The 72,089-nt window shown below is 33.6% G+C and overlaps 3 protein-coding genes, 1 long non-coding RNA gene and 2 other non-coding genes across 7 annotated transcripts; 4 read left to right on the forward strand and 2 right to left on the reverse strand.

Moving 5' to 3' along the window:
- Positions 1-18,342: 18,342 nt before the first annotated feature.
- On the reverse strand, positions 18,343-19,326 carry LOC125369838. Its single transcript, XM_048373107.1, has one exon. The coding sequence runs from the start codon at positions 19,324-19,326 to the stop codon at positions 18,343-18,345; it is 984 nt and encodes a 327-aa protein (XP_048229064.1).
- Positions 19,327-20,045: 719 nt separating this feature from the next.
- LOC112535266 lies at positions 20,046-20,152 on the forward strand. Its single transcript, XR_003079430.1, has one exon. It is a non-coding gene; the product is annotated as a small nucleolar RNA R71 (small nucleolar RNA).
- A 6,731-nt stretch (positions 20,153-26,883) lies between these two features.
- Positions 26,884-38,271, forward strand: LOC125369741. 2 transcript variants are annotated; one of them, XR_007215440.1, is made up of 3 exons: positions 26,884-27,057; positions 30,561-31,533; positions 38,035-38,271. It is a non-coding gene; the product is annotated as an uncharacterized LOC125369741 (long non-coding RNA). The 2 variants fall into 2 exon arrangements; XR_007215439.1 differs by lacking the exon at positions 38,035-38,271 and adding an exon at positions 32,170-33,666.
- A 1,808-nt stretch (positions 38,272-40,079) lies between these two features.
- LOC125369839 lies at positions 40,080-40,970 on the forward strand. Its single transcript, XM_048373108.1, has 2 exons — positions 40,080-40,547; positions 40,638-40,970. Exons 1-2 carry the CDS (start codon positions 40,080-40,082, stop codon positions 40,968-40,970), a joined length of 801 nt encoding a protein of 266 aa, XP_048229065.1.
- Positions 40,971-59,733: 18,763 nt separating this feature from the next.
- On the reverse strand, positions 59,734-59,841 carry LOC112535265. Its single transcript, XR_003079429.1, has one exon. It is a non-coding gene; the product is annotated as a small nucleolar RNA R71 (small nucleolar RNA).
- A 56-nt stretch (positions 59,842-59,897) lies between these two features.
- Positions 59,898-61,999, forward strand: LOC125369840. Its single transcript, XM_048373109.1, has 3 exons — positions 59,898-60,203; positions 60,351-60,699; positions 60,801-61,999. The coding sequence occupies exons 1-3, from the start codon at positions 59,898-59,900 to the stop codon at positions 61,997-61,999; spliced, it is 1,854 nt and encodes a 617-aa protein (XP_048229066.1).
- The last annotated feature ends 10,090 nt before the right edge of the window (positions 62,000-72,089 follow it).

The raw sequence follows: 72,089 nt of genomic DNA on the forward strand, positions 1-72,089 counted from the left end.
ATTGTAGAGCAATACTCGGTCCCAACTTGAAACTCCTTGGAGCCCTTTAGTCGCTTGTCGTGCCACTTCTTAGTCCACTCCTTATAGATGAATGAGTTGTCATATGCTTGCTGACGCCATTCACCCAACTCGTTTAGCGACCACTGTCTCTATTTAATTGCAAGATCAACATCAAAATTACAAGTTCTTAAGGCCCAAAGGGCTCCGTTCTCTAACTCAACAGGTAAATGGCAGGCTTTCCCACACATAAGCCTATAGTGTCACGACCCATTCCGTGGGCCCGTGACCGGCACCTAGGGAATGGGTAGGCTTAAGGCCACCGAATCCCTTAGTAAGCCTTACAGACTAATAATTCAAATAAACAGTTAATAAAATATAATTAATCATGACTGACATGCCATAAATAATTCTATTTGGTCTTTATAACATCTCACGTCCAACAAGGACCAGAATAATCACAACAATTTAAAAGTTCTCTACTGCGGATAGTCTAGAGTAAATAATAACAAAAGTATGGAAGTACAGGTTATTTACAAAAAGTCTGAAGAAGAAGAAGTCGGATCACAAAATGCGGACGAAGAACTCTAATCACACCGAAAATAAAACTGAGACCGCCGGCCCTGGAGTGAGTTAAAATCAAATAATCTTGTGACTATTGCAGTCTTCTCAGAAAATATTAATTGTTACAACTAGTATAACATACCATGTACATCAAATACAAATCATATTATAATCATACCATAATCTATAAAAATAACATACATTTTAACATTTGCGGGACGAGTGGCTCAGTAGAACCCTAACTCAAAATTACTAGCAGCCTTTATGCTCTCTTAATTCCAACAAGTTTGGCGCCTAGAGAGCGAAGCTCGACTAAGGTCCTTATATCCAGCCTGAACCCTTGATTCCCATCTAAGCCGATGCCCAGAGAGCATTGCTCGACCATGGACCTTTCTCCAGCAGTCAACTTTCACAGCCGAGAGAGTTATACTCGACCAGGGTAAAAAATCCATAATAACCTTGTTACCTGTCTTTAATCATTACCGGTGCGCACGCGGTCCTGATGTAACCTATCAGGTGGCATGTTCTACTAAAGCCTCATCCCAAAATCACAATCAACACAAATATAATAATAATCATAACCTAACAAAATCATTCAACACATATTGAAATAAAGATTTAGAAATTCGGGGAAAGAAACATGCAATTTGTGTAGGGAAATAATAATAATGATTGTATTAATATAACATTAACTATCAAAATAACAATATAATATTACTAATAATAATATTAAAATTATTCTCAGTAATTAATAATTACATGAAATTATGTATATTGCGATACTAATAATCATATTAAACATGATTTCTAGAGTAGCATGTTAGATTTAGACTTGGCAATAGTGCAGAGATTATGTGACTTTAACTCACAATTTAACGCTCAGCCCACTCCCTACGGTGGAGCTCATGAAGGCTGGATTATCTAGTCATGAAAAATATTCAATTAATAGACATTTTTAAATTTTTCCTAGACCTAGACTCCTAGAGTAGACTGCCTAAAATTAATTTAGACTCGAGAAATTTGTCGAAAATTCGGCAGAACTTCCCTTAAATTATGGACATTTACCCCCCGTAAAATGGGTCTAGAACTTGCCAAAGACACATCAAATATGCTGGAATTAAATAACAGGAGCCAGGTCATAAGAACTGCAATATTATTTTCCTAACTCTGCAACACCACAACACAATTAATTAAATCCAATTTATTTTTTTAAACTAGCCATCACAAGCAATTATTAGCCATAATAATTTTTTAATATTACAACATAATTTTTAGAGTCTAGATAAAATTATACCGAGTCGAATTTGCAATATTTCACGCATCCGGAAAACACCGTGGGTCTGGAAGCCGGTTCTGCCAACGGTGTCAGCATTCGAATCCGGAAGCGCCTACGTGAAGCTCAAGTAGTGGCGAGTTTGGAAGTACAAGAATTTCGATCGGAAAGTGGCTGGAAGGCAGCGGATCGGGTCCGGTGTTGCTCTGGCGCACTTCTCGAGGCTGCCGGCGAGGATTTTTTGGCAGGGGAGAGTCGTTTTCGAGGTTTTCATGGGTGGGGAGTCCGTTTCCGGCATCGAATCACCGAAAACACGCTGGCAGGAGACTGAACCAATGATGGTAGCCTCCTCACCCTTGTCGATGCCGGTGAAAAGGAAGGAAGGAGAAGAAGGCAGTCGTGGGAGGGAGGAGAAGGTCAAGCGGCCAACAGAAGCTTGGCAAAGACGCAGCAAAGTGGGGAGGTGAGGCAGCCGGCGGAAGAAGGGAGAAGGGAAGAAAGAGAGGAGGGAGAGAGGAAGAGGGAGGAAAGAAAAGAGGACGGAGAGGGGGAAAGGAAAGGGAGAAAAGAGAGGGAAAGGGGAGGGGAAAGAAAAAGAGGAAGAAAAAATAATTTTCTCTTTATATATATATATATATATATATATATATATTATTTTAAAAAATGCTGGATATTACATTCTACCCCCCTTAGAAAAAAATTCAACCTGGAATTCCTAAAACACGGCTCACCTTAGGATTGAAGTAAATGAGGGTAGAGACTCCTCATTTCCTGCTCGATCTCCCAAGTACACTCTTCAGACGAATGATTCCGCCACAACACCTTGACCATCAGAATAATCTTAGAGCACAGATGGCGAACTTGAGTATCCACGATCATGATTGGCTACTCCTCCTAAGTCAGATCTTCGCTCACTTCCACATATTGAGGTTGCAACACATGCGAAGGGTCTGAAATGTAGTTCCTTAACATCGATTTATGGAATACCGGATGCATGTGCAAGAAATTCGACGGCAAGTCTAGCTTGTATGCCACCTCTCCAATTCTGTCAACAATCTCAAAGGGTCCCACATAACGAGGGGCCAATTTGCCCTTCTTGCCAATCACTTAAGGAACTTAGTAATGACTCTAGTATTATTAGTCTGGAAAGCTTGCACTAAACAGTAACAAGGATATACTTATTTCCAAACGAAGAAGGAAATAGCCCCATAAAGACAATGCCCCAAACATCAAAAATCTCAACTATTTAAGTGCTTGTTTGGAGCATCTCATCATAAGTAGAAATATTACCTGACCTCTGGCATGCATCACAAACCTGTACGAATACCCTAGTATCCCGAAAAATAGTCAGCCAATAGAATCCAGCCTCTAGAACCTTTCTAGCAGTGTGGTTAGCTGCTTGATGACCTCCTGTTGGTCCGTCATGGCAATGCCTCAAAATCCGGAGGATCTTCTCCCCGTATAGACATCACCGAATCACCTAGTCTACACAAACTCAAAACAGAAAAGGGTCTTCATAAATGTAGTACTTCAAATCAGCAAATAATTTCTTCTTTTACTGAAATGTCATACCTTTTAGTAGGACTTTTACAACCAAGTAATTTGCAAAATCGGAAAACCAAGGGACATCCGAAGATACCTGAACAGAGCACAAGTACTCATCTAGAAAATTGTCATTAATAGCCCTTTCATCAAGTGCATCTAGGCTTGGGTCCTCCAATCTAGAAAGGTGGTCTGCGCTAAATTTTTCGCATCCTTCTTATCCTTGATCTCAATGTCGAATTCCTGCAAAAGCAAAATCCAACGAATAAGTCTCGGCTTAGCGTCATGCTTTCCAAACAAGTACCTCAATGCCGAGTGATCCGTGTAGACCATGGTCTTAGATAGCACTAAGTATGAGCAGAACTTGTCAAACGTGTATACCACAATAAGCAACTCCTTCTTAATAGTGATTGAGTGCTCCTAGGCATCTGTCAATGTCTTGCTAGTATAATAAATAAGTTGGAACTTATTGTCAATCCTCTGTCCTAAAACAGCTCCAACTGCAAAATCACTAGCATCGCATATTAGCTCAAAAGACAGCCCCCATTTAGGTGAAACCACAATAGGGGCTATAGTTAGTTTCTCCTTAAGTAACTCAAATGCCTATAAACAGTCATCAGAAAATATAAATGGAATATCTTTACAAGTAATTGAGTCAAAGGTCTAGCAAGCTTAGAAAAATCTTCAATGAACCGTCTGTAAAAACCTGCATGACCAAGAAAACTCCTAACAGCCTTAACCGAGCTAGGGGGTGGCAACTTAGCAATGGTCTCTACCTTAGATCTATCTACTTCCATCCCTGCATGTGAAATCTTATGCCCTAGCACAATACCCTCTCTCACCATAAAATGGCACTTTTCCAAATTCAGCACAAGGTTAGCTTCTACACAGCATGCAAGCATACGCTCCAAATTAAGCAAACAGTGGGAGAAAGAGTTACCAAATACTGAGAAATCATCCATGAACACCTCCATGGATTCTTCAATCATGTCATGGAAGATCGCCATCATACACCTCTGTAAAGTAGCAGGTGCATTGCACAAACCAAATGGCATCCTCTTGTGAGCGAACGTACTATAGGGGCAAGTGAATGTCGTTTTCTCTTGGTCCTCAGGTGCAATTGGAATCTAAAAATAACCTGAAAAAATTGTCAAGAAAGCAATAAAACATATGCCCTGATAAACGTTCTAAGATCTGGTCAATAAAAGGAAGGGGAAAATGGTCCTTCCGAGTTGCATCATTGAGCCTCCTATAATCAATGCAGACTCATAAACTAGTTACCGTCCTAGTTGGTATCAGCTCATCTTTCTCATTCTTGACCACTTTCATACCTCCCTTCTTGGGTACAACCTGCACAGGACTAACCCAAGAGCTGTTAGAAATAGGATAAATCAAACCGTCATTGTGGCTGTACCACTGGCCTGTAACTATCCTCCATCAAGATCTTATGCAAATAATAGTTGGGATTGATTCCAGGAATGTCTGCAATCTTGTATGCAAAGGCCTCGGGAACTTCTTGAGGGAAGCTAAAGTCATCTCCCTTTCCTCAAGAGTCAAATTAGCTACAATAATTGAACGGGTTGTCGAAGCCCTTCAAAATAAATTACTGATTTTTCTAAACTAACATGTAGAAATAGTGAAACCAGGTCGAATTCCAAGGGAAACAATGTGGATAGCTTCTCAAAGTAAAATAAAAATGGGGGGATTTTGAATGTTTGAATCAAAATTATAAATAAACAAAATATAATGAAGGCTGAATATTAAAGTAAATAAAAATCAATCTTAACAAATTTCCAATTCAAGAGTGCTAATTCCATTCAATTGTAATCATGATCATAGACTTAAATATCGATTTTTCTATTCAAGTACTTAGTCTATTTATTCGAAAAAGCCGCAACAAGTGTAAATTCTCCTAATATAATTGACTTAAACCCAGCATCCAAATCAAAACTTAACATTAGTCAACTGGGCACGATAGCATTCCATATCAACTCAATGATTAGCATTAAGAATAATGAGAATGACTAAACCAACATTAATTAATTGAGATAGCTACAATTGAATTAACCTTGTTCCTTTATTTCCCTAAAGCCTATCATGCAAGCTATGTAATTCGAAAAGGCCGCAATCACACATACATGAGCCAACTCCTTACTACTTGTGTCAATGGTTCATGACAATTATGGATCATAAACCCAAAAGTTTAGCAATAGAAAAATCAATATCAAAGTTCAGTCGTCAGTTCAATCAATATCAAAAACTCATAAATAATAAAAGCAAGAAATAAAGAATACTTGAATTAAAGAAGAATTTTGTTAAGCACAAAGCCTTACAAAATCACAATTGGAATTTATTCACTCTCAAATCAGAAACTAAAAACTTAGCCACACATGGTGGAGTAAGAATTCACAAGAAAAGAATAAAAGAAGAAAAATAATAAATATCAAAGCACTCTCAGCCGTCCTCTACTTGGTAGAACTAGCCTCCTTATATAGAAAGTCAAACCTAAACCCTAATAAGATAATCCTTATAAAAAAGAAATAAACTTCCTATATGATCTTATGCCTATAAGGAAGGATAAGATAAAGAGTAATCTAAATAAATTAAAATCCTAAATATATGGGAGTAAGTTATCTTTATCCAGCACTTCAAAAATAAAGGAAATTATATAAAAGTGGGTCCACCACGAATTTATCTTGAAAATTCAAAATTCTCTTCTATAGCTTCCAGCAGCTCACGGATTGTAAGGCGTGGTCACGCCTTATTGAACATTATCTTCTACCTAAATTTTTGCTCTTCCTCCAAAAGGCTTGGTTTCTGACAAGTGATGCCTTAAAACATGTCTTTAGGCTGCATTCTACTCAATCCTTGATATTTCACCACCTAGGTTAGAATAAACACGATTTCCACAATTAAGTACATTATTCAATCAAAATGTAAGGGAATTAAACACAATAGTATAACTATATATGATCTATCAAATTCCCCCACACCTAATCTATGCTTGTCCTCAAGCATACCTCAATTCAACATACCAATTCTCCTCTCTACTTCCTTTTCATATCGTTTAATGTCCACAAATACCAGATAAGTTAAACATACATCAATAAGTTGAATAATAATGACAATCAATAGAGTAGCACTCATAAGATAAATTTTGTAAAAAGAACAAGTATCTCTCTAATTCTTCGAAATCAAAGCAACAAGACTTAACACCGTAACATGGTTTTCACTCAATACTCTCAAAGTGTGTAGGGTGCATTTACTCTCGGAGTCAAACATAGCACGTTATTACCATAAGCTTGCTAATGAATCAAGTCTCCACCACTACACATGAATTAGATGCTAAAATCAAAGGGACTTTATGAGGATTGTAATGGGGCTTAGGAGAGGGTGTGATAAAAGGAAGAATTGAAATGTTTCATTATCAAGACAAAAAGGTTAGATTCCTGCATGATAACTTATGCCACATCACCATGAAACACACTACAAAAATTTTAAAAGTTGAAATTTATTCCCACATTTTAAATGAGCACTAAAAACTTGGGAAGAGTAACATATAACAATTTAATTTAGTATATTTGATGAATACTTCTTCAATTCTCCTCTTTCATGAAAGGAATAGAGATCAACTTTCTTTCTCTCCCTTTCTTCCTTTTCTTTCCCTCTTTTTCTTCTTTTTTCTTTCTTTTTTTTGTTTCATTCGTACCATGCAACACTTCCCTTCTTGTCTTGACAAAGGTAGAAAAATAGGGGTAGCAAATGAAAGGCCTTAGGTTAAATAGCATGTGCTAAAAACAAGAAAAAAAAAAGAAAATGGAAAATAGGCTCAAAGTGGTTAACTAAAAGGGAAATCAACAAGGTAGGTATTTTAAGAGTCTAAGAATAGGTTAACCCTAATTGCCCTTATCATATTAAAGCATCAATCCAAGGATGTGGTCTCAACATCCATTCACAAGCAAGTTCTAGAACAATCATACTAAGTTTGATAACACTCAACAAAAACATTAGAGCAAAATATAATGAATTGCTCTTTGGCTCGAAAGCTCACTTGAATGTTCAAATTTGTATCAAGTCTTGTGCATTTTTCAATTAATAAACTAATGAGATACCATCATATAATTTTAAAGAAACACTAATCATGCTTATCCCTTTCATGCATTAAAACTCAAACCAAAAATGTATCTCTAACTTACATGGTATTCTAGGTTATCAAAATAAAACTCAAGGTTACAAAAAAAAATTAGTACATATGAATTAAAGCATACATAATTCTAAGCATAAGAAAAATATTTTCAAAAAGAAAAGGAAATCATGTAATTATCATATTCCTCCCCCACACCTAAATTATACATTATCCTTAATGTATCAAAAAGAAAATGGCTCTCAAAATAAATGAAAAGAGATGTGATACTCCCATGATTTGTAAGCCACTTAGATTGAGTAGTCTATGGTGACGGTGGACAAGGGGGTAGAACCACCTAGTGCTTCATCAAGGCGTCTAAATTTCTCTCCATCTTTCAAATTTTTTGTTCCATCTTTTCCAAACGAGCTTCAAAATCTGGTTCAGTTGAATCCTCGGGGTCACGAAGATTGCTTGTTGGGCAAGAGTGTTTCCTAGATCTTGGAGGATCGCCTTGGCCGTGCAGAGAAGGCTTTTGGAAAGAGTACAACCCATTATTCTCCACAAGCACGTGCATCTTCATCAAACAAGCTATGTCCAATGGTTCCATCTCACAAGCAATATCAAGATCAAGCAATCGAAGGCAAACAACCAAGTCAGTAATTAAAAAGCCTAAACACAAATGTTGTTTATGAGTCAACACAAATTTGAATTTTGAAGCTAACCAAAAACCCAAATTGATTGTGTTTTCATGCAACATGGACCAAATAATATGAAGTTCAGCTTTTGTACATACATTTGCTGTGTCTTTTCTACCAGAAAAGTTGAATGCTAAAAATCATTGCATATAACCCATTCAGGTTTATTAAGATACACACCTTTAGAGTTGCTAGGATCATAATGCATGGGGTTAGAAGAAATGGTCTTCCGGTGTTTTACCTGATAAAAAACATTAACAAAATCTACAGCAGAACTCTATATTGAGTGGCTAGGGAAAATTCAATATCAACAAATCCTAGGGCCAGATTAAATTCAATGATTAATTGCTTAAATTCATTGCATAGGAGTCGATATCGCACAACTCCAGGACCATCAAAAGTAAAATTCTCGGGTATGTCAAACTGAAAAGTTGTGTAGAATTCTCGAATCAACTCAACAAATGTGGGGTATTTAATAGTTACTAAAGTTTTCCACCACATACTAGCTATCATAGCATCGAAATCCTCCTTAATATTCAATTCTTCTAGAGAATGAGTATCGACATACTTACCTGGGTTAATTTTTCGCGTTCGTACATCCGCATACCTATCCTTTCGGGCTTTGGTAGTGAATTTCAAAAACCTAATTAATTCGGGTTCTGATGGTGGTAGAACATCTTTCCCTTTTCCTAAGTGAGTTCACCTAAATGTGGCTTTGCCGTCGTCCCGAGTGCCTGCTGTCATTTTCTTTTCTTGACGAACTGTAGCGTCGGTATCAGACGAGGCTATTGCATCGGCATCTGGTGGAGGAACTGCTTCGTCGGCATCGGGCGAGGCTGTTGCATCGGCATTTGGAAGAGGAACTGCTGTCGTTTTAGAAGGAGGAACTGCTTCGCTAGGGTTGGGTGGAGGGACTGCCTCAGTCTTACTACCAGTCAATCCTCGAGGTTACTGGTTCCGCTAAGTTTAAACATTTCAAAAAAGACAAAACCCATAAAGACCCTGCATATTCAACATGCACAATCCAAAGAATCCTTCACCCGTCTGATTGGGGTATGGATTTACACTCCCCTCGTTCCTTTCCAACTTCTATCAAAAGAACCTACCCTTCAAATCTAAACACCTCCCTCACCTACTGGGATTACCAGCAAGCCTGGTTCAATACCTTTCTCATTCAAAATGAAGGAAGAAGCCACTCTTGGCTCTTTTACTTCGACACCAGTCTTATCCAAACCTCCAAAATCCCCTACTGGTTCAAACAGTGGTGGAATTACTACGGTAATGTCCCTGAAACCATCATTCCAGAGATCTTACCCCTGTTCAACCTCTTCAAAGCAAATTACAAACCCAACTCAATAGAAAGGCATTTTCCCCCGCTTTTTATATTCTGTTCAAACTTCTTTTTGCCCTGGGTATGTGTATGGTACTTTCACTTCAATCTATTACCAGAAGGTGAAATTACACTTATCCGAAGATTCAAAGTAAAATGGTGGGACAAATTCAACCACCAGGACAAACTGTCCCTTAAAGCCGTTCAAAACTTCCTTACCAAAAATAGCTTCTTGCCTCCCCCTAAAGAACAAACAACGTTCTTGGCACAGAAGTCATTTCTCCTTCCAAAGCTTGCTGCTGCCCAGACAGAAGAAGATTTCCTACAACTAATAAAACAGTTGTCTGAAACTGCTTCTTCCAAAGGCAAATCCAAAGCATCATCATCGTCCTCTTCCAGTGTCAGTACTGCTGCATTTGATTTGGATGATTCAGCTAGAGACGATTGTTATGGGATATTCAAAATCTCATAAGGTTATCTCCTTGATATAGCCCATGGGTTGAAAACCGGAAACGGCAGCCCAAGGATCTTTGTAATGGGCTTAAAACCCATATCAAAAGCCCAAAGAGAAAAAGAAAAAGAAAAAGAAAAGGAAAAAGAAAAGGACAAAGAAAAAGAAAAAGAAAAAGAAAAGAAAAGACAAAAGAAAAAGAAAAAGTCAAAAAAGCAAAAGAATCTTTCAAAGCATGGCCAACAACTTTATCAAAAGGTGGTTGCCATTATCACAAGACTCCAAAGACTTCAAAGACAAGTGGAAGACAACTAGAATCATTTCTACTCCACTAACAAAGATTTACCAGCAATCTTAATCTTTGAAGAATTGGCTGAAGTCAGCCTTTCTTTTGTTTCTTGATGAAACCTTTTAGGAACCAGTTCGTAGTTAATACAATTGAGGTCTGCTCCTGTATCGAACAAGGCGATGGTTTCTATCTGGAAATCACCAGGGAAAACAAGCTTTATTTGAATCAAATATTTTCTTGAAGTAATTTCCTTTAAAACATTGATAACGTTTTCAGGAACATTTTCAGATACTTCAAGGTTTTGAAAATCATTTTCCTCATCAGAATCAGAATCACTATTCTGCTTGAGGATTAGACTTTGAAGAAAATGAAATGGAGAAGTCAAAATAAATCAGAAGATGTTTTGAAATAAGATGTGATTACGCTTTATAAGAAACGGGCTTCTATAAAATTAAGTGGACATCAAAACAAAACAAAAGATGTTTTGAAACAAGGCATGGCCACGTCTTATAAGGAACGCGCTTTTATAAAATTAAGTGCAGACATCAAAACAGAACATACGATGTTTTGAAACAAGTCGTGGTCACGCCTTATAATAAACGAGCTTCTGTAAGATTAAGTGCAGACGTCAAAACAAAACAGACGATGTTTAGAAACAAGGCGTGGTCACGCCTTATAAGAAACGATCTTCTGTAAAATTAAGTGAAGTCATTAAAATAAAACAAAAGATGTTTTGAAACAAGGCGTGGTCACGCCTTATAAGAAATGGGCTTCTGTAAAATTCAGAACAAAACAGAAGATGTTTTGAAACAAGGCGTGATCACGCCTTATAAGAAACGAGCTTCTGTAACAAATTCTGTTAACACTTTTGGGAGAGCTGTAAAAAAAAGGCGTGGTCATGCCTTATCGAAATTGGCCTCCTGCCAGAAAAAAAAATTGAACTTCTTCATTAAAAAAATAGAAAATAAAATAAATTAAGTGAAAGAAAATAAAAGGTATGAATAAAAGGAAAATAAAGAAAGCATTTGGGTTGCCTCCCAATAGCGCAATTCGTTTAACATCGTTTTGCTCGACGGGGTGAGGAAACATTTCAGTCATCCAGATAAGTAGAGTAATCTAAGAGAAAACTAACGAGACATGGAACAATTTCACCCTCCTGGAAGATTTTCAATATATGACCATTTACTTTGAAGATTTTGAACAAATCCATGCTTTCAGTTTCCACTGCACCATAGGGGAACACATTAGTAATAAAAAATGGACCGATCCATTGAGAGCGAGACTTACCAGGCATAAGCTTCAATCGAGAATTATATAACAATACTTTTTGACCAATCTCAAATTGTCTCCTAACAAGAATATTATCATGGAGTAATTTGAACTTCTCTTTGTAATTTCTCGAATTCTCTTAGGAATCTAATCGCAACTCCTCCAATTCTTGCAATTGTAATAGCCTTGACATTCCAGCTTTATCCATGTTCATATTACACCGCCGAACTGCCCAGTAGGCTTTATGCTCAATTTCTACCGATAAATGACAGGCTTTACCGAAAACTAACCGATAAGGGGACATTCCTATGGGAGTTTTGTAAGTCATGCGGTAAGCCCAAAGAGCGTCATCTAAATGAAGGCTCCAATCCTTTCTTCCTGGGTTCACCGTTTTCTCCAAGATGGATTTAACTTCTCAATTGGAAACTTCAGCTTGTCCATTGGTTTGAGGATGATATGTGGTGGCTATCCTATGATTCACTCTGTACTTCTTCATCAAAGCTGCAACTGATCTATTACAAAAATGAGTTCCTTGATCACTAACGATTGCTCTTGGAATCCTAAACCTATTAAAGATGTTAGCCTTGATAAAACCTACAACAACTTGAGAGTCATCAGTTTTGGTGGCTTTAGCTTCCACCCATTTTGATACATAATCCACAGCCAAAAGTATATATGAAAATCCATAAGAAGAGGGTAAAGGACCTATAAAATCGATGCCTCATACATCAAATATTTCACAGATAAGAATTGGAACTTGAGGCATTTCATTCTTATGAGTTAGTGCTCCTACTTGTTGACACCTCTCACAACTCTTGCAAAATTGATATGCATCTTTAAACAGAGTTTCCCAATATAAACCACAATAGCGGTCCGTCTAGGTCCAAAGTGTCCTCTACATGCATAATCATGGCAAAAGGCTAAAATATATTGGAATTCATTTTCAGGCACACATCTCCTAATCACTTTATCGGAACAAAATTTCCATAAGAAGGGCTCATCCCAAACATAATACTTAGACTCACTCTTTATCTTTGCTTTCCTAGACTTACTAAGACAATAAGGTACATTTCTTATGACTAAATAATTGACCACGTCTGCATACCAAGGAATCATACCCTTGAGTTGGAATAAATGTTCATCCGGAAAGTTGTCATTGAAAGGTAGGTCATCTTCTTCCCTTATTAACCTACTTAAGTGGTTCGCAATAGAATTCTCCACTCTTTTTTATCTTTGATTTTCAAGTTCAGCTGTTGAAGAAGCAAAATCCACCAAATTAGCCTTGGTTTTGATTCTTTCTTTACTAAAAGATACTTCAGAGTTGCATGATCAGAATACACAATAACTTTAGAACCAAGCACATAAGATTGAAATTTATCCAAAGCAAAGACAATTGATAAAAGCTCCTTTTCTGTGGTGGAGTAATTGCATTGGGCAGAATTTAGGGTCCTGGAAGCATAATAGATGACATGACTTTTCTTCTCAATTTTCTTCCCCAGAACTGCTCCCACTGCATAATTGCTTGCATCGCACATGATTTCAAAAGGTAAATCCCATTGAGATGGTTGAATAATAGGTGTGCTTATCAACAAATCTTTTAGCTTTACAAACGACTCTCTACATTCTTCCCCAAACTCAAATTGAACTTCTTTTTGCAGTAAATTTGTCAATGGCAAAGCAATCTTGGAGAAATCCTTGATAAACCTGCGATAAAATCCTGCATGTCCAAGAAAAGAGCACACTTCCCTAACATTGGTAGGGTATGGTAAGTTTGCAATTATATCCACTTTTGCCTTGTCAACCTTTATACCCTTGGAGGAGACCACATGCCCTAATACAGTGCCTTGGGTGACCATAAAATGACACTTTTCATAATTTAAAACCAAGTTAGTCTTTATGCATCTTTTTAAAACTTTGGTTAAATTATCTAAGCATTCATCAAATGAATCCCCATACATAGTAAAGTCATCCATAAATACTTCAATGCATTTCTCAATATATTCAGAAAAAATACTCATCATGCATCTTTGAAACGTACTTGGGGCATTACAGAGGCCAAAAGGAATTCACCTATAAGCATAGGTTCCGAAAGGACAAGTGAATGTTGTCTTTTCCTGATCTTCTTGTGCAATAAGAGCTTGATAAAATCCTGAAAAGCCATCAAGAAAATAGAAAAAAGATATGTCTGCCAATCGTTCTAACATTTGGTCAATGAAAGGTAAGAGAAAATGATATTTTCTAGTCACTTGATTAAGCTTCCTAAAATCTATACACATTCTCTAACCATTTTGCACAAGCATTGGTACAAATTCATTGTTCAAATTCCATACCATAGTCATTCCAGTTTTCTTGGGGACAACATGAACTGGACTTACCCATTTGCTATCTAAGATTTGGTAGATTATACCTGCATCCAACAACTTGAGTATCTCTTTCATGACAACTTCTTTCATGGTTGGGTTCAACCTCCTTTATGGTTCCCTTGATGGTTTAGCATCATCCTCTAGCAAAATCCAGTGCATGCAAATTGATGGATTAATGCCTTTTATGTCAGCCAAAGTCCAACCAATTGCAACCTTGTATTCCCTCAAGGCTTTAACCAATCTTCCTTCATGTTTCATTGTTAGTCTTTTTGAGATGATGACAGGCAATGTTTCATCATCACCTAAATACACAAATTTTAGGTGATCTGATAAAGCTTTTAATTCCAGTTTTGGTGCCTGCACAATTGAAGGTAACATCTTGTTATTAGTATTAAAAATTTCAGCATTGAAATTTGTTGGTTCATATAATGTTGCTGAAAAAATAATTCTACATCAATCTCATAATCAATTCCTTCTAAATTAAATTGTGCATCTAATTCTTGCTCATCACCAACACTTTCTTTTGTAAAAACTTTCTGCACAATTGGATCAATTACATCTATATGGCAAAGAGAATATACATCATTAGGATATTTTATTGCATCGAAAATATTAAATTTAACAATCTCTCCATCAAACTCTACGGAGAGAGTACCCTCATCTACATTAATCTTTGTCTTAGCAATTTTCATGAATGGTCGTCCTAACAAAATCGAGGTTGATTTTGATGAGGAATTATCATCCATTTCTAAAATGTAAAAGTCGATAGGAAATATGAGCTTATTAACCTACACCAAAACATCTTCAACCACCCCAAGGGGATGAATGAAAGAACGATCAGCTAATTGAATCACTACACCAGTCTTTTGTAAGTCATTTAGTTTCAAATCTTGATAAATAGAAAATGGCATGACATTAATGGAAGCTCCCAAATCTAACAGGGCACGCTTAATTTTCGTGTTACCAATAACACAAGGTAATGAAAACATACCTGGTTCTTTGCATTTTTCTAGCATATTCTTTTGCAAGATAGCCGACACATTCTTACTTACCAACACTTTCTCCTTTTCCTTCATCCTTCTTTTGTTGGTGCACAATTCCTTCAAGAACTTTGCATATTTAGGAACTTGCTTGATAGCATCCAATAATGGGATATTTATCTCCACCTTCCTAAATGTATCCAAGATCTCCTTTTCTTGTTCATCTTCTTTTGGCTTTGCTAATCTGCTAGAAAAAGGAGGTAATGGAGTGTGAGATGAAAGAGATAGGGGAGGATCAAATTTTACCCTACGTGATGCTTTAGAGGAAGGTTCTTCTTCATTTTCCTTGCTTGGTTCATTTTCCTTAAGTGGAATCGAGCCTGAAGGAATCTCCTTTCCACTTCTTAGAGAAATTGCATTAACGTTCTCCTTTGGATTTATTTCTAGTTACAAAAGGTAGTTTTCTAGAATTTTGGGCCTCCAATTTACTAACTGACGTAGCCAATTGAGTAATTTGATTGCCTAAATTCTGAATGCATGACCTTGTTTCCTATTGAGATTGAAGAGCATTGTTAGCAAGATTTTTAATAATATCTTCCAAGGACATACTTGAATTTGAAGTTTGAGGTGGTCTATTAAAATTCTGGGAATGATACTTTTGTTGTCCTCCTTGGTTTCCATAGCTCAAATTCGGGTGATCTCTCCATCCAACATTATAATGATTGCAAAAAGGGTCATACTTCCTTTGAGGTTGACCAGTAAATCCGCCTAGAGTATTAGCTTCTTGCATAGAGTCTTGTTGCAATGTTGGGCACATATCAGTGGGATGTCTTTGAATCGAGCATATTCCATAAAATTTTGCCATTTGCAATTGCCCTATAGCCATTTGACGAACCAAAGCAGTTAAATCATAAATTTGATTTTCAAGATTTTTAGTGCTTACCTCATTAACTCGCCTTATAGCTCCATCGACCCTTGTACCAAATTGCTAAGAATTTTCAGCCATGTTTGAAATCAATCGCTTGACTTCTTCAGGCATCTTGTCTACCAAGGCTCCACCACTTGCTGCATCAATCATACTCCTATCCATTGGCAACAATCCTTCATAGAAGTATTAGATTAAGAGTTGCTGAGAAATTTGATGATGTGGGAAGCTAGCACACAATTGCTTGAACCTATCCCAATACTCATACAATGTTTCTCCAGTGAACTGGGTTATGCCATAAATTTCTTTTCTGATGTTGGCAGCTCTTGTTGCAGGGCAAAACTTATCTAAGAATAATCTTTTAATCTCATTCCATGTTGTTATTGTACTAAAGGGTAGATAATAGAGCCAATCTTTTGCTTTATCCTTCAAAGAAAAGGGAAAAGCTCTAAGATTTATTTGCTCTTCAGTAACACCATGTGGCTACATTCCGGAGCATACAATATGGAATTCTTTCAAGTGTTTATGAGGATCTTCACCTATACATCCATGAAAAGAAGGGAGTAATATTAAGCCAGATTTTAATTCAAAATCAACTGCAATATTAGGAAATGTAATGCATAAAGGTTATTAATTTAAATCCGCTGCGGCTAGCCCTTTGGGAGTTCTGTTCGCCATATTTTCTGTAACTTCTTGAAAAATAGATGTGTCACCAATAGCCAAATCTATTTCCAACTCCTCTATGAGACAACTTTTTCTTTGCCTAGTCTCCTTTCTTAATCGACGCACTATCTTCTCAATTTCAGGATTATACTGCAAATCAATATCTTGAGAAGAACGAGTCATAAACAAATAAATTAAACAATGAGAAACTAAAATAGGTTCCCCGGCAACGACGCCAAATTTGAACTGATTGTCGAAGCCCTTCAAAATAAATTGTTGATTTTCCTAAACTAACTTGTAGAAATAGTGAAACCAAGTCGAACCCAAGGGAATCAATGTGGATAGCTTCTCAAAGTAAAATAAAAATAGGGGGAAATTGAATGTTTGAATCAAAATTATAAATAAATAGAAAATAATGAAGGCTAAATATTAAAGTAAATAAAAATCAATCTTAACAAATTTCCAATTCAAGGGTGCTAATTCCATCCAATTGTAATCATGATCATAGGCTTAAATATCAATTTTTCTATTCAAATACTTAGTCTACTTATTAGAAAAACCCGCAACAAGTGTAAATTCTCCTAATATTATTGACTTAAACCCAGCATCCAAATCAAAACTTACCATTAGTCAACTAGGCACGATAGCGTTCCATATTAACTCAATGATAGCATTAAGAATAATGAGAATGACTAAACCAGCATTATTTAATTGAGATAGCTGCAATTGAATTAACCTTGTTCCTTTATTCCCTAGATCCTATCATGCAAGCTATGTAATTTGAAAAGGCTGCAATCACACACACATGAGCCAACTCCTTGCTACTTGTGTCAATCGTTCATGACAATTACGGATCACAAGCTCAAAGTTTAACAATAGAAAAATCAATATCAAAGTTGAGTCATCAGTTAAATCAATATCAAAAATTCATAAATAATAAAAACAAGAAATAAATAATACTTGAATTAAAGAAGAATTATGTTAAGCACAAAACCTCACAAAATCACAATTGGAATTTATTCACTCTTGAATCAGAAACTAAAAACTTAGCCACACATGGTGGAGTAAGAATTCACAAGAAAAGAATAGAAGAAGAAAAATAATAAATATCAAAGCACTCTCAGCCATCCTCTACTTAGTAGAACTAGCCTCCTTATATAGGAAGTCAAACCTAAACCCTAATAAGATAATCCTTATCAAAAAGAAATAAATTCCTATATGATCTTATCCCTATAAGGAAGGATAAGATAAAGACTAATCTAAACAAATTAAAATTCTAAATACGTGGGAGTAAGTTCTCTTTGTCCAGCACTTCAAAAATAAAGGAAATTATATAAAAGTGGGTCCACTGTGAATTTATCTTGAAAATTCAAAATTCTCTTATGCAGATTCCAATAGCTCACGGATTGTAAAGCGTGGTCACGCCTTATTGAACATGATATTCTGCCCAAATTTTTTCTCTTCCTCCAAAAGGCTTGGTTTCTGACAAGTGGTGCCTTAAAACATGTCTTTAGGCTGCATTCTACTCAATCCTGATATTTCACCACCTAGGTTAGAATAAACACAATTTTCACAATTAAGTACATTATTCAATCAAAATGTAAGGGAATTAAACACAATAAGTATAACTATATATGATCTATCAATGATCACCGGCAGCCTCTCCGCCTCATCCAGATAGGCATAGGTCAAGTGCTTAAGCAACTCCTTCAACTCTAGGGCTGGTGGCTCCTCAAGTGAAGATCTCAATTCCTGCACCCCTGACCTGTCAATATTAACAAAATGGTCAGCAAACCTGCTAGGCTCACTAGCCAGCAAACAAGCAAGTTGTTCTAACACATCCTTGTTGAATAACTCCTCCTCATCCTCAGCCTATTATGCCACCTGCAAAGGATCATCAAGTAATACCTCATGCAATTTAGACCCCACAATATCATCTAAAACAGCCACACAATATACAGTATCATCATGGTCCAATGAATGCCTTATAAAAGTGCTAAGGTCAAAGGTAACAGTCTCATCGCCTACTCTAAGCTGTAACTTCCCATCACATACATCTATAACAGTCCTACATGTTGCAAGGAAAGGTCTACCTAGGATTAAAGGTACGCTACTCTCACCCTCCATATCCATAACAATAAAATCAACAGGAAATATAAACTTATCTATTTTAACAAGTACATCCTTAACTATCCCCCTAGGAAATTTTATAGTCCTATCCGCTAACTGTATGCTCATCCTAGTGGGTTTTGGCTCACTCAAACATAATTTTTCAAAAAAACTACTAGGCATTAAATTGATGCTAGCTCTTAAGTCAACTAAAGCATCACTAATATGCAAATCACCAATAATACAGGGAACAGTAAAACTCCATAGATCACGCCTCTTTACTGGCAGCTTGATTTGAAGAATGGTTGAGCACTCCTCATTTAGTGTCACTAGCCCCAAGTCCTCTAGCTTCCTTTTGTTGCTTAAAATCTCCTTCAAGAATCTCGCATACCTAGGCATTTGTGATATAGGCTGAACAAAAGATAGGTTAATCCCCAGCTGTTTAAATAAATCTAAAAATTCACCAAACTGTTGATCAACCTTTTGCTGCTTCAACATGGTAGAATATGGAATTGGCGGCCGGTATTGTCTCAGAGGACTCTTCTTCTTATCCTCGGTTTGTGTAAGCTTTGTCACCTTAGTTTCGGGCTCCTCTCTGGCTGGCTCATCTTGCACAATAATATCATGATCAGCCATAGGTAAAGAGCTAGTTAACTGCTTACTTGATCTCAAGGTGACATCCTTGACATGCTCCCTCGGGTTTGACTCTATGGTATTGAGGAGTGTTCCTGGTTGTCTCTCAGCCAACATCTTAGAAATCTGGCCTATTTGATTCTCCAAGTTCTATATGGGAGCCTGCTGATTTCTAAGGGCTATGTCCGTTTGCTGAAACTTGTTCTCATAAGTGGACACAAAACTTCATTATCAACTCCTCTAAATTAGGCTTCTTCTCCTAATTTTGAGGTAGTTGAGGGAGAACAATCTGCTGTTAGGGTTGCTGCTGGTGCAACTGCTAAAATCCTGGTGGACCCTAGGTATTGTTATTTCGCCATCCGAAGTTGGGATGGTTTCTCCACCTTGGGTTGTATGTGTTGTTGTATGGGTTATTCTACTGCCTGGGTGCATTTTCCATATAATAAACCTGTTCATGGTCAACAGAAGTAGAAGACGAAGAAGAAGCAAACATACCTCCCACATTACAGTTTGCACTATAGTACGGGCCACCATAAAAATAGCAGTCAAGCTGTGCTGCTTGGACTGGCATCTGGAGCTAGTCGATCTTCTTGGCTAAAAGCTCCACCTGAGCTGCCAAGGCTGATGTAGAATTCACCTGGTTCACCACTCCTTGCCCTCCTAGCCTACTTCTAGAAGACTACCACTGATATGTGTTCATGGCCATCTCCTCAATTAAATTATGGGCCTGCTCTAGCATCTTACTGTTGATGGCCCCACCTGCAGCTGCATCTACCATCTGCCTCGTGGCTGAGTTCGAACTGCTGTAAAAAGTCTGCACCTACATCCATAATGGCAAACCATGGTACGGACAACACCTCAGCAAGTCCTTGTACCTCTCCCACGCATCATACATGCTCTCATCATCAAACTGCACAAAAGAAGAAATATCATTACGCATCTTTGCAATCTTAGCTGGAGGAAAGTGCTTATAAAGGAATTTCTCAGCCAAAGAATTCTAGGTGGTAATAGTGTTAGCTGGTAGGGACTGTAACCATCTCTTTGCTCTATCCCTCAAGGAAAATGGAAACAGCCTAAGCCGAATGGCATCATCGATAGTCCCATTTATCTTGAAGGTATCATAAGTCTTTAAGAAATTCGCAATGTGGGCATTAGGATCTTCACTGGGCAAGCCCCCAAACTGTACACTTTGCTGCACCATCTGAATGACATTTGGCTTAATTTCAAATTTATTCACTACAACAGTTGGCCTCACTATACTAGTGTGCGTTCTCTCTAGGGAAGGTCTAGTAAACTCTACATTATCTTGTTTGCTTCAACGACATTGTTGTTATCGTCTCCCATGTCTATTGGTGTATGAACAGGAATTTCTATATGCTCCTCCTTCTCCAACTCTAATCGGTTCCTCAGCTGCCTGAGGGATCGCTCTAGTTCAGGCATAGGGATTTAATTATTAATTATAAAAAGAATACATAAAAGAATTCAAACAATCCTAACAATTCAATACCAAGCCAACATAGTAAGGAACCCCAATGGGTTCAACCAATCTAGCTACACATGTTCATGTCTAAAGCAACTAGGAATTCAATTATAGTGAAAGAACAAAGAAATCGAAATATATACACCTTTTTCCTAGAATTGGATGAACAGCTGAAAGCTTAGATCTATGCTGCAATTGATCTCTAAAATTACTCCTTGATTTGCTCCAAAACTTTTCCTCAATCTTTAATCCAAAACCCGGATCACGAATCTGACGTTCAAAGGTGGAATCTATTTCCTGGAAGCCCCCTTAAAGGCCTAACAACACGTCTAGGAAGATTATAATGGAAGATCAAAAGTCAAAATCGTCGATCCGAAACTTTATTTTTCTATTTTTTGCTCATCTCTTTTATTCAAGCCGCAAATACAGGCCTGTTCCACCCCGTGTCCCTTAACACGTGCTGTGTCCGAGCCGTGCTCTAGGGCGTGGTACCCTCAGAAAACGTGCTGCTTCAAAGTACTTAAACTACATGGCCTGGAATTTCTGCACGGGCCCCAACACAAGTCGTGTTGACTTTTCAAAAATTCAACCCAAAATAAAATGCCTCTGATTACGTCTGTTTTCTCCTGGAATTGATATAGAATTGCTCAAACATTGATGATGGACCTATAACATATCCTAGAATACAAAAGGACATAAAACACAGGTGATCTTGGAAAAAAACATAATAATTGCTAAGAAAATACACAATAGTATGCAAGCAAACATGTGTAAGACTATGCACATTACTCCCTCCAGCCTAGTAGTTTGCCCTTCCACCAGTTCTCACTGCCTTTCTTTTGTCATTCTTTATCTCCTCGACCTGTAGCTTGTCATCATACAAATCCATAAAGGTTTTAGGGTTCATCATCTGCAACCTTTCAACCCATCTTGGAAGAACGTTTCGGACCACCATATGCACTTGGTCCTTTTCATAGGGCTTGTTCTTCATTAGTCCTGCCTTATTCCTCCATCTGGTCAGAAAACCAAAGAATGACTTATTCGGCTTCTGCTTGGTGGATTCAAGATCCTTGATTGACACTTCCAAGTGAGTGTTGTAGTCATACTGCTTAACAGAAGAGTTGCATAAATCGTGCCATTCAGCTTTGGTGGATTTTTTCAGACCGTGATCCAGTTGACAGCGGGTCCTTCAAGTGACAGCACAAATAACTTGACAGTCTGGGTCCTGCTCAGCTAAGTAGTTCCCATGATGGTTATATACTACTTTAGATGAACCTTCAGGTCACCAGTCCAGTTAAACTTGTTCATCTCGAGCATTCTAAATGCTATAGGCAACTAGTCTTCTCCCATTAAAATCAGTTTCTCGAAATCATAAGTTAGGTCCAAACCTTTGATTTCTAGCATACCCTACATTTTGTCAAGCTAGGCACTCAGTCCACTCATAGCCTCATTGGTGGTAAGAGCAGTCTCCTTTTTAGCCTGGTCTAGCATAAACCTATCAAAGTTTTAAAAATTTTAAGGCACTCCCCTTCTAGCTGGGTCTTCAGCATTGGCATTAGTGGCATCAGTAGTAGTTGTAGTGGTAGCAACGGTCTCAACGATAACCAAGCCAGGTCAAGAGTAATAGGGGGTTAATCGGTGCAACAAGAGCAGCAGGTGAGACTTGGTTTCCAGCCGTCTCATCCAAGAGTTATTGGAGCTCTTTTCGAATCACACTCCTCAAGTCATCGACGACAGTATTCTTAAGGATTTTAACATCTTGTTCATTAGCTCTTTTATTGGCCATTTCTTCAGTAGCCTGGCGTCTTGGTCTTTCTAAGTGCTCTAACACAATTCTGATTCTTAGAGAAATGGGCGCTATTTCCAATCTCCTATTGTCTTGTCTTTTCTAACCCACAAGAGAGTCTATATGGCTAAAACGCAAAGGTTAGTATGATGCATGTGATGTGTGATGCACGTGCAATGTATAAGAACAAAAAAGTTGGCATACACAGTGGTATACAATTCACCCTTCCAACTTATTGCTCCCATACACAAGGTTCATGGTAAGTCTTTCTTCCTTAGGATTTTTAGTTTGGGCTTTCTATTAGTAAGGGATAGTAGGCTCGAAGCACATGCCATAAGCTCTCAAAGCAGATTTAAACAAACAAAGCAATGTTTCTCAATATAAGCATAAAAGCCTGCATATTTTCGGCATGGGGCCTAATTCCACATTTCTGTGTCAAGGCCTTTTAATACTTGGGCTTAAAATACTTACAAGGGAAAACATCTCATATAGCAAGCAATAGGATTCCTAGGGGAGATTACTACGGTCATTACTATAGGTTGAGCCTTTGGTATAGATAAAAGGTTCCCACATACAAAAAACTATTCTCCTTGGCTCGTTTCCCCACTCAAAGGTCCATGCGACAAAGGAAACTCACTCATAACTTGTGAGTGATGGTAGCCAGTGTCGCAATTTTAGGATTCAAATGGAATCCAAGAACTGCTAGCTGATGCCATTAGGGCTATAAGGACCAAAATATACATTGTGTGAAAGAGTAGTGATTGAAGAATAATCTGCTAAATAATAAAATTGAAGACAAACATACATTGGAATCAGCTCCTTGCCACTATGGGTGGTGGACTCGGGCGCCTTTATTTCCATCAGTATAAGTCATCCGAAGACTATATTGTATGCAAATGAAATATCAATTACCATAAATAAGTTCGCCACTTCTTCGTCGGACATTGATTCTATCAGCTTTCCTAATCTCTTCCCCGAGCTCTACTATTAACTCGACTATACCTAAGGCTACACTAGCGGCTACCTAACTCGAGTAATGGAGTCGTATATAGTTTTAGATTCATTACTCCCCCACTGATGGCTTAATAGCACTGCAAAATCATGATGTGAACGCACATCCATGATTCACAAATAGCCTCCTTACCTAGTAGTTCTCAATGAATCCCAAGACTACTAAGGCATTTTAATTCTTTCTCCATCCTTCTTCGAGAAAACTATATTCGGGAGCTTCTCATTCTTGAACATCATAACTCGGTCTTTCTTTCTTTTGAAGCTCTTAGCCATAAATATAGCTCTACCAAGATCACATAAATATCTCCCTTTTGTGGGTCTCTCTTTCCCAAGGATCCCTCCCAATCTCTATCTCTTGATCCTCTATAATCCTTGGAACTTTTATTCCTATCTGACTGACCCTCTTTTTTAGCAACAAATCTCTTGAGATGCCCCCCCCCCTCAATCAACTGATCAATCTCTCTCTTAAAGTGAATATAATCTTTAGTATCATGGCCATGACCATTATGGAGCTTAGAACTTATTTTTATTCCTGAAAACTACAGTTTACTCTCTTACAGGGTTTGGATACCTGATATTGCCTTTATTCTTCTAAAGCCACATCAAGATGTTGGTCCTTGAGGTATTCAGAGGAACAAAAGTTGGTCCTTGAGGTATTCAGTGGAACAAAAGTTTTCTCATTACTACTCTTGGAATCATTCCTCTTTTTGTCATCCTTATACCCTTACTTGGGTTGATCAGATTTCTCTTTTGACCGATTATCATATAGTCGGTTCTCCTTCTACTCAGTAATTTTCATTTAATCTGATGAGGCTGTGAGCTCAGTCCATGAGCTCGACATATGATTCTGGTGGGTCAATAGTTAGTGAATCTTTAAACTTGTTCATGCAGGTATTGTCAGTCATTGCATCTACAACTGCATCCTAATTGAGCTTCTCTACTTGGACAACCTCCTTATTGAATCTTTCAACAAAATCTTTCAGGCTCTTATCACGCCTTTGAATACACTTCTTTAGATCATTGGACCTCTTTTTCGGAGGTATGCTAGTGATCAATTGAGCTTTGAATAATTCAGCAAGCATAGCAAAGTTATATATTGAGCCATCTTGCAAATTCTGATACCACTTCTTAGCACTTTCCTTTAAGGTTGTTTGAAAAATCCTACACCTGATTAAATCTGACATATTATGCAACCCCATCTTGATATTAAAATTATTAACGTTGCCTAATGGATCCTCTAAACCATCATAGAAATCTAAAGGCAGCAATCTCAACTTCTCGAGAAAGTGCTCTGCTAGGATACTCAAGTGTAGGGGATTACCATTAGGGAGGACCTTGTCTCTCATTATCCTTCTAATACGATACTTTTTCAAAGCATCCTTTATTCTCTTATTAATTGTCTCCTCAATCAATGTAAAGTCATGAGTTTGAGAATCAGAACTCTCCTTCTCAGTGTCTCTGACTCAGCTATTCCTTTTCTGAGACCGATTATCCTCCATCCGTATATTTGTTGTCCTCAGAATTTGGATGGTCAGTGATGGGCCGACATCGATGGTGTGGTCAGTTGTTGCTGGAACTCGGTTGGCGCTAGTTGGTGTAGCTTGCCTCGCAAATGTTTGAGCTAGAACACTTCTATAATACTTCTTTCATCTCCTCCACCTGCCAATTATTCATACTAATGATGTCCTCTATCGTTGGCTGCCAAGCACTATAAGGAAGACTAGGTGGTGGAGGTCGACTCTAAGGTCTGATGGGCAATGAAAATAATGCTAGCTGAGACATAGGTGTTGAAGGTCTCTCCCCCATTTCCCTTTGCCGCGCAGGCGTGGGGTAGTGATCAAAGAGAATCTCATACCGATCTTTGATTTGGTTCAAATGAGCAAGGTTCATTTTATATGAGTATAAGTGATGGTCATTTTCATCAATCTTAAGCAACTACTCAATACTCTCGACCTCTTCTAAGTGAGAAGAAGGTCCCTCTACTTACTGACTCAACAAAAATGTTCTAGGCAGGTTCTTCCCCATTAAAGTACTCAAGAACTAGGTTTTGGGATGGAGTTTGAGAAGATTCCATGAAAGCAAAAAGCAAAGAAAAAAGAAGAAAAAACTAAAGATTAAAATTGAAAAAACAAGTTTCGATGAAATAATTTACTAGTACAAGCACAAAAGGAATGTCACAGAAATGTAAGGAAATGATCAAGAGAAAAGAAGTATAAAGTAATAAAAAGAAAGAGAAGTGTGATTTTTATATGGTATTCAAAAGGATGAAATACCCTCTGAGTTTACAAAAGAATGTTATGGAACACATGGGTATAACTGAAATTTGGCAAATCATAAATGGAAAATAGTCCTCATAATGATAGACGTGACGTACGAAATGTTAGTAGGCATGCTAGGCATCTCAAACATTTGAAATTCAAACAGTATGACTGAGCTTACCTCTTGTTAAAGACATAGTCAAGAAAACATTCCTTTATCCCGACTATTAAAAAGTATCGAGCTCATCATAAGATAGAAATTACCGAGTACAAACAAATAGAAAAATAACCAAGCGTAAATACTCTCAGGCAAATGGGGGGAAGTAATAATAACAGAGCATTAAAAGCCAACCTGTCTTGCCCAAGAAAGACAGAGTTGACCAAGTCTACATTCCACTAACTAGGAGTCTCAAAAAGTGTGTTATTAGTCCGACTCTAGCCGAAGAGTCACTATAAAAAAATAGTCATTTAGCGACCACATTTAGCTACCACAACAACCACTTAGGGACCATTTTGCTTCCACTTGGAGACCAAATTAAATTTTTTTTTTAAATTTGCGACTACATTGCGACTGAATAGTGACCACAGTCATAGTGACCAACTATAGTGGTCGCTAACTGTCTTGCCAAAATTTAGCGGAAAACATAGCGACCACTTTGAGACCACATGTGTGATCTCTAATTTTAAGACCACATCAAGTGTTCACTAATCTGTTTTAGCTATCACTTAAAGACCTGTCTTGTGATCTCTAATTTAGAGACTAAAGATGTGATCTCTATTTTAATTGTTAGGATTCTATTGTAATAATAATAATTTAATAATAATAACTAAATACAAAAGTAATAATAAATAATAATACAATAGTAAGCAACATATTTTATAAAAAATATTATTTTATCAAATATAGAATTAATTAAAATAATATATATAATTAAAAAATTAACAACATACTAGTTAATATTATTTTTGAATTTTATATTTATTGATTTATATAAAATATAATATTATATAATAAATATATATATATATATATATATATATATATATATATATATATATATATATATATGACTTTAATTAAAACTGTAGAAGTGGTACTGTTTTAGCTTAATTAGCGACCACATTAGAAATCAGTATATGTGGTCGCTAACCTTATAAGTAATATCGATAATAATCCCTCCTCTCTTCTCCAATTGCAAATTAACTCAAAACACCAAAATCTCTAGATCCCAAATTCTTATCTACAGATGATTGGTAGCTCCACCACCCTCCGCCAAGGTCTGTCGTGCAACGTCATCTCTCTCTCTCTTCAAGTGAGTTTTCGTGTCTCTCTTTACTCATCAGAATGTGGTAAATATGTCCTCCTCTCTCTTGATTATGGCTTCTATATATCATTTTTCTTATGTCCTTCCTCTTTTTTCTGAGATAGTATGCGACATAGGTCAAAAGAATGTATAGGTCTCAACCATAAAGTTCGTATTTAAGGAAAAAGTTTGCTATTGACATATTTTCTTCTATTTTTTTCCTTTTTCTTTTGGAGTATATCATTTTTTTTTCTGATTTACTTGTTCTTTCTTTTATATAAAATCGTAAAATACATCTTGTATACTCTTATATACAGACTATATATTTTATTACAAAACTTTACTTGCTTCTTTTTTCAGATGCATAATTTTGTTAAGACTTTAGGCTTTAGTTATGTTATTCAGGTTTTCTGTAAAAGTGTGCAATTTTGTTAAGTGCTCTTGAAGTGGTAAATGGATTATTGTAATTTTCTTTAAATCTCCTCATTCGACTTTGTGAATTTGGTATTGCTTCAATGCAATAATTCATCACGACTCATATTTTTCTTAATTGAATAACACCTTTTGCAGCTACTAGGCATTCTGAGAGTGAGGCAAAAAGCTACCATTCATCATGAATTTTTTTGTGTGTTTAAACTACAATCTTATAGGAATACAAGTGAATAAAGCGTTGTTTTTATGTTATCTTGATGAGAAGAATGACATCTGATTGCAAATGGCAAAAAAAGAAAAGAAATGAATTTCCATCCTAAATTAGTCTTTAGCTGCTGGAAAAAATTAGATAAAGACTTAAGAACTTGTTAAAAGGAAAAATGAGTAATATCTAACAAATATTGAAAGATGGTGGAAGTTTCTACGGGTGCAAATGGGTTTTATTTTGGGAGATAAAAATGAATATGGATTTGATTTTATGATTGAGATTTAACTTTTCCGTTGGACTTTGTCCCAATTTACATGGCTTTGATTGTTAGTCTTTTTTTTTTCTTTTTTGTCTTCTTCTGGATTTGATACAATTCCCTATGATAATTGTGTATCTATGGTTATGTAAATTTGTTAGCTAGCAAAAGCAATGTTTGTTGAAGCATAGTAGAAAAATATTAAGCATGTTATACATGTCCTAATTACATAGTATGGTTAGGGAAGCAAAGATGTTATAGAACTAAGAGATTATTCTTTTGGAGAACTAGCAAAATCAAAAGTTAATATTTTCATGAGCCAAAAATGCGCATCAGAGTTGACTGCAATTTTAAGCAAATTCTTACACAGTATTCAACAAATTTTTTCTTCATACTTTTTTAATTGGAGTATATGATGTCATCTCTCTCTCTCTCTCTCTCTCTTATTGGTTGTTTGTTAAATAATTTGCTTAATTTGTGACTTTTGTTTATGAATTAGTATTGGTTGTGATGTGTTAAATTACTAAATTTGTGTGAATTTTGATTTCATTAAAGTTTTAGGCTTTCAAGAAAATAAGTTAACACTTCTAATAGTGCAGTACAAAGATTCTAATAGTTATGATAGTTTTCAAGAAGGTAAGTTATGAAAACTACCGGGGCTATACAATTTGCTGCTCAACAAGCTTTACTACATCCAACTCATGTAGTCAAGACACGACTGCAAGTACCTAAACATTCTGGCCTAGCCCACATTCATGGAGGTGGACTTTTTGTGTTTAAAATTATACTGAGGAATAGGTATTCATGGACTTTATAGAGATTTTGAAACTTTTGCGATTGAATCATTGCCTAGTAGAGTGCTCACTTTGACATCAATTTAAATGTCTAAAGATACGATGTTGAAATACACTGAGGAGATTAGTATGTCTGAAACTAAGCTTCTTAGCATAGCCAATAGAGTGACAGGTATGTTGTCAAGTCTAGTTTCTTATTTCCGCTTTGTTCCATTGGATGTGGTATGTACTATTTGTTCGTTATCTCTATTATATGCTTTCTTTTAGGAAATAACTGTTGTTGTATGTTAACTTGATTCTATTACTTGCTTTTGATACAGTCCCCAACATATGCACTTAGGTAGGGTGTATAATGGGGCTGCACAACATATAATTTGGAGGTATTCTTCTAATTTGTGCCCATGATCCATCATTAAACAATACATTGTAATTGAACTTAATTACTTTCCCTCTCTCCATTCCTTGATTTTAATTTACATTTAACAATTGTAAAATTATTAAAATTTATGCATATTTATTTTTAAATTTGAGTTGCTGAAATATTGAGCTTGAACTTAAATATAATGTTTTTGTAGTTATTCTAAACTACTTTATTTTTTGGATAAATATCAAATGATATGAGAGAAATGAGCTCTTATAATCTTGTATATTTTTATTAAAATTAGATAATATGATAGTTATTTAAATTTGATTTGGATGTAATATATTATTATTCTTTTAATGAAATAACTTTGATTATGTATTAATTTTAATTTTTAATATTTACTTTTTAAAATTAAAAACTAAAAAATATAATTATACCAAAATTAGACATCAATAGATTATTTGGAATTGTAAAAAAAAGCATAAATTGTAATAAAATATCAATTAGAAATTAGATTTTAAAATAAAATTGGAGACCAATTTAGTTACGACATGTGGTAGTCTCTAAATTTAGCTACCACATGTGATGGTCTCTAACTTTAGCTACCACATGTTACAATCGTTAAGTGGTCTCTATTTTATCTCTAATCTCCTATTATTCTTAATTAGCGACCACATGGGTTATGATCGCTATTTAGAGACCATACAATGTGGTTGCTAAGTGATCTCCCATGTTAGTACTATATTAACTAATTGGAGACTAAATAACAACCACAAGCGGGGTAGCAAAATAGAGAATATAAGTTCTGATTGCTATTTTTAGAGACCATACAGCTTTGTGGTCGCTATTTTTTTTATTGACCACAAATTGTGATCTCTAAGCGGTTGCTATATGTATTTAGCGACCACTTAGAGACCACATGTGGTGGTCTTTAAATTATTATATTTTGTTTTTGTAGTGAGTTTCACCCAAGCTAGGACTCTAGTAGCAACCAAGAAGAATAGTCCTATTACAATTAGGACGGCCTATAACTATGGAGTTCCTCTCCTAATAGGATGAGGAGACCTTCAATAATTACAGGTACATGTTATTTTACACACTCATTTATACTTAAGCTACCCTTTCATAAATTACTGACTTAATCATCAAAGTGAGTGGTCGGATAACCCTGTTCTACACTTTATAACCATCTTTGTAGTTACTTCGGAGATCAGGTTAGCCTTTTCTAGTTCTTGTTGATAGCTTATCTCGTGACCGAGTTATCAATTAGGTTTGCATGGTTAGGTCAATATCTATGTTTTTAGGAAATTTTCATGCCTAAGGGGATTTATCTACTATAAGTTTACTCTTTAATTGTCTTGGTGTATTCTTACCTTAAAAATTAGTTATTTTACATGTTATTTTATATATTGCATGTTTACTAATAGTGTTCTACGTGTTTTATGCATGTAATACCAGAGTTTTGGAGTTGGAGTACCGAAATTGCAGTAAATTGGCTTAGACAGAAACCTAGTCCATCCGGCTGTTCGTCCTAAATTAGCCCCATTTCGTGAATTTTGATTCCCTTTGATGATTTTTCCCAATTTTGGTTTATTTTACTTTTTTAAGTTTATTAATTATAGGAAGGGTTGTAATAATTAGTTTTACTACTTTTCTTTATTTTATTTTTTATTTTATTTTATGTTTGGTGGATGGTTGACAAATACCTGTTGAATGATTGTAAATTAAATCGGACACCTAGACTTAGGCTCTAAAAATTGGGCTTTGCAATGTAGTTTGTAGTCCATTAGGTTAACATATTATAAATTGGGCTTTAAGTTAAAATATATTTAAACTTAGTAGGCTTTACCATGTTTAGTTAATTAAATCAACTCGTTTAAAATAGGATAACTGAATTGGGCATTGTCATGCAATTGGTAGTCCATTTAGGATAATAACTTGGTAATTAAAGCATAACTTGTAATTGGGCTAGATTAGGCGGGCTTCCTTGTGCATAATTGAGTAGTTAACTTATGATTAACAATATAAATTGGAATTAGAAGTAACTAAAATGGACTAGATTTAGCGGACCTCACATATTGTAATGCTTGATATATACAATTATTATAATGTATTTATAGGGAATAGTCCATTACATAATAAAATTAAAAATAAGAATATACAAATAAGGAAGTTGGCTTCCGGATCCATCTCTTGATGTGGCAAAACTTTCTTATGGAATTTAGTACGCAACTCAATTATTAAAATCATTCTGGAGAATTACCCAGGTGGTGACTTTCTTTCTTCGCGCTAGTCTCAATGACTAGTTAGCATGTTCCTAATTATGTTGAAAAGTTTTGTAGTGTCATAGTCGCTAGAGACATTAAGGTGCGTGCCCGAAATCGCCACCCACAGGTGGGCCTTGAAAAGTCGTGCTCACAAGTACCATGAGGTATCCTATATGTTTTTTTTAGCAAACTTTTACTTTTTAATTTGTTTAATTATAAATTTTGTGTATGGTGTATAATATCCTAGAAGTTGTACTATGAAAATTATTAACCGAAATGAATGAATGTCATAAAAAAAGAAAGCAAAATATTAAAAGATTTTAAAAAAAAAATTAAATGACAAAGAAATTTAATCAAAAACTGCCTCTTATTCATGAGTTGACATTAAGCCATGGCAACGTGGCAAGAGAAGTGGTTCAAGAGTTGCTTTTAAGCAATGTCAACGCGTCAATTAAGGAAGCTCCAAAGTAGATATGAGGCCTTATTTCGCAACCAATACAACACACTTGTAGGTCCATTTCGTTTGAGGAGCACGCTAAAAGGATTATAAAGTTATTATGTATTACATTCTTAATATAGTTAACAAGTTATGCAAAAATCCAATATGTTTTGTTATTTTCAAGGGAGGGCTAAAACTGCACCCTTAAGAAAAGTCTGAATGTTCCATAAGACCCACATGGCCAAAGACACTAACAGATCGAGATGATATGTAGATGATCGCGCCATAAAAGTTGTAAGAGCATAATATCTTTAAATATCAATCACTAGTTTATTAAATATTATATTCAATAACTATGCAGGAAAGCCTTGATGAGTGCGTAACAGAGACGTCTTATGATGAAGACAAAAAACCAGTGCCCCTGTCCTGAGAAGAGGAAGAGAGAATATTTTTAGAGACAGTTCAGACTCTATTATATAGTAGATATGTATATAGGATAGGTAAGAATAAGATGTCTATGTATCACTTTAAAGCCTCGTCCTCCACAGCTATGCTAGTGGGATTGACAACCAACATCTTTGAGATCCTAAAGACACTACTTTCAGTTGGTATAACAATTACAGGAGAAAGATGAGTGTATCCATGTGTTAGAGACCACTTTTAAGGACTGAGTGTGCTAGTTGGTAAAGAGATGATAAATAACACTCAACAATATGTATCAAGATCTACCTTTTGGCGAGTCGTGAGTTCTACTATTTCCTAACTACATTTTGACTTTGTGATCTGGGAGGGTAAGTAGCCCCATTGGTACTAAAACTATGCGTCATAGAAATTGGTACCAAAGTTTTAATTTTTTTTCTTTTCAGTACCTCAACTTCAATTTTCGTTACAGAGTAAGGTACGCATTAAGGATCCGGCTAATTTTTACTGAGCTGAATGGTAGAGCTCCGCATCACCAACTTTGTAATTGATCCAGTCAGACTTAAGTTGACAGTTAAGCTCCTCTTTCCACATAAGCTCCCCATCCCTATAATTGATTCCAAATGTGTAATAAAACCCCAATTTCAATAGTTAAAATCCCTAAAATCGATTTTACTCCAAACTCTATTTACCTCACAATCATTGCCCTAGACTAGAAAAGTTCAGTTGTTGACGAAGCTCATGGAAGACGAAGAACTTGGTGATGCTTGTAGCGTCCTTAATATTGAAGAGTTTGCATTTAGAGGAGAGGTATCGCATTGTGGATGTGGAATCCCAATAAAGCTTTATGTGTCAAGGACTGTAAGGAACCTAGATCAAAAATTCTAGGGATGCACTCATCAGATAAGTAATGATTTAGTTCTTGCTACCTTTTTTATGGTTAGTGGTGAGTAATCAATGTGGAAGAAGCTTCAGTGTTAGTGATGAGTGATTTATGTGTTTGTTTATCTAGGAGGACACTATGAGTTCTTTAAGTGGCATGATGAATGGGTGAATGATAGGACAAAATTAAAAAATATTTCCCTTTAATGCTTGGGGAGCTTAGGAAGTTAAATGCCAATATGGAAGCTTTTCAATATCAGAGTAAGGAAGAAGTTATTACAGCTTTGAATATGGAACGTAAGAGAGAAATTGTCGAACTACAAATGAAGGTTAAGAAAATAATGAAGGAATTAGCATCTATGAAGTGCAGTAGAATCTGTATAAGATAGGATTTTATGTTTTGGTTGGAGTGATTGTGTGCAAGATGTATATGAGTTAGGGGTAGGGTACCAATGCTAGTAGCCTTTTGACATTGTACTGATTTTGATATGTAATGTTATCTTGGCAGGAAAGTATTGTACTAAGCATTTTGGTTATGTTAAAGGGAGCAAACTATTTATATTAATGGTTGTGCTATTAAGACATACAATTTTGTTGTGCAATTTCGGTTCAAAAAATTATTGTGTTGTGCAATGTGGTATGATGTCAAATGTGATATTATCTATGCAAAGGTAAATGGTAAAGGAAGTAAAGCAAACATTAGGATTAGAAGAACAATGAATAAAATATATGTTGCAACTAGCAAAAATAATTACTGATCATTAATTAAATATGACTTTACAAACAAAATAGTGTGTGTTGAACTCATGTGCACTATTGTATTACATAATGCAAAAAATATGACAGCAACATGTATCCAACACACAGTCATGTCTATGCAGGACCATTAAACACTGCATAGTCAAAAAAGTTGACACCACAACCATAGTAAAGGAGACACAACAAACAAAAAATAATATTTAATAGTGATGAATACATCAAAAGGCCCATATGGGTGGAATCCCATAAATCTCTATTCAAATCACATGATCAAATCTAAGAATTTTAGGTCTTCTTCCCAATCTTTAGTGCAGAGTTTCCTCCAAAACTAGGAAGCATCAAGCTTTTGTTTTCCTTTCTCTGCATCAATTGGATTCTTCTTTATAGCACCACTAGTGTTCTGTATATGCTTATGTGGTTGGATTTTGACTTGTCTAGGAGTCTTAAACTGTTACTTTCTCTTAGGTTGCTGCTTTCCAACATCTGGAGGAGTGGGTTATGTAATAATGGTAGATGCAATTTGTGATTGAACAAATCCAAATACAGCAGGCAGCTCATTGAGAAGATCATTGATGCTCTTGGTTTTACTGACCAATCTGCTCTCTAGAGATGCAGGAATACCTAGGATCCTTTATGTCCAAGTATCTCTATAATCATCCAGGCTCACCATATGAGCAGGTATTCCTAGATCAATTGTATTAGATTGACTTGGTCTTAGTGTATTATTTTATAATTGTAAACACGTCAGAGACAATCAGATCTAAATATGATCTATACAGAAGTCATATCTAATTGTGATTAATCATAGTTTAAATATACCTATGCACTAGGTATAATAGGTGACAAAGCTGCAAAAGTGGAAGATATTCCCCTTGGCTCATCATTAAACACCTTCTCTTCAACTCCAGCTGCATACTCTTCAAGTATGCTATCAAATCTAGTTGTATGCTCTTCAGGTATGCTATCATTTGCATCCATATTAACATGTTCAATAGTCTCTTCATTAGTATTTATCCTTCTTTTCACCTATTAAATCAAAGACACCATAAGTATAAGCAATTGTAAATAAAAAGCAACATGTCAATATTAGAAAGCTCACAGAAAGCTTTTGTCTTCTTGGTTGGCCAGGTTGTTTTATTCTTTTAGGCTGAGAATTTTGCTTCTTGCCAAGTTCATGATATCTTTTGTTGTGACCTTTAGCACCACACATAATGCATGTCATGACAGCCCCTTTTTAGTCACTTTTCCATTCTTAATCAATGATGCCATTTCATCTTCTTCCAGCCTCTTTCTGGTTTAATTTCTATACTTTTTAAGCTTAATAGGTACTAGTGGTGGAAGAACAGGTGGGGCTGTAGCTTTAGGCCAGAATCTTTACTAATTGTTGGTAAAATCATGTGTTGGTAAGTCTTTTAAAATGTTGCGACCTTGTAACAATCAGCCAAATAAGACTCAGGGTTTTCATTCCTATACCAAAAAGCACATATGGCACGGCAGCAGGTAATTCCTATCAACTCCCACCTCTTACAGGTACAAGTTATTTCCTTCTTATCAATAACAAATTGCCCTCCAAGCCCTACTACTTAATACCTTTCTCCTCCTGGCCATTTTGTTTTGTACATCTAACAGAGTTTCTTCCCCTTCTCTAACTTTTCTATTATTTTAGGACAATAAGAACTAGCTATCCTACTCATTGCATCTCTCTTCCTATAAATCCTCTTCATAAGCTTAGTTATAATTATTTTGTTCATTATGATCACTCCCTTTGTCCTAGCATCAAGTATAAAACTATTAAAACAATCACTTAAGTTGTTTAGCAACATGTCACAGCTAGTTGTTGTGCCAAAGTTAGATCTAGTCCAATGCTATGGAGGTACGCTATTCAAGTAGTTGCGAGCCTATTTATTTTCAGTAGCTAGTTTATCCATTATCTTATGATATAATTGCACATAACTAGACCTAGCTGCCCCCAAAAAATATTCCTTAAGTTTTAAATTATTGAATTTTTTCTTGAAGTTTCTCTTAATATGTCTCACACAAAACCTATGCCCGGAGTTAGGGAACAATTCTTTAATAGCAAGAATAAGGCCCTATATGTAAAACACAAATAAAACACATAAATAAAAAATATAATTAATAAACCACAAAAAAATGCTCTAATATTAATTTTTCTTTTTTGCAAAATGCAAATAAGAGACATATACCTTCTGACTGTCGCTCATGAAGACCCAATGATGACTATTATTCAGTTCTAAATCATTTGTAAGCAGCTTAAAGAACCACTTCCCATTCTTTTTATTTTCTTTCTGAGCTACAGCCCAAGCCACGGCATATATGTAGTCATTTGCATCAATGGCAATGGTTGCTAGCAATTATCCCCCAAAAGCACCCTTCAGCCAACAACCATCAAGTGAGATCAAAGGTCTGTGTTCCTTAAAACCTTCTTTCAGAGCTTTAAAACACACATACATTCCTTTAAATATTGTTTTCTCTAAGTCTAAAATAACTGTTGACCCAGGATTACTTCTTAACAATTCTAATTTGTAGTCATGCAATCTTGAGAGTTGCTCTTTCTCATTCCCATCTATATACTTCAATGCAATATTCCTAGCTCTCCATGTCCTAATTCTATAAACCTCAACTTCAAGATCTCCCTTAACAGCTGCAATCATCCCTTCAATTGCCCATGTTGGATCAACTCTAAATCTTTCAACATATGTCATAGCTATCCACTTCCTATTGACATGCCTGTTATACTACTCCCTTGTACAAGTATGCTTAAAATTGGGAGACTTAATCTGTATAGCAGTTTTGTCAATGTTGTTGAGGTATGCCTATATAAAAAAACACACAACTAGCCCGACTTCTTTACATTTGGCCTTGCACTTCTGTTTAGTATTGGGTCCAAAAATTACCCGAGTCCTACTCTTAATATAAGCTTACTTCACAACTTTTTTGAATTGCTTGAATGATGTAAAAGGCATACCAATCTTTAAGTCAGGATTAGCCATATATGTTTCTTCACTAAAAACAGGCCACTTTGCCCTAATTGAATTAGCATCACTGTCATCACTTGACGATGGCAGAGAGACAAGCTCGTCTAATGGCAAATAATATGTCTCATTTGAATCTGTGTCCCCCACATGGGCACTCTGCTCACTATTGTTAGCCCTTGTTGGCTTTTTCCTATCCCTCTCTAGCTCCTTATCAAAAAACATATCAAATATATGGTCATCATCTTCATCATCTTCCCTTAAATCATAATCTGAATCAACAAAGTTCGAATCCTCTGAATCACCACCACTTTCCCCCTCAATACTCTTTACTACTCTCTACATCAGTCTCTTCATTCTACTTATGTCTTTCCTCATTATATTCACTATCTTCCTCAATATCCACAATGTGATTATCTACTTATTTCTGATTATGTTCAACCTCATTTATCTGAGCATATATATGCATAATTTTACTCGCATCCACAAACATAAACATCTCTATTGCATCTGGATTAGTGTGTAAGTCCCTAAATCCATTACTGTAATTCTTCTTAGGATGCTTCTAAAATACTTGCTTCTCATTAAATACCAGCCCCAGCTCCCTTGTCATTCTAGTAATTTCTAATTTAGAAATCTTATCAGAGGTACAAAAGTCAATCCAACATGATTTTTCCACTACTATCTACTGTAAAACTATGCCATTATATACTAAAGTACTCATTGTCAACTACACAGAAAGCCAACAAAAAATGAACATTACCAAAAATAATCACAAAACAAGCTTCTTAATTTAATAAAGTTCAGTAACAACTCTTTCTCAAATCCAACTATTAAAGCCCTAATTCATATGCAATAAAAACCTAATGAATCAGAACCACATTGCAAAATTTGAGTCACATAGGTATCAAACAAACATAACAGCTTCTATTTCTTATCCAAATGTCAAGTTAAATCGAAAAAAATTAGTATGAGTCAAACACTTACTATATTGGGAGTGTTCTCCACCTTCGTCCCTCAAACACCAATCGAGGGTCATTCTCCTTGATTTCCTTTACATTTATCAATGAAAAGTGATAGATCATAAATAGTTATACTTATTGTGTTTAATTCCCTTACATTTTGATTGGATAATGTGCTTAATTGTGGAAATTGTGTTTATTCTGACCTAGGTGGTGAAATATCAAGGATTGAGTAGAATTCAGCCTAAAGACATGTTTTAAGGCATCATTTGTCAGAAACCAAGTCTTTTGGAGGAAGAGAAAAAATTTGTGCAGAAGGTCATTTTCAATAAGGCGTGACCACGCCTTACAATCCGTGAGCTGCTGGAATCTGTAGAAGAGAATTTCGAATTTTCAAGTTAAATTCGTGGTGGAACAACTTTTATGTTATTTTCTTTATTTTGGAGGTGCTGGATAAAGAAAACTGACTCCCATACTATTTAGGATTTTATTTGTTTGGATTACCCTTTATCTTATCCTTCCTTATAGGGATAAGATCATATAGGAAGTTTATTTCTTTTTGGATAAAGATTATCTTATTAGGGTTTAGGTTTGACTTCCTATATAAAGAGGCTAGTTCTACAAAGTAAAGGACGGCTGAGAGTGCTTTTATTTATTATTTTTCTTCTTCTGTTATTTTCTTGTGAATTTCTACTCCACCATATGTGGCCAAGTTTTTAGTTTCTGATTCAAGAGTGAATAAATTCCAATTTTGATTTGTGAGGCTTTATGCTTAATAAAATTCTTCTTTAATTCAAGTATTCTTTATTTCTTGTTTTAATTATTTATGAATTTTTGATATTGATTGAACTAACGACTCAATTTTTATATTGATTTTTCTATTGCTAAACTTTGAGTTTGTGATCCGTAATTGTCATGAACGATTGACACAAGTAGCGAGGAGCTGGCTCGTGTGTGTGTGATTTTGGCCTTTTCGAATTACATAGCTTGCATGATAGGCTCTAGGGAAATAAAGGAACAAGGTTAATTCAATTGCAGCTATCTCAATTAATTAATGTTGGTTTAGTCATTCTCATTTTTCTTAATGCTATCATTGAGTTGATATGGAACGCTATCGTGCCCAGTTGACTAATGGTAAATTTTGATTTGGATACTGGGTTTGAATCAATTATATTAGGAGAATTTAACTTGTTGCGGCTGTTTCGAATAAGTAGACTAAGTACTTGAAGAGAAAAATTGATATTTTAGCCTATGATCATGATTACAATTTGATGGAATTAGCACTCTTGAATTTGAAGTTTGTTAAGATTGATTTTTATTTACTTTAATAGTCAGCCTTCATTATTTTCTGTTTATTTATAATTTTGGTTCAAACATTCAAAATCCCCCCATTTTTATTTAACTTTGAGAAGCTATTCACATTGGTTCCCTTGGGATTCGACTTGGTTTCACTATTTCTACAAGTATTTAGGAAAATCAGTAATTTACTTTGAAGGGCTTCGACAACCTGTTCAAATTTGGCGTCGTTGTCGGGGAGCCTATTTTAGTTTCTCATTGTTTAATTTATTTTTTTATGACTCGTTCTTCTCAAGCTATTGAGTTGCAGTATAATCCTGAAATTGAGAAGACAACGCGTCGATTAAGAAAGGAGACTAAGCAAAGAAAAATTTGTCTCATAGAAGAATTTGAGATAGATTTGGCTATTAGTGACACATCTATTTTTCAAGAAGTTACAGAAAATATGGAGAATAGAACTCTCAAAGAGCTAGCCGCGCCGGATTTGAATCAACAACCTTTATGCATTACATTTCCAAATATTGCAGTTGATTTTGAATTAAAATCTGGCTTAACTTACTTACTCCCTTCTTTTTATGGATGTATAGGTGAAGATCCTCATAAACACTTGAAAGAATTCCATATTGTATGCTCCGGAATGAAGCCACATGGTGTGACCGAAGAGCAAATAAATCTTAGAGCTTTTCCATTTTCTTTGAAGGATAAAGCAGAAGATTGACTCTATTATCTACCCTCTGGTTCAATAACAACATGGAATGAGATGAAAAGATTGTTCTAGATAAGTTTTTCCCTGCACCAAGAGCTGCCAATATTAGAGAAGAAATTTATGGCATAACACAATTCACTAGAGAAACATTGTATGAGTATTGAGAGAGGTTCAAGCAACTATGTGCTAGTTGCCCCCATCAACAATTTCTCAACAACTCTTAATCCAATACTTCTATGAAGGATTGTTGCCAATGGATAGAAGTATGATTGATACAGTAACTGGTGGAGCTTTGGTAGACAAGACACCTGAAGAAGCCAAGCAATTGATTTCAAACATGGCTGAAAATTCTCAGCAATTTGGTACAAGAGCTGATGGAGCTACTAGGCGAGTTAATGAGGCAAGCACTAAAAATATTGAAAATCAAATTTCTAATTTAACTACTTTGGTTTGTCAAATGGCTGTAGGGCAATTGCAAATGGCAAAAATTAGTGGAATATGCTCAGTTCAAGGACATCCCATTGATATGTGCCCAACATTGCAACAAGACTTGATGCAAGAGGCTAATGCTTTAGGCGGGTTTACTGGTCAATCTCAAAGGAAGTATGACCCCTTTTCCAATCAATATAATCCTGGATGGAGAGATCATCTGAATTTGAGCTATGGAAACCAAGGAGGACAACAAAATTATCCTTCCCAGAATTTCATTAGACCACCTCAAGTTCTCTAAAAACCTCAAGCTTCAAATTTAGGTATGTCTTTGGAAGATATTGTTAAAAATCTTGCTAACAATGCTCTTCAATTTCAACAGGAAACAAGGTCAAGCATTCAGAATTTAGGCAATCAAATTACTCAATTGGCTACGTCGATTAGTAAATTAGAGGCTCAAAATTCTAGAAAACTACCTTCACAACTAGAGATAAACCAAAAGGAGAATGTTAGTGTAATTTTTTTAGGAAGTGGAAAGGAGATTCCTTCAGGGTCGATTCCACTTAAGAAAAGTGAACCGAGCAAGGAAAAGGAAGAAGAAGCTTCCTCTAAAGCATCACATGGGATAAAATTCGATCCTTCTCTATCTCTTTCATCTCGCACTCCATTGCCTCCTTTTCCTAGTAGATTAGCTAAGCCAAAAGAAGATGAGTAAGAAAAGGAGATCTTGGATACATTTAGGAAGGTGGAGATAAATATCCCATAATTGGATGCTATAAAGCAAATTCCTAAATATGCAAAATTCCTAAATATGCACAAACAAAAGAAGGATGAAGGAAAAAGGAGAAAATGGTGGTAAGTAAGAATGTGTCGGCTATCTTGCAAAAGAATATGCCAGAAAAATGCAAGGATCCAGGTATGTTTCCATTACCTTGTGTTATTGGTAATACGAAAATTGAGCGTGCCATGTTAGACTTAGGAGCTTCTATTAATGTCATGCCATTTTCTATTTATCAAGATTTGAAACTAAATGACTTGCAAAAGACTGGTGCAGTGATTCAATTAGCTGATCGTTCTTTCATTCATCCCCTTGGGGTTGTTGAAGATGTTTTGGTGCAGGTTAATAAGCTCATATTTCCTATCAACTTTTACATTTTGGAAATGGATGGTAATTTCTCATCAAAATCAGCCTCGATTTTTTTAGGACGACCATTCATTAAAACTGCTAAGACAAAGATTAATGTAGATGAGGGTACTCTCTCCATAGAGTTTAATAGAGAGATTGTTAAATTTGATATTTTTGATGCAATAAAATATCCTAATGATGTACATTCTCTTTGCCATATTAATGTGATTGATCCAATTGTGCAGGAAGTTTTTGCAAAAGAAAGTGTTGGTGATGAGCAAGAATTAGATGCACAATCTAATTTAGAAGGAATTGATTATGAGATTGGTGTAGAAGAATTATTTTCAACAACATTATCTAAACCAACAAATTTCAATGCTGAAATTTCTAATACTAATAACAAGATTTACCTTCAATTGTGCAGACACCAAAACTGGAATTAAAAGCTTTACCGGATCACCTAAAATACGTGTATTTAGGTGATGGTGAAATATTGCCTGTCATCATCTCAAAAGGACTAACAATGAAATAGGAAGGAAGATTGGTTAAAGCCTTGAGGGAATACAAGGTTGCAATTGGTTGGACTTTAGCTGACATAAAAGGCATTAATCCATCAATTTGCATGCATAGGATTTTGCTAGAGGATGATGCTAAACCATCAAAGGAACCATAAAGGAGGTTGAACCCAACCATAAAAGAAGTTGTCATGAAAGAGATACTCAAGTTGTTGGATGCAGGTATAATCTACCCAATCTCAGATAGCAAATGGGCAAGTCTAATTCATGTTGTCCCCAAGAAAACTGGAATGACTGTGGTAAGGATTTGAACAATGAACTTGTACCAATGCATGTACAAAATGGTTGGAGAATGTGTATAGATTTTAGGAAGCTTAATCAAGTGACTATAAAATATCATTTTCCCTTACCTTTCATTGACCAAATGTTAGAACGATTGGCAGGCAAATCTTTTTTCTGTTTTCTTGATGGCTTGTCAGGATTTTATCAAGTTCCTGTTGCACAAGAAGATCAGGAAAAGACAACATTCGCTTGTCCTTTCGGAACCTATGCTTATATGTGAATGCCTTTTGGCCTCTGTAATGCCCAGGTGCATTTCAGAGATGCATGATGAGTATTTTTTTTCTGAATATATTGAGAAATGCATTGAAGTATTTATGGATGACTTTACTATGTATGGGGATTCATTTGATGAATGCTTAGTTAATTTAACCAAAGTTTTAAAAGATGCATAGAAACTAACTTGGTTTTAAATTATGAAAAGTGTCATTTTATGGTCACCCAAGGCATTGTATTAGGGCATGTGGTCTCCTCCAAGGGTATAGAGGTTGATAAGGCAAAAGTGGATGTAATTGCAAACTTATCATACCCTACCAATGTCAGGGAAGCGCGCTTTTTTCTTAGACATGCAGGATTTTATCACAGGTTTATCAAGGATTTCTCCAAGATTGCTTTGCCATTGACAAATTTACTGTAAAAGAAAGTTCAATTCAAGTTTGGGGAAGAATGCAGAGAGGCGTTTGAAAAGCTCAAAGATTGTTGACAAGCACACCTATTATTCAACCACCTCAGTGAGATTTATATTTTGAAATCATGTGCGATGCAAGTAATTATGCAGTGGGAGCAGTTCTGGGGCAACGGATTGAGAAGAAAAGTCATGTCATCTATTATGCTTCCAGGACCCTAAATTCCACCCAATGCAATTACTCCACCATAAAAAAAGGAGCTTTTATCAATTGTTTTTGCTTTGGATAAATTTTGATCTTATGTGCTTGGTTCTAAAGTTATTGTGTATTCTGATCATGCAGCTTTGAAGTATCTTTTAGCAAAGAAAGAATCAAAACCAAGGCTAATTCAGTGGATTTTGCTTCTTCAAGAGTTTAACTTGAAAATCAAAGATAGAAAAGGAGTGGAGAATTCTATTGCAAACCTCTTGAGTAGGTTGAAAAGGGAATAAGATGACCTACCTTTCAATGACAACTTTCTGGATGAACATTTGTTCCAACTCAAGGGTATGATTCCTTGGTATGCAGACATGGTCAATTATTTAGTCACAAGAAATCTACCTCATTGTCTCAGTAAGTCTAGGAAAGCAAAGATAAAGAGTGAGTATAAGTATTATGTTTGGGATGAGCCCTTCTTATGGAAATTTTGTTCCGATCAAGTGATTAAAAGATGTGTGCCTGAAAATGAATTCCAATCTATTTTAGCCTTTTGCCATGATTATACATGTGGAGGACATTTTGGACCTAGACGGACCGCTAGGAGAATCTTAGATTGTGGGTTATATTGGGAAACTTTATTTAAAGATGCATATCAATTTTGCAAGAGTTGTGAGAGATGTCAAAGAGTAGGAGCACTAACACGTAAGAATGAAATGCCTCAAGTTCCAATTCTTATTTGTGAAATATTTGATGTATGGGGCATCGATTTTATGGGTCCTTTACCCTCTTCTTGTGGTTTTTCATATATACTTTTGGTTGTGGATTATGTATCAAAATGGGTGGAAGCTAAAGCCACCAAAATTGATGACACTCAAGCTGTTGTAGGTTTTATCAAGGCTAACATCTTTAATGGGTTTGGGATTCCAAGTGCAATCGTTAGTGATCAAGGAACTCATTTTTGCAATAGATCGGTTGCAGCTTTGATGAAGAAGTACGAAGTGAATCACAGAGTAGCCACCGCATATCATCCTCAAACCAATAGACAAGCCAAAGTTTCCAATAGAGAAGTTAAATCCATCTTGGAGAAAACGGTGAATCCAAGAAGAAAGAATTGGAGCCTTCGTTAGATGACACTCTTTGGGCTTACCGCACGGCTTACAAAACTCCCATAGGAATGTCCCCTTATCGGTTAGTTTTTAGTAAAGCATGTCATTTACCGATAGAGATTTAGCATAAAGCCTATTGGGCAGTTCGACAATGCAATATGAACATAGATAAAGCTGGAATGTCAAGGCTACTACAATTGCAAGAATTGGAGGAGTTGCGATTACATGCCTATGAGAATTCAAGAATTTATAAAGAAAAGTCCAAATTACTCCATGATAATATTCTTATTAGGAAACAATTTCAGATTGGTCAAAAAGTATTATTATATAATTCTCGATTGAAGCTTATGCCTGGTAAGTTTCACTCTCGATGGATCGGTCCATTTGTTGTTACTAATGTGTTTCCCTATGGTGCAGTAGAAATTAAAAGCTTGGATTCGGACAAAATTTTCAAAGTAAATGGTCATAGATTGAAGATCTTCCAGGAGGGTGAAATTGCTCCATGTCTTATTAGTTTTCCCTTGGATCGCCCTACTTATTCGAATGACTGAAATGTTTCCTCACTCCATCGAGCAAAATGACGTTAAATGAATTGCGCTATTGGGAGGCAACCCAAATGCTTTCTTTATTTTTTTTATTCATACCTTTTATTTTCTTTCACATCATTTTTTTTCTAGTTTTTTTTTAGTTTTTCTTTAATGAAGAAGTTCAATTTTTTTCTCGCAGGAGACTAATTTCGATAAGGCATGACCACGCCTTTTTACAGCTCTCCCACCATATCTTATTTCAAAATATCTTCTGACTCATTTTAACTTCTCTACTTTATTTTTTTATTTTTTTATCTTTTTTTGTTTCAAAAAAAAGAAAAGAAAAGGGAAAGTTTTATTTTGCAGCAGCCACCAACGTTTCTTTTCTTCTTTTACAGCAGCCACCACCAATATTCACTTCCTCTTCCCTCCACCCAAACACCTATCACTCACCAATCATGGTGCGCCTTAAGACTACCGCTTGAAAAAGGACCTCAACACGTCGGCAAAGTGAAGGGACACCTTCAAATCCCGGCGACGCGATAGTTCGCCAAGAAGAGAAAACGACAGCAGCCCCACGCGATGACGATGATGCAGTAGTCCCTTCACCCAACACCAACGAAGCAGTTCCTTCGCCTGATGCCGATGCAACAGCTTTGCCCAACGCCGATGCAACAGTTCACTAAGAAGAGAAAACAACAGCAGCCCCTCGGGATGATGGCAAAGCCACATTTAAGCGAACTCGCTTAGAAAAAAGGAAAGCTATTCTACCACCATTAGAAGCTGAATTAACTGGGTTTTTAAAATTCACTACCAAAGCCCGAAAGGACAGGTATGCGGATGTACGAACTTGAAAAATTAACCCAGGTAAGTATGTCGATACTCATTCTCTATAGGAACTCAATATCAAGGGGGTTTTCGATGCTATGATAGCTAGTATGTGGTGGAAAACTTTTATAACTATTAAATATCCCACATTTGTTGAGTTGATTAGAGAATTCTACACGACTTTTCAGTTTGAAATACCCAAGAATTTCACTTTTGATAGTCTTAGAGTTGTGCGATATCAACTCCTACGCAAAGAATTTAAGCAATCAATCACTGAATTTAATCTGGCCCTAGGATTTATTGATACTGAATTTTCCCTAACCACTCAATACAAGAGTTCTGCTATAGATTTTGTTGATGTTTTTTATCATGCAAAACTCTGGAAGACCATGTCTTCTGACCCCATGCATTATGACCCTAGCAACTCTAAAGGTGCATATCTTAATAAATCTGAATGGTTTTACATGCAACAATTTTTACATTCAGCTTCTCTAGTAGAAAAGACATAGCAAATGTATGTACAAAAGCTGAACTTTATTTTATTTGGTCCATGTTGCATGAAAACACAATCAATTTGGGTTTTTGGTTAGCTTCACAATTCAAATTTGTGTTGACTCGTAAAAGGCATTTGTGTTTAGGCTTTTTGATTAATCACTTGGCTGTTCGCCTTCAATTGCTTGATATTGATAGTACTAACTTGCATATTGCCTATGAGATGGAACCATTGGACATAGCTTGTTTGATGAAGATGCACGTGCTTGTGGAGAATAATGGGGTGTATTCTTTCTAAAAGCCTTCTCTGCATGGCCAAGGCGATCCTCTAAGACCTAGGAAGCGCTCTAGCCCAACGAGTAATCTTCATGCCCTAGATAATTCAACTGAACCAGATTTTGAAGCTCGTTTGGAAAGGATGGAATGAAAAATTTCAAAGATAGAGAAAAATTTAGATGCCTTGATGAAGCAGTGGGGGGTTCTAGCCCCTTGCCCACCATCACCATAGACTACTCAATCCGAGTGGCTCGCAAATCAGGGGAGTTTCACATTTCTTTCATTTCTTTTGTGAGCCATTTTCTTTTTGATACATTGAGGACAATGTGTAGTTTAGGTGTGGGGGAGGAATAAGGAATATGATAATTACATGATTTCCTTTTCTTTTTAAAAATATTTTTTTATGCTTAGAATTAGGTATACTTTAATTCATATGTGCTAATTGTTGTTGTGCAACCTTGAGTTTTATTTTGATAACCTAGAATACCATGTAAGTTAGAGTTACATTTTTGGTTTGAGTTTTAATGCATGAAAGGGATAAGCATGATTAGTGTTTTTCTAAAATTATTTGATGTATCTCATCAGTTTATTGATTGAAAAATGCATAAGACTTGATACAAATTTGAACGTTCAAGTAAGCTTGTGAGCCAAAGAGCAATTCATTATATTTTGCTCGAATTGTTTTTGTTGAGTGTTATCAAACTTAGTATGATTATTCTAGAACTTGCTTGTGAATGCATGTTGAGACCACATCTTTAGATTGATGCTTTAATATGATAAGGGCAATTAGGATTAACCTATTCTTAGACTCTTAAAAGACCTACCTAATTGATTTTCCTTTTAGTTAGCCACTTTGAGCCTATTTTCCATTTTCTTTTTCTTATTTTTAACACATATTGTTTAACCCAAGACCTTTCATTTGCTACCCCTATTTTTCTACCCTTATCAAGACAAGAAGGGAAGTATTGCATGGTATAAAAAGAAACAGAAAAAAATACAAAAAAAAAAAAGGGAAAAACAAGGGAAGAAAAACAAACAAAAAAAAAAGGAAGGAAAGAAAGTTGATATCTATTCCTTTCATGAAAGAGGAGAATTGGAAAAGTATTCATCAAATATACTAAATTAAATTATTACATGTTACTCCTCCCAAGTTTTTAGTGCTCATATAAGATGTGGGAATAAATTTCAACTTTCAAAATTTTGTAGTGTGTTTTGTGGTTATGTGGCATAGTTATCATGCAGGAAACTAACCTTTTTGTCTTGATTATGAAACAGTTCAATTTTTCCTTTTATCATACCCTTTCCTAGCCCCATTACAACCCTTATGAAGTCTCTTTGATTTTTGCATCTAATTCATGTATAGTAGTGGAGACTTGATTCATTAGCAAGCTTATGGTAATAATATGCTATGATTTGATTCTGAGAGTAAATGCACCCTAAACACTTTGAGAGTATTGAGTGAAACCATGATTAGGGTGTTAAGTCTTGCTGCTTTGGTTTTAATGATTTAGTGAGATACTTGTTCTTTTTACAAAATTTATCCTATGAGTGTCACTCTCTTGATTGTCATTATGATTCAACTTATTGATGTATGTTTAACTTATTTGGTATTTATGGAGATTAAAAGAGATGAAAAGGAAGTAAAGAGGAGAATTGGTATATTGAATTGAGGTATGCTTGAGGACAATCATAAATTAGATGTGGAAGAATTTGATAGATCATAAATAGTTATACTTATTGTGTTTAATTCCTTTACAATTTGATTGGATAATGTGTTTAATTGTGGAAATTGTGTTTATTCTGACCTAGGTGGTATCAAGGATTGAGTAGAATTCAGCCTAAAGACATGTTTTAAGACATCACTTGTCAGAAACCAAGTCTTTTGGAGGAGGAGCAAAAATTTGTGCAGAAAGTCATTTTCAATAAGGCGTGACCACGCCTTACAATCCGTGAGCTGCTGGAATTTGTAGAAGAAAATTTTAAATTTTCAAGTTAAAATTCGTGGTGAACCCACTTTTATGTTATTTTCTTTATTTTGGAAGTGCTGGATAAAGAAAACTGACTCTCATACTATTTAGGATTTTATTTGTTTAGATTACCCCTTATCTTATCCTTCCTTATAGGGATAACATCATATAGGAAGTTTATTTCTTTTTGGATAAGGATTATCTTATTAGGGTTTTGGTTTGACTTCCTATATAAGGAGGCTAGTTCTACAAAGTAAAGGACGGCTGAGAGTGCTTTAATTATTTATTATTTTTCTTCTTCTATTCTTTTCTTGTGAATTTCTACTCCACCATGTATGGCTAAGTTTTTAGTTTCTGATTCAAGAGTGAATAAATTCCAATTGTGATTTTGTGAGGCTTTGTGCTTAACAGAATTCTTCTTTAATTCAAGTATTCTTTATTTCTTGTTTTAATTATTTATGAATTTTTGATATTGATTGAACTGACGACTCAATTTTTATATTGATTTTTCTATTGCTAAACTTTGAGTTTGTGATCCGTAATTGTCATGAACGATTGACACAAGTAGTGAGGAGCTGGCTCATGTGTGTGTGATTTTGGCCTTTTCGAATTACATAGCTTGCATGACAGGCTCTAGGGAAATAAAGGAACAAGGTTAATTCAATTGCAGCTATCTCAATTAATTAATGTTGATTTAGTCATTCTCATTATTCTTAATGCTATCATTGAGTTGATATGGAACGCTATCGTGCCCAGTTGACTAATGGTAAGTTTTGATTTGGATGCTGGGTTTGAGTCAATTATATTAGGAGAATTTAACTTGTTGCAGCTGTTCCGAATAAGTAGACTAAGTACTTGAATAGAAAAATTGATATTTTAGCCTACGATCATATGATTACAATTGGATGGAATTAGCACTCTTGAATTGGAAGTTTGTTAAGATTGGTTTTTATTTACTATAATATTCAGCATTCATTCAAAATCCCCCCATTTTTTTAACTTTGAGAAGCTATTCACATTGGTTCCCTTGGGATTCGACCTGGTTTCACTATTTCTACAAGTTAGTTTAGGAAAATCAGTAATTTATTTTGAAGGGCTTCGACAACCCGTTCAAAAAGCTTGCTAATTTTCTTTAACCATAACAAGAATATTGAGCTTTAAGAATGGCAAGTCTTTGTAAAGCTTCTGTAAAAGAAAGATGTTGTAAAAGAAAGCTTTAATTTATGAAAGAAAGCTTTTGTAAAATGACAGCAGCTAAGGGTGAAAACCTTTGGTATCTACCTAGAGTTAAATGAGGTCCAATGAGCTAAAGGCATCATTTAATGAAATGGGATCAGAAGCTTATGTGGAAAGAGGAGCTTAAGTGTCAACTTAAGTCTGATTGGACCAATTACGAAGCTGGTGAAGTGGAGCTCCATTGTCCAGCTCAGCAAAAATTAGCCGGATCTCTAATAGGTACCTTGCTCTGTAATGAAAATTGATGTTAAGGTACTAAAAAAGAAAAAAAAAAAACCTTTGATATCAATTAAAAATATGGCGCATAGTTTTGGTACCAGCGGGGCTATTTACCTTGACTTGGGGTTTGTTTATTTATCATTTTTAGAGTGTCCATATTTATCAATATTTATGTCTATTATAAATTTTTTAATTTAAATTAAATTCCTCTTATCTACTGTTGTTTTACAATTTATAATTTTATTTTTGATTGTATATAATAGTAATAAATAACTTAATTACATGCAATACAATATTGGTAAAAATAATATTCAAAATATCTAATAAAAATTAATTTTTAAAGAATCCTCCAATATGAATTTAGCTACCACAAGTAGTCTCTGAAGTGGTTGTTAAACAAAGATCATTTAATGACCACAAATAAGTGGTAGCTAAAATTAGAGACCATAAAATAATATCTAATTAGCTACCACATAGTGACCAAATATTTATATAACAAAATTAGAGACCAGTAATATATGGTCATTAAGTAGTAGCTAAGTGGTCTCTCATGTCATTAATATAGTGACTAACTGAAAACCAGATAGTGACCATAATTGGGATGTGAAATAGAGGCCACATTTTTGTGTTCTCTATCCTTAGAGACTACATGCTGTTGTAGTCGCTAGTTCATTAGCTAATAGGATTTTAGAGACCACTAGAAGTGGTCTCTAATTGGTCATTATGTTTGTTTAGCTACCATTCAGATACCACATCTAGTGGTTCCTAAATCACTATATTTTAGTAATTTTTATTTAAATTATTCAATTTTAATTATATTTCAGTTTAGTCAATTCATAAATGAAAAAATAAAAAATGGCATAATAGCTAATAAGAAAAGAATGATTAAGAGAGAAAAATATTATATGTTAATTTTATGTACAATTTGACTAAATTATAACTAAAATAAAATAAATTAAAATTAAATAATTAAAATAAAAAAATTAAAAATTTATGATGAAAATAAAATTAATTAAAATAAAATAAATTAAAATTTTATAATGAAAATAAAATTATTACAAAGTATAGTTATCATTTGCATTATTATCTCCAGATGATATGGTTCTTAAAGAAGTGTTCAGTTGGAACCAGCAAATGAGTTTCTTTAGTATGATTGCGGAGATGGAATCTAAATAGATATAGGTCCTTGTTTGGTTATAGTTCTTCTAACTCAGTGATTCTTGTAAGGCAACAAGATAATATTGTTACTCTTTGCATTAGCAAAAATATTAAAGGTGTATTTGGAATTGATGTTGGACGTTGAAAAAATAAGTGTAAAATATTTTATTTAATATAATATTAAATTTTATTTTTATAAAATATTTTTTTAAAATCTATTTTTATAAAAATATAATTTATTTACTTTTTTTTAAAACTTAAAAAGTACAATAAAAAAATTGAGGTTGGAAACACCCCTTAATTCTCACGCTAGTCCGAGTTTATGACTTCAGGCTCCTAGTTTCATTGGAGACCTGGTGACTACTAGTATATTAGCTTCTGTTTATTGAATTATCTTATATTTTATTTTAAAAATAATATTGAACTAATAAAAAAAAATAAATAAATATACGAATATTGCTGACACTGATATAGAAATAGGCCCATTAGCTTGGTTATCTGCACGAGCCCATAGGGCTGATTAGTAATCTTTACAGAGTCTTACTTAGAAATTTAAATTTGTATTAGGGCTTAATACCCAACCAGATATAATAAGTGCTTTAAATTTATATTTATTAAATTGATATTATATGTTTATTAATTTATATTTATTAAAAATATATTGAATATTTATTATTTATCTAAATTTATTTTAGATAAGAGTACAAAAATACTTTTGAACTTATTAGAAAAGTGCAATTAAGTTTCTATTTTTGGCTCAATTAAACCAATTAATTTTTATAAAAAATCTACTAAACTTCTTTTTTTCTAGTCAATTGAACCCATTAATTTTTATAAAAGGTCCAATTAACCCCTAATGCTAACAGCGTCTAAAATACCGTTAAGTATAAGAATCATATTATTTTGAGGGTGCAAATAATAGCCACTGTAAATATTTTAAAGTCACGCCTATATCATGTGAGGGAGAGAAAGCCACTTCTTCTTCTTTATTTAAAGCCACTTCTTCTTCTTTATTTAACTTAATTATAGCTCCTACAACCGTAAAACCTCTTTCCAGGATTGATCTCCCTTCATGAAGTGTACATCTTTGTGGTTTTATTGTAAGAAATATTGAAAGTGGTGATATGTAATCTAACTCAACATCTTAGGCTCACCCTCTACTTACAAATGAGCGTAATGAAGAAGACGAAAATGTTGCTGCTATTTCATGTGAGGAAAGAAATCATTATTCTTCTTTGTAAATAGGGTTTATAGATACTAATTGTACAAAAATAAAAAAGAAAGAAGTGGCTTTCTCTCTCTCACGTGATATAGGTGTGACTTTAAAATATTCAGAGCAATTATTATTCACACTCTCAAAATAATGGGATCCTTGCATTTAATGGCATTTTAGACGCTATTAACATTATGGGTTAATTAGACCTTTTATAAAAGTTAATGAACTTAATTGAGCCAAAAAATAGGATGAGAACTTAATTAGACCTTTTATAAAAGTTAATAAGTTTAATTGAACCAAAATAAAGATAGGAACTTAATTGGACTTTTCTAATAAGTTCAAGAGCATTTTTGTACCTTTTGCCTTTATTTTATTGAAAAGGTATTTGATATTTTCTTATTTACTAACTATAAAGACGATTTATATTATATCTATATTATATATGTCTTTTGACTAAATTAATGAACATGGTATTTATTAATAAACTAATTAATATTATACATATAAATAATGAATGCTTGTCTCAATTACAAAAATATTTTAATATGTATCACAAAAATAATGTATTTAATTTTTATAAATAATCAACATCATTTTCATATGAAAATAAATTTTTCATAGTGATTTGAGGAATATATATAAAATTATAACTAATAAATTAATAAAAATTAATTAATGAACAAGTAGCTCATAATGATAAAAATCATTCACTAAAACAATGAGCATTTAAAAATTGACATAGTACAAAATATATATCGTTACAATAAATAATGAAAATTGTGACTATAAATTATGAATATTTAATGTCCATCTTAAAAAATAAAACACTTTTACTTATAAAATTATCAATTACATATTAATGAAATTCTTAAATTGTTAAATGTGAAAAAAATTAGTTTCACTTACTAATAACATAAGTTTTTAACATATCAAAAGTTCTTAAAAATTATATTATATTAGTTTAATAAATAATTTATTTTATCATTTGCTGAAAGTATATCGATTTTTAATTTCTCTGAAATATAATTAATTGAAAAATAAAAAATATGTGTTAATAATTATATTAATTTTTAATTCTATTTACCTGTAATATATATATATATATATATATATATATATTAATTACATCTTTGAGATATAATTTTTTTGATACATGTTACTATATTTTGACACATTTTTGACATGTACACTTATGATGTGTCTAAGTTAGTACTCGTAAGTGCACGGACCGTTTCTATAGTACAGCGGTAAATTCACCACGAGGTCGATCTCTCAAGGAACCATTATGCCACTTATTATAAAGACTAATTATCAACACATAAAAATAAAAATAAATCTAAACACTCTAAACCAATATTTTTGAGAGAATAATATTCATAAAGTAAAGTAATCAAACAATAAATAAATATGTAATCCAAATGCTTATGCTTATGCTTATGATTTAAAACTATATGCTAAAGACAGTATTTAGTCTAGCCAATTACTTAGTAGTCTCATTGTTTTACTTTAAATCTAGATTTAATGAATGAGATGATGATGTGCTTTTTTCTTTAATTACTCATACTAATGATGCAACTAAAGTTTCTGCTACCAACATAAATGAAGTAAAGATGGTGTCTCTAATACAATCACCTAAATATTTTCATAACAATTATTATTATTGAATTAAAATGATGGTTAACTAACAATAATAACTAAAACTAATAAAGATATGAAGGTAAAGAAATTACCCATTAAATAAATAAATAACAAGGTTTATATAAAAGTAAAAAGGCTAAACTAAATACTTATGAAAACTATCCTAACATATTTAACCCAATGATCATGGTATTAAATACAAAGACATAAAATAATAAAGTAAAAGCTTCCTCTAGATCTAGAATTTCTTCAAGTAGGAAGATGATTCGTCCTCACTTTTCACTTTTTGAAAAGCTCCTTAGATCTTAAAAAGAGTAATAAAAACTAAACTAAAGTGTTTATGAAGAACTGTAGAGAATTGCAGATACAAAAATGGTGGATAGATGCAAAGAGCAAATAGGAGAGACCTCTCATCCTTTTTCTAGAACTAGGTATGTAGAGATATATATAGAGAAGAGTCCTCCACCAAGATAAGTCTCTCTAGAGATGTATATCTAATTTAAGTCTATCTAATAGATAAGACTATAAGTATCCTTATCTCCACCAAATACTATTCCATAAATAACTTTTAATATAAATCATAATAATAATACAAAATGACTTAAATTCCCCCATAGACCTTGTAATTTTCGGCTAGGCCTGCAAATAGTAGTTTATGCATCTTAATCTTGGGTCTTTGATAACAACAGTCTTATTTAAGTCCATCTTTGTGTATTTTTCTCCATATTTCTCTCTCTTGGCAAATATTACCTGAAAATAGACAATTAAGCTTAAGTGATGTTATTTTGTATCATATTATATATAAAAATATATATTATTAAAGTACTAAAACATCCTAAACATATATACATACTTTGGACCTATCAACTTATTTTAACACATAGAATTCAAGTCTATGTATACAAAATTTAAAACAGATATTAAACATTTTTAATGTGTTAATATTTCTAAAATATTATAAATATTTGTAACTTTATATTATTATTATATTAATATATTAATTCTTAGTTTATTATCATTAATTTTATAATATATATATACATATATATATATATATATATATATATATACATACATATATATATATATATATATATATATATATATATATATATATATATATATATATATGTATGTGTGTGTGTGTTTTTTTTGTGTGTGTATATATATTAAATTTTGAAATATAAAGTTTTTTGATATAGAGTGACTAAATTTTGACATGCATATTTAAATTTAACACATAAAATTAAATTTATATATAAGACATTAAGAAATTAAAAATATTTAGTTTATTAATATTTCTAGAAATATTACAAATATTTGTAACTTTATATTATTATTATGGTAACACTACAAAAATTTGACAGTTCATTGATGGAATTTTTCGAAGGTAATTTTTTTAAAATTACCAAAGATTTACTGACTATTTTTAAACCATTGGTAAAAATGCTGTCAGTAAAATTTACTGACGACTTTTGAATTCTCTGTAAATTTACCGACTATATTTTAGTTGGTAAATTGTGAGCAAGATTTTTTAAAACAACATTTTACTAATGAAAATTGCACCGGTAATCCGTTTTCCATTGTCAGTAAATTGTTGTCCCATCAAAAAAATTGGAGGGAAACAATTTACTAATGATAATATAGTGCTGGTAAAGTGTCTGTAAATTTATCTACAATTTTTTTTGTCAGTATAGTCTCGCCAAAAAAAATTGGAGGAAAATAATTTATCGATAAAATATTGTCAGATAAAATTACGTCCAATTTTTTTATCAGTTAATTGTAGTCCAATGATAAATGTGGAAAAAAACTTATTCTGAGATTTCATGAGTAAATAGCTGATATTTAGCAATATTTACCAATGATAAATAATTTGTCGGTAATTTTTGTTGGTAAACTATTAACTAATATTTTCATTTAGAAATATTGATGAATATTATATATATAGACAATAAACATTATTGTATAAGATAATGAACATTAATATTAATACTGATGAATAATACATAAAACAAAATTAACATGAATATTAACTGTAATGAATATTAAGTTCACAGATAATGAATATTAACTGTAATGAATATTAAGTTCACAGATAATGAATATTTAAATATAAGAAAAATTAATTATTATAGAATATTACGTGTAATGAATATTATATGTATAGAAAATGAATATTTTAGTACATGTAAATGAAAAATATATTAATATGTATGTGATCTAATAAATACTTTTTGACATAAATTACTATTTTCTGACATATGTTTTTATTTTAATATGTGTACTTATTATTGACACCTAAAATTCAAGTTTATATATACTATTATAGTTTTATCTATTAATTTATTGATAATTTTTATATTATTGTATTAATAAAATTTATAAATATAAATAATAAGAAATAAATTAAAAGATATTTAATTTATCATTAATTTTAAATATTATAAATAATTATAAAATATAAAAGTTCTATTTAATTTTATATATAAATTTAATTTATATTATTATTTAAAATCAAATAATTACAGCAGTAATACAACATGGGGGTAATTCATAAATATATAAGAAAATTACTTTATTTATTATTTTTAATATAATATTAATTTCTTAAATTTATTTTATTATAATTTAAAAAAGTAAAACAAATTTATGCGTCAAAATAGATATACATATTACAATAAAATTTTTTAACACATGTCAAAATTTATCTCATATATATATATATATATATATATATATATAATCTAATATAATTATAAAATTAGAATGAATCAAATTAAATTGAACTAAAATAAAAATAAAAAATAATTATTTTATTTATTATCTGTAATTAAATAATTACGATAATCGTATAATATGTAAATAAATAAATAATTTTATAATATATAAAAAATTTATTTAATATAATATTAATTATTGTAAATTTATTTTTATTATAATTTAAAAAGTAAAAAAAGCAAAGACAAGAGTTCTGGAGTGTATTACTTTTAAAAAAGAGTAAAGAAATAGAGACAAAATCTCTGCACATATATTATGGCTCTCTAATTCACAATACATGTTATGAATGATATTAAATAATATTTAATTTATTATTATTCTTTTTAAAAAAATTATTATTATTAGATATTATAAATAATTATAAAATATTAAATATTATATATAATTTTATTTATAAATTTAATTTATATTATTATTTAAAATTAAAATAACAATACGGATAAAAAATTAATTTTTATAAATATAAAAATTACTTAATATATATTTTTTAATATAACAATAATTTTATAATTTTTTTTATTATAATTAAAAAAATTAAACAACATATGGCCTGTCTCTGGACCAGTGATGGAAAGTGATCCGGGCACGTACCTACTGGTTCCTGGACCACAAGCAAACTGTTCCGGGGACCATGACATAATTCTCCAATTCTATTAGATTAGTTAATTCTTGTAGGATTCTTGGGATAGTTCTAGTTTATTTAGATTACAATTCTTTTTTTAGAATACAATTCTTTGTTTGTAAATATTAGAAAATTTGTCAACTGTATTTATTCATTCAACAATCAATTATTACATTAATATTTTTATTAAAAAAATTATCTGGAACTACTTATCCTTCAAAACCTATTAACATTATTTAAATATTAGCATTATTGATATTTGATTAATCTTTTCAGTCCTCTTATAATTTGAAGGCGAAACCCTATTCTAATTAACGTGAAGATTCAATTCAAGATTGATGTGTTTTTAGTTAATAATATTTTTGAAGAAAAACTAAATTCTAGTATACATTTTTATAATGATTTGATCGTACCTTTAGAATCATACAGTATTTCATTTTTTTCTATAACAAAAATTGAAGAGAAGAGCTTGATGCGTATGATAAAATTATTAATATAAGATTTGTAAGATAATATCTCAAATTTAGTATTCGCAAATGTACAAATCGAATGATAATACAGGCAAGTTCACCATAAGGTCAATCTCACAAAGAACTATAGAACATATACTTGATCGATCTAAATTGTATATAGATATTTAAGGGTATTTTAGAGCGTTAATAATTTGTTTCTATATATAATATGGTATAAAGATGTGTTTTAGCTCACTTTAGTTTTTCTTGTCTAAATTCAGGGAATAATGCAAAATATGAGAATTTGAGTTTAAAACGCAATAATGGGCGTAATTGGACTGCATCTATTAAAGACTCGAGAATCAGACACGTGGGCTATTAATAGTTTGAGCCTAGCTTAATTCATTAAGGTCCAAAAAGGGGAGTTTAAGTAATTATTATGTAATTAGTTGATAATTATCATTTGAGTTGTTTAGTTTATTTAGGACAATAAGGAATAAACTATAGGAGTTGTGTGTGGAGAAAAGAACTCTAGAGAAGGGAATCTCTACAAGAAGTAGAGGTGAATTAGAATAGGGAGTTCCTTTGGCTACTGGGTCTCTGGGAAGAAGGGTTCCATTATTCTCTGCAGAAAATTCTGAAGTTCATCATCTTTGACATTTTGCTAGCCTGTGTTGCATCATTCTTTGAAGATTCAGAGAAGCTTTTCGAAAACGTGGAGAAAGAGGACCAATCTTCTTCATTCCTTGAAGAGCCTCTGAACTTTGAGGGAGTTTTAATTTTTTGTTTTATGAATCTTAAGTCTTTCTATTTAATTACAATGATCATTGAATTAAGTATGTTAGGCTAAGTCTCATAAGTGTTTAGTTTGGCTTTTTACTTATGTATGAACCTTATATATTTTGAGTTTGATGAATGATTTCTTTTCCATCATATGTTCATTAGTTTCATCTATTATTATTGATTGACCATCATTTCAATTTAGTAGTAATATATGTTATGAAAATCTTTAGGTTAAAAGTATTAGAGACATCATCTTTACTTTAATCTATGTTGGTTAGAAACCTAAGTTGCATCATTAGCTTGAGTGACTTAGGGAAAATGCACATTACCATCTCATTTTTTAAATTAGGGCTTAAGGGAATTAAGGGGATTACTAAGTAAAAGCTAGACTAAATGCTATTTTATCATATAGTTCATATTAATCATTCTAGTTGCATATTTACTTTCTGGTTATTTAATTTCTTTTATTAAACTAAGATCATTCTTAAAACATCGGCTTAGAGTGTTTATATTTACTTTTAGTAATTTGTGTGATAGTTGGTCTTTAGAATATATGCTCTACAATTCCTTGTGAGATCGACCTCGTGGTGAGCTTACCCAAACTGCCATTCGGTTCGTACACTTGCGAGTACTTATTTAGACACATCAAGTTTTTGGCGCTGTTGCCGGGGAATTGTGTCAATATTATATTGATTAATTGTCAAATATCGTTTTTTGTGTTTTTTGTGTGTTGCATGTTATTTATTTCTGTTCTATTTTTTTTTAAATTCTGTTTTTAAGTTTTTCTGAAAATTTTCATTTGATTTTATATGCCTAGCAGGAAAACGAGATCAGGTGATTCATCAACTCAAAATCCCTACAACTTGAGATCAACTGTTAAAAAAGCAGAAGGAGACCAAGAGGTAGAGAATGAGTTTGTACCTCCAAGAGGAATTGAATTTGAAGAAAAGTTGGAATAAGAGTTGGAAGAAGAAGTTGAGATAATGGATAATGATCAAAGGGAAGTTGCAGCACAAAGGTAAATGGCCATGAAGGACTATGCTCGTCCGATAATTGGTAACACTACTTCATGCATAGTCTTAGGCGATGCATCTAGAAATTATGAGCTTAAGAACATCCATTTTAATATGCTCCCATCATTCTATGGTATACCTAATGAGGATGCATTGACATTCATTAGAGAGTTCTATGCTATAGTTCACACATTCCCATTATCTGGACTCAATGAAGATCAATTAAAGATGAGATGTTTCCCTTACTCATTAAAAGATAAAGCAAAGGCTTGGTTAATGACCTTGCCTCCTAATTCTTTGAGAACTTGAGATGAAGTTTATAAAAAATTTATGAGTAAATTTTACTTACATCAAAAGATCAAAGAATTAAGGGCTGAGATTTCCAATTTTCATCAAAAGGATACTGAATCCTTTTACGAAGCATGGGACCGCTTCAAATCACTTTTACTACAATGCCCACACCATGGATACCCACTTCCTGTTACTAACAATCATTTTATGATGGTTTAATACAATAATACCAACGTATGGTTGATAATGCAGCTGGGGGTGCTATGCTAAAAAGAACTACTTATGAGGTTTATGACATCTTTGAGATGTTAGAAGCCAATTCACAACAAAAGAGTGTGAGAACAAAAAGAGTAGGAGTGAATGAAGTTGTATCTAATAATGAGATGGCTATGCAAATAGCCAAATTAACTAAGCAAGTTAAGATTCTTGCTTCAACTAAGAATGTACAAAGCAATGAGGTATGCGGTATATGTGGTGTTTATGGTCATGGTGCTAACGTTTGTTCGTCTTATAAGACTTATGCAGGAGATGATTATGAACAGGTTAACTTGATGGAATCTTATCAACCTAGGCAACCTAGGAATAATCCATACTCCAACACTTATAATCCAGGATGGAGGAATCATCCAAATTTTTCCTAGAGAAATAACAATCATAACCTACCATAAATATTGAGAAACCAAAACCAGCCCCAGTATCAGAATCAAGAGCCTGAATACCCAAGGAACCAAAACCCTCTATTCCCTAATCAAGGACAAGCCCCTCAAAGAAAACCAAGTTTGGAGGAAACACTCAAATCTTTTATGACGGCTACCCATGACAGAATGGAGAGGAATAAGAAGAAAACTGATTTCATAGAAGCTTCAGTAAAGCGATTGGAAATTCAAATTGGGCAAATTGCTGAAATGGTACAAGAAAATAAGAAAGAAAAATTGCCAAGTCAACCTGAGCAAGCTAAAGCAATCACTGTTCTTAAGGATGGTGAGTTATTTGATAATACTGTTGAAAATCTAATTGAAAAAGATTCTTCTTACGCAGGTACAAAAAGAAGGAAGAATAGAGCCCAATCTTGGGCAGAAAGAGAAAGACAATGAGGCGTTTTTAGGACCTGAGTTTCATAGACAATGAGGCATTTTTAGGACCTGAGTTTTATAAGGCAGCTGAGCCTTATAAGCCTCCTATTCCGTTCCCGAATAGATTGAAAGAAAGCAAACAGGATAAGCAATTTTCTAAAATTTTTTATATGCTTTCTAAAGTTAACATTAATTTGCCCTTGTTGGATGTGATCAGGAATATGCCAGCTTATGCTAAGTTCTTTAAGGAACTCAATTCCAACAAGAGGAGATATGGGAATAATGAAAAAGTTATGGTGTCTGAAACAACAAGTGCAGTTCTCCAACAACAGTTACCTCCTAAGATGAAAGACCCTAGGAGCTTTACCATTGATATTACAATGAGGGACAAAAAGGTTGCTAAAGCCATGTTGGATTTGGGAGCAAGCATCAATTTGATGCCATATTCAACATATGCACAACTTGGCTTAGGAGAACTGAAGCCAACCACAATGTCTCTGCAACTGGCTGATAGGTCAATTAAATATCCAAGAGGCATAATGGAAGACTTGCTGACTCAGGTAGGAAAACTAATAATCCCTGTTGACTTTGTGGTTCTAGACATGGAAGGAACATCATCAAGGGATAAGAAGCAAACAATACTCCTTGGTAGACCTTTCATGGCAACTACCAAGACAGTTATTGACGTGCACAATGGGAAGCTGATTATGACAGTCTTAGGAGAGACTGTAGAATTTAAAGTGTTTGATTCTCTAACCATATCTCCAAGCATTTCAATTGATGAATGTTCATATGTTGATTGCATGGATTATTTTGTTTATGAAACATATTTACAGGATAAGGATGATAAGTTAGAAGTTGCATTAATATTGGAAAAGCATGAAGAATGTTTAGATCAAGAAGTCTTAGACATACATGATAAGTTAGATGAAGCTATTTCAGTGTTATCTGATGAAAGCACTATTGAACCTTTAGATTTACCCTTTGAAAGCAAATCAGAAATTATTGATGAACCACCTAAGGTTGAGCTTAAGGAGTTGCTTAACACACTTAAATATTTCTTCTTAGGAGAAAAGAATACATATCCAGTGATCATAGCCTTTGATCTTTCTCCTTTAGAGGAAGAGGCAACTATTAGAGAATTAAGAAGACTTAAAAAAGCTATTAGGTGGGGAATTTATGATATTATGGGGATTAGTCCAACAATGTGTATGCATAAAATTATTTTAGAAGAAAATTCTAAAGCGGTTAGAGATACACAATGACAACTTAATCCCAATATGAAAGTAAAAAAGGAAGTTAAGAAGTTATTGGATGAGGGTATTATATACCTTATAACTGATAGTAATTGGGTAAGCCCTGTTCATTTACTACCTAAAAAGTCAGGCACAACAGTTGTTAAAAATGAAAAAGGGGAGTTAGTCCCCACAAGAATGACAACAGGGTGGAGAATGTGTATTGATTATAGAAAGTTAAACGCAGCAACAAAGAAGGATCATTTTCCTCTTTCTTTTATTGATCAAACATTAGAGTGTTTAGCAGGACATGAATTTTATTGTTTTCTTGATGGACTTTCAGGATATTACCAGGTACCCATTGCACCTGAAGATCAAGAAAGGACAACTTTCACATGTCCCTTTAGAACTTTTGTGTTTAGAAGGATGCCTTTTGGGCTGTGCAATGCTCCAGCAACATTCCAAAGATGTATGCTTTCTATTTTTTCTGACATGTTAGAAGACTGCATCGAGGTATTTATGGATGATTTCTCAGTTTTTGGTTCCTCATTTGATGCATGTCTAAGTAATATGACTCGTGTACTTGAGAGATGCATTGGATGTAACTTAACATTGAGTTGGGAAAAGAGTCATTTCATGGTTAAACAAGGTATTGTGCTAGGACATGTTGTTTCTAGTAAAGGTATTGAAGTAGACCAAGCAAAAATCGATTTAATTGCCAAATTTCCCCCTCCTACTTCAGTAAAGGGCATTAGAAGTTTTCTTGGCCATGCAGGATTTTATAGGCATTTTATTAAAGACTTTTCTAAAATAACTCATCCTTTAACTAAATTGCTAGCTAAAGATGTTAACTTTATTTTTAATGATGCATGCCTATCTGCTTTTAACATCTTGAAAGAAAGATTGACTAGTGCACCAGTTATTGTGGCACCTGATTGTATGCTATAGGAGCGGTCTTAGGCCAAAGAGTTGATAAAGCGTTACATGTAATATATTATGCTAGCAAAACTCTTGATGATGCTCAAGTAAACTATTCGACAACTGAAAAAGAATTTCTAGTTGTTGTATATTTACTAGACAAATTTAGATCTTACTTGGTGGGATCTAAAGTTATTGTTCATTCAGATCATGCAGCTTTGAGATATCTTCTAACTAAGCCTAATGTTAAACCACAACTTATTAGGTGGGTGCTCTTTTTGCAAGAGTTTGATATAGAGATAAAAGATAAAAAAAAGGGAGTGAAAATGTAGTAGCAGATCACCTTTCAAGGTTGATTTTTGATTTTGATAACCTTGGTTCTAAAAAAGTAATTAATGAGACTTTCCCTGATGAACAATTGTTTGTGGTAAGTCATGAGCCATGGTATGCTGACATTGTGAACTATTTGGCATGTGGTGTTATGAGAACTGACTTACCTTGGCAGGAAAAGAAACTATTTCTATCAGGGTGTAGGCATTATTATTGGGATGACCCGTATTTGTTTAAACATTGTTCCGATGAAATGATTAGAAGATGTGTTCCTGAAGATGAGCAACAAAGCGTTTTGGCCTTTTGCCATAAAATGCATTGTGGGGGTCACTTTGGTGGTAAGAAAACAGCTTACAGGGTTCTGCAATCAGGTTTCTTCTGGCCTTCGTTATTTAAAGATGCTCATATTTTTTGTGCTAAATGTGATAGGTGCCAAAGAAGTGGAAATATTAGCAAACGAACTGAAATGCCTCAGACTTTTAATCTTGTGGTTGAACTATTTGATGTATAGGGTATCGATTTTATGGGACCATTTCCACCTTCTCATGGTTATGAATATATACTTGTTGTTGTTGATTATGTGTCTAAATAGGTAGAAGTAATAGCTACACGAACTAATGACACTAAGATAGTATGCAAATTCGTAGAAGATAATATTTTTAGCAGGTTTGGAACACCTAGAGCAATCATTAGCGACGGGGGAACACATTTTTGCAACAAGGTATTTAGCGCCTTATTAAAGAAATATGGAGCAACTCATAGAGTTACAACACCTTATCACCCACAAACATCAGGACAGGTGGAAGTTAGCAATAGACAAATTAAGTCAATGCTTGAGAAATCAGTGCGCCCATCTAGAAAAGATTGGGCTATGCACTTGAATAATGCTCTGTGGGCATATCGAACGGCTTATAAAACACCGATTGGAATGAGTCCTTATAGATTAGTATACGGCAAGGCTTGCCATTTACCGGTCGAATTAGAACATAAAGCATATTGGGCTATTAAGGAGCTTAATATGGACTTAACTAAAGCAGGTGAAGAGCGTTTGTTGCATCTAAATGAGCTAGAAGAAATGCGTAGTGAGGCATATGAGAATGCCAAGCTATACAAATAAAGGACCAAGAAGCAACATGATAAGAGTTTACTTCGTAAATCTTTTGTCCCTAGAATGAAAGTATTATTATTTAACTCATGCTTTAAACTTTTTCTAGGAAAGCTTAGATCCAGATGGAATGGACCCTTCGAAGTAATAATGGTTCTCAATCATGGTGCGGTGGAATTACGTAACATTAAGACCCAAGAACAATTCAAAGTTAATGGCCATCGCTTAAAGCTATACTATGAAGGGATGACCTATGGACATGAAGTGGAGTGCATGGAAGCACCTCCAATTTGAAATAACTTTTGTGAATGTCTAGCTATAGACAACAAATTTAGCACTTGTGTATTACATATTTTCTATTTTTACTATTTTAGTTTTCAATTTAAAGTATTTTCTCGCTTTGTTTTTAGGAATCTGCAAGAGATTCAACCATCCAAGCACATGCACAATCATCAAGTACAACAAAGGAGCTTTATATGGTAACACTTAATTTATTAGTCGATATTGTGCTTCAAGTATTTATAAGATTATGTGTATTATATAAGGGTCATTTAGTTAGGATTGCAATGCTTGTCTTTAGTTAGGAATTTAGTTTTAATTCTAGTCAAGTCATCCTTGATAGCTTAGTCTTTTTTTCCTATTATTATTAGATACAATTCAATTTTTTGTTTTTAATTTTTTTTTTTAAAAATATTTTTGCGTGAGCTGCAGATGCCCCCGTGAGGTGCATAGCAGCGGGACCCCGTGGGCAAGCACCCGAGAGCCGCAGATGCTCCCGCGACCTCGTGGCCCATCCGCCAGGAGCCGGAGAGGGGGGGGTGGGGGGCGGAACCCCAAAAAAAAAAGAAAAAAAGAAAAAAAAAGAGTTGAGCAACTTTAATTTGAAATACATTAAGACTCCAAAGTTGTTCTCCCACCAAAATACCAAAAAGACTTTTATTTGAATTCAAAAACACACCTCTCCAAAACCTTAACCCTCATATAGAACTCTATTTTTTTTCTTTCCTTTCCTCCATTAACACCACCTCCTATTTTCTCTCTCCTCATTTTTCTTTCTCTCTCTACAAAAAACCTCAATTTTTCTTTCAAAACTTCAAAATCTTTACCCAGCAATCCTTATTCTACCCATTCCATAAGTAAATAATGGCCCCAAAGAAGAGAACAAGAAAAGAGAAGGGGAAAGAGATAGTCTCAAGCTCTCATAAAGAAGAACAAAGCTTAAAGGCAACTTATGGAGCTCCTTTTGATCTTTATTCTCATAAAGAGGGCAATCGATTCCTTAGCCTTGCTTCAAGAGAGCAAGTTTCACGTAAGTTCTTGGATGCTCCCTCTCTAGTTAAGTTAAATATTTTTGAGAGAATGATGATACTCTTGGATAGATTAGGATGGAAGGATTTTGCCTTTAACTCATTGCCATCATATAATGAATTAACTTTAGAGTTTTTCACAACTCTACATTATGATCCTTCCAATGACAAGGAGTTTAAGGTAAAATTGTTTGGGCATAACTATCCTGTTACTATTGATGCAATTGTCCAAGCTTTTGGTTTAAAGAAGGAGGTATTTGTGAGCAACATCATAAGTTTGATTTGGGTAAGTTTTGGAAAAAACTAACGGGTCAAGATAAATATGATATTAATAACATGCCAAATAATGTCTTCAATGATCATTGTTATTTGCTTATTTCAAAATTCATGTGTGGAGGCATCTTTGGCAGGAAAGAGACAAATAAGGTGAGGAAGCAAGAACTAAATATTCTATGGTTTTTCGATACCCATAAATCTATTTCTTCGACATACTTTATTATGCAAAGTTTACTAAGGACACCGACTAGACCTAAGAATTGTATCGGGTTAGGACATATTATTACAGGGTTGGCTATGTATCTTTATAGTTTTGATTCGGAGTCTTCTCCATATAAGGCATTACCCTCCGTGAGTAATTTAGATACTAATGCATTGATTAGAGCTAATTTGGTAAATTTTCGTGGTGGTCCTCTTACTTTTAAGCACGAGTGGAGGTAGTAGTAGTGTGGCTAGAGATGAGCCACCAAGACATGATATGGAGGAAGAATCGGATAGTGAAGAAAGTAGAGGGCAAGAATGGGGTAATCAAGGTTGGCACCAAGTTTTAACTCAACTTCAAGAGATGAACACCAACCTTAACCAACGGCTCGATGCCTTTGATTCTCGATTGGCTAATATGGAGAAGAGTCAACGTCGACAAGCATACAAACTCGATTGCTACTTCGAATCCATCGACTTTGATGCTCCTTCACCACCATCATCCCCACCTCATCATTGATTCTAGTTTTGTACTAAGTTTTTTTTAGTTTCTTTTAGGATTTAGCTATCTAGTTACCATAGGGCATTTGCTTTGATATCTTTAGCTATCTTAGGATTTCCATGCTTTATAGCTATTTAGGATTTCTGTTATGCATTTATTTTGTAAAATTAACTTTTAAATTCTGTTTTATTTATGATATTTTATTTTAAGCTAATTAGTTCTTATCAATGATGGTTCTCTAAAGCTTGTTTAAGGTTTATACGGGATGATGATTACTTATGGCCAGTGGTGATTAAATGACACTCCAATTTTTGAAGGAAGTACTCTATCTTTTTCTCTTTTATGTGTTCTTTTTATGATTAAGACATTGAGGGCAATGTCTAAAATAAGTGTGGGGGGAAGATTTAGAGTAATTTTGTTATATATGCCAAGTATTTAGTAGCTTTTGATTAATTTTTTTGTAAAAAATTTTAAAACTATTCAATACTCAGCTTTTTATTATTATTCTACACTAAAGAATCAATGAAAGAATGCTATTATGATAAATCTTTGAGTTCTTGAATTAATTTTTAAGCACATATGCATGTGAACTCATGAGTTGATTGCACTAAAATGATCAAGTGTTCATTGTTTGCATAAGAACATGATTAGTAGTTTGGCAACATTTGACATGGGTATGATTAGAAGTGTATGATTTAAGTTATTATTCCCTTGTTATTATTATGGTTTACCTATGTTTGTGGGAAATGATATGGGTAAGTTAAAAGCTCTAAGTTAATAATTCTACTCTGCTAGTTTTAGTTGCTGAGTAACCGGGGGTCTTCATGACCAATATTGATTTTCGTGTAAAAAGGCAATTGAAATTATGAGTATGCAAAGCATCTTGATTTTTGTTTTGTTGAGTAACCAGGTGCATTCATTACCCATGTTTGTATTTGCGTAAAAAGGCATAACATATCAAGAAAGAAAGGAACCCCAAGTATCAAGTAAATCTAAGGGTGAAAAGAAAAGAAAATTCAAGAAAAAAGAGTTTGCAAAGCAAGTGAAAATGTAAATGCCTATTGATCGCTATTTGAACATTAAGGTTTTCCTTCTTAAACAAGGTTATCATAATTTGGGTTATGCATTATAATTATATTCATTGATAACGAGTTAAGCTATTTGTTGTGAACATGTGTAAATGATGAATACTTGAATCTTTTGACTAACTATGATTGAGTTTACAACCTTTTTAGAAAAAATTTTATGATTCAAGTTTTCTTTGATTTGCATAATTTCTGCATTAGTGAGATTCTTTTGAATAGTACTTTTGAGCTGAGTACGAATTGCTTTATTGAATTTTTACAACGATTGATTCTTAAGTTACTGTTTACTTGAGGACAAGTAAAAGTTCAAGTGTGAGGCTATTTGATCGATCTAAATTGTATATAGATATTTAAGGGTATTTTAGAGCGTTAATGATTTATTTCTATATATAATATGGTATAAAGATGTGTTTTACCACATTTTAGTTTTTCTTGTCTAAATTCAGGAAATAATGCAAAATAGGAGAATTTGAGTTTAGAACGCACTAATGAGCGTAATTGGACTGCGGTTATTAAAGGCTCGAGAATCAGACATGTGGGCTATTAATAGTTTGGGCCTAGCTTAATTCATTAAGGCCCAAAAAAGGGGAGTTTAAGTAATTATTATGTAATTAGTTGATAATTATCATTTGAGTTGTTTAGTTTGTTTAGGACAAGAAGGGATAAACTATAGGAGTTGTGTGTGGAGAAAAGAACTCTAGAGAAGGGAATCTCTACGAGAAGTAGAGGTGAATTAGAATAGGGAGTTCCTTTGGCTACTGGGTCTCTCGGAAGAAGGGTTCCATTATTCTCTGCAGAAAATTCTGGAGTTCATCATCTTTTGACATCTTGCTAGCTTGTGTTGCATCATTCTTTGAAGATTCAGAGAAGCTTTTCGAAGACGTGGAGAAAGAGGACCAATCTTCTTCATTCCTTGAAGAGCCTTTGAACTTTGACGGAGTTTTAATTTTCTGTTTTATGAATCTTGAATCTTTCTATTTAATTACAATGATCATTGAATTAAGTATGTTAGGCTAAGTCCCAAAAGTGTTTAGTTTGACTTTTTACTTATGTATGAACCTTATATATTTTGAGTTTAATGAATGATATCTTTTCCTTCATATGTTCTTTAGTTTCATTTATTATTTTTGATTGACCATCATATCAATTTAGTAGTAATATGTGTTATGAAAATCTTTAGGTTAAAAGTATTAGAGACATCATCTTTACTTTAATCTATGTTGGTTAGAAACCTAAGTTGCATCATTAGCTTGAGTGACTTAGGAAAAAGGAACATCACCATCTCATTTGTTAAATTAGGGCTTAAGGAAATTAAGGGGATTACTAAGTAAAAGCTAGACTAAATGCTATTTTATCATATAGTTCATATTAATCATTCTAGTTGCATATTTACTTTCTGGTTATTTAATTTCTTTTATTAAACTAAGATCATTCTTAAAACATCGGCTTAGAGTGTTTATATTTACTTTCAGTAATTTGTGTGATAGTTGGTCTTTATAATATATGCTTTACAATTCCTTGTGAGATCGACCTTGTGGTGAGCTTACCCGAACTACCATTCGATTCGTACACTTGTGAGTACTTATTTAGACACATCAATACTACAAAGACCAACTATCATACAAAAACAGCTAAAAATAATTCTAAATACTCTAAGCCAATGTTTTGAGAATAATTTAAGGGTTTATGAAAGAAATTAAATAAACTAAAAAATTAATATGCAAATAAAATGTTTAAGTCTAAATTTAATGAATGAAATGGTGATGTGTCTTTTTTCTAAGTCACTCAAGTTAATGATACAACCTAGGTTTCTTATACTAATATAGATTAAAGTAAAAATGATGTTTCTAATACTTTTAACCTAAAGATTTTTATAACAAATATTACTATTAAATTGATATGATGGTCAATCAATTATAATAGATGAAACTAATACAAATATAAAGGTAAATAAATTATTCATTAAACTTATAATATATAAGATTCATACATAAGTAAAAAGCCAAATTAAATACTTATGGAACTTAGTTTGACATACTTAATCCAATGGTCATTGTAATTAAATAGAAAGGCATAAGAAATATAAAATAAAAAATTAAAACTCCCTCAAAATCCAGAAGTTGTTCAAGGGATGAAGAAAATTGATCCTCACTCTCCACGTCTTGAAAAGCTTATATAATCCTTGAAAGAATAATGCAAAAACTAACTAAATGTTGTATAAAACGAACTGTAGGGAATTCGTAGAGAGAAGAATAATAGAACAATGCTCTCCTTGTTTAACTGATCTCTATTTCTTGTAGAGATTCTTTTTTAGAACCCTTCTCTAAGCATAACACTGCTATAGTTATCCTCATAACTACCCTAGACAAAATGAACAATTGAAAAGATAATTAGCCTTAATCACATCATAACTAATTAATTTTTCCTTTGTAGGCCTTAATAAATTCGGCTAGGCCTGCAATTTTAGTAGTCCACATATCTTTATTCCGAGTTTTTTACAGCCGCTATCCAATTAAAGCCCATTTATGCATTTTTGGCTCATTTGTCACCTGAAATTAGAGAATAAAGATAGAGTGAGTTAATAAGCACACATTTCTACATATTATGTATATAAAACATACTAATAAATCACTAACATGTCGTAATTATATATACATAATATGAACCTATCAAATACCCTCACACTTAAACCTTTACTTGTCCTCAAGTAAATAGCAACTTAAGAATTAATATTTGCAAAAACAATGAAGCAATTCATACTCAGTTTAAAAGTATTACTCAAAAGAATCTCAATAATGCATAAATTATACAAACCCAAGAAAACTTGAATCATAAAAATTTCTTAAAAAGATGTAAACTCAATCATAGCTAGTCAAAAGATTCAAGCATTCATTATCTACACATGTCTCACAACAAATAGCATAACTCGTTATCAATGAATACAATTATGATGCATAATCCAAATTATAATAACTTTATTCAAGAGGTAAAACCTTCATTCTCAAACAAGAAATTAATAAGCATTATATTTCTCACTTGCTTTGCAGGCTCTTTTACTTTTCTTTTCTTTTCTTTACACCCCTTGGATTCTTATTTTTACTTGGGCGTCCTTTGTTTCTTGAGAGGTTATGACTTTTTACTCAAATACAAACATAGATAATGAATGCACATGGTCAACAAAACATACATTAAGATGCTTTGCATACTCATAATTCTAATTGCCTTTTTACTCCAAAATCAATATTGGTCATGAAGATCTGTGGCTACTCAGCAATTAAAATTAGCATAGTAGAATATAAGCTTATAGCTTTAAACTTGCCCATATCATATCTCACAACTTAGGTAAATCACAATAATAACAAGAAAATAATAATCTAAATCATACACTTCTAATCATTACTCATTTCAAACTTTGGTAAACTACTCATCATGTCCATATACAGAAAGATGAATATTTGATCATTTAAGTTCAATTAACTCATGAGTTTACATTCATAAATGTTTTTAAATATCAATTTAAGAACTCAAGGATTTATATTAATAACATTCTTTTATTGATTATTTATTATAGAATAATAACAAAAAGCTGAGTTAGAAAATATTTAAGATTTTACAAAAACTATTCAAAAGTTACTAAATAATTGGCATTTTAAAATAAAAGAATTATTCTAATTATTTTTCCTCACACTTATTTTAGACATTGCCCTCAATCTCTTAAGCATAAAAGAAATACATAAAGGAGAAAAAGATAGAATACTTCCTTGAAAAATTGGAGTGTCATTTGGCTACCATTGTTCATAAGTAATATCATCCCATAGACACTTTAAATAAACTTAAAAATCCATCATTGATAAACAACATGTTAGCTAAAATAAAATATTTAAATTAAAACATAATAATAAAGTTAGATTACAAAACAAATGCATAAAAGAAATCCTAATTGGCTATAAAGCATAGAAATCCTAAGGTAGCTAAAAATAAAAAGAAATGTCCTGCGGTAGCTAGATAGCTAAGTCCTAAAAACAAGCAAAAAATAAAAACCTAACAGAGAACTAAAATCAATGATGAGGTGGGGATCATAGTATGTAGTTGATTTAACACTTGCCAACCTTGACTACCCCACTCGTGCCCTCTACTTCCTCATTATCTGAAACCTCCTTCCTATCATCTCTCGGTGGCTCATCTATAGCCATACTACCACTACCTCCACTTGATCCGTGCTTAAAAGCAATAGGACCACCGCGACAATTAACCAAATTAGCTTTAATAAAAGCATTTATATCTATGTTGTCCATAAAGGGTAATGCCTGATATAGAGAAGACTCCGGATCAAAACTACAAAGATACATAGCCAAACCCGTAATAATATTTTCTAATCCAATACAATTCTTAGGTC

This window comes from Ricinus communis, chromosome 4, assembly GCF_019578655.1.
Source record: "Ricinus communis isolate WT05 ecotype wild-type chromosome 4, ASM1957865v1, whole genome shotgun sequence".
NCBI classification, from domain to species: Eukaryota; Viridiplantae; Streptophyta; class Magnoliopsida; order Malpighiales; family Euphorbiaceae; genus Ricinus; species Ricinus communis.

Excerpts from the sequence above, each read along its gene's own strand:
- LOC125369838 (XM_048373107.1), bottom strand. The coding sequence starts at position 19,326 with ATGTTGGCTGAGAGACAACCAGGAACACTCCTCAATACCATAGAGTCA.
- LOC125369840 (XM_048373109.1), top strand. The coding sequence starts at position 59,898 with ATGGTTGATAATGCAGCTGGGGGTGCTATGCTAAAAAGAACTACTTAT. Across the intron at positions 60,204-60,350 it reads CAGGAGATGATTATGAACAG|CCCCAGTATCAGAATCAAGA; the intron begins GTTAACTTGATG and ends AACCAAAACCAG. Across the intron at positions 60,700-60,800 it reads AAAAGATTCTTCTTACGCAG|GACCTGAGTTTTATAAGGCA; the intron begins GTACAAAAAGAA and ends AGGCATTTTTAG.
- LOC125369839 (XM_048373108.1), top strand. The coding sequence starts at position 40,080 with ATGGATAGAAGTATGATTGATACAGTAACTGGTGGAGCTTTGGTAGAC. Across the intron at positions 40,548-40,637 it reads ATTTCATTAGACCACCTCAA|GAAACAAGGTCAAGCATTCA; the intron begins GTTCTCTAAAAA and ends CAATTTCAACAG.